Genomic DNA, 68,927 nt, shown 5'->3' with positions numbered 1-68,927 from the left:
TGTTGTAGCCACTTAGGGAATGAACCAACAGATGGAAGATTTTCTCTCTCTCTCTCTCTCTCTCTCTCTCTGTAACTCTTTCAAATAAGTCTTTATAGAAAAAAAAAAAACTCTGAAACACACTAAATAGGCCCTTTAATGGGGCCCAGTGAATGTTCTAAATCTTTAACAATAAACTACTTTTTAATCAGTATGCCTTATCACAGGATGACCTTTAACAGGACCAATTAAAAACAATTTTAAAAATGCTTTCTTGATAAATGAATGGACGGGGAAAGATTGTCACATACATACATACATACATATATATATATAAGAAAGAAAATGTTAAGGCAAAATAAATCCTCGGGTACCAGCACTGTGGTGTAGCGAGTAAAGCCACCCCTAGGGCCCCTGCACCTGCTTGGGAGACCAGGAGGAAGCTCCTGGGTCCTGACTTCTGATCAGTGCAGCTCCAGGCACTGTGGCCACCTGGGAAGTGAACCAGCGGATGGAAGACTCTCTCTCTCTCTCTCTCTCTCTCTCCCTCTCTTCCTCCCTCCCTCGCTTCCTTCCTCCTTCTGCCTCTCTGTAACAACTCTGCCTTTCAAATAAGTAAATCTTTTAAAAAAATCCTCACACTAAGTTTTCAAACAGACTCAAAATTATAATAGCACCTATAAAGTACCACTGTGTGTTAGATACCGTTCCAAATATTTTACTTCTGTTAACTCATTGCATCCTCATAAATAGCTCCGTGATGCAGTTATTTTTAGCATCTTCACCGTGTTTCCAGATGAGGAAACGACACACAAAACCTCATTGCCCGAGGCTACTCTGAGTGCAGATTTCACAAGTGAGGATATTGAAAAGGATCAGCACACTCCACGGAACAACTGGTACTTATGTAGGGCTTCTATCGAAAGGCCATGGAAACTGCAGCGAAACAAAAAGAGTCCAGGCAAACCCTGGGTTCCAACTGATCTCCCAGGAGCAAACTCCCACTGTGCGTTACTCACACAAGGATCTGACCACTCTGTCCTGGAAGCAAACCTTCAAGATGTGGGAAGTAATTCCCAGTTGGGAGAGCTTAAAGCAATTCCCAGGTTAGAACGCTGTAACCACGTGATGAAGGCAAGCTAACTGGCTATGCCGCTATAAAACCTTCAGTAGAGAATCTGCTCTGGAAGTCACCAGAGTCTGGCCCTTAAACACCACATCATAAATCCCACCGCTGTTACCGCGACCAAGCGGCAATCCCAGACATCCAGGACCACCCAGAGAGAAAGGCTGAGCTATTTCTTACTATTCCTTCCTTTGCCTACTACTGTTAGCCCACACATCTCCCTGGTCTGGACCCCCTATAGTTCTTGTTCATTAATCACTTGGGCAATTAACAAACACTCCATGGACTAACTGGCTAATGGATGATTTACAGATACATGAAACCCAGATCTGACCTCGGTAACAAATCACCAGAAATAAAGTGCAGGCTAAAAAGGATACAATCTGCAGAAAAGAGGAAAGCAAACAGTGCCTTGAGAGAGGATGAACACTTTAAACAGTGAATGGTTAACAAAGCAAAACATCTTTTTATAGAAGTAAATTCTTTTCTGTGAGCCCAGGCATTTATTTCAACAAGCAATTTCCTCTGATTCACTGAAGCCAGCTCCAAGTGTTATTTGCTCAAAATTGATTACAAAAATTACCTCTCACATTGCTTTCATCTGTGGCCCTCCAAATACAGCACAACATATAAACTGTTCTCTAGTCTTAAGTGCCCAGTGCATTGTCAGACTATATCATTTTGTCCTGCTAAATAAAATGTAATGACTTAAAACATGAATCATGTATTCTGTACCTTGTCAGTCTGGGTTGGGATCAGCTGGTGGTTCTTCTAGTCCTTGCTTAGCCTACAATCAGCTGCTGAATTATTTGGGGGCTGGCTGGTCTAGAACAGTTCTTATGTGAAACAGTTTCTAATCTGTGGTAGTCTTCCATCCTTCAAAAGGCCAACCTGTGCTTGAAGGCTGCACAGGATTCCAGTTAACCGAGACAGCAGAAGTAAGCAAAGTTCTTACAGTCTGGGCTCTCAGAATTAGCACATCATTATTTCCAGTGCATTCTATTAGCCAAAGTCAGTCACAAGACCAGCCACAGTCAAAGGCTTGCTAGCCAGCTTTCCTAATGCCTGAGACAGCTAACTTACAAAGAGAAAAGACTTATTTAGCTCACAGTTCCACATGTTCACACTCCAGGGTTGGGCTGGCTCCATTGTTTTGGCCCGTATGTGGGCAGCAGATGGCAATGATGGTGTGCTCGCAGAGGAATGATCACAAAACAAGCCAGGAAACAGAGCGGCTGAGTGCAACTCAACTTTTATATGCAACCCTCTCAGGAGTGCTACCTTCCTGGGACATGCCCCCAGTGGCCTAAGGACCTGCCACTAGGCCCACCTCCTTAACACCCTAATTGGATCAAGTTTGCTCCCTGTTGGCAGTTAATAACCTCAGGGTTTAAAGTCCTGCCTGAGCTTGGGAGCGAAATTGTGTTCTAACTATGGCAAAAGGATAGAAAAAATCTGCTTCTTAATGGAAGGACAACAAAGTCACATCACAAAAGGGGTGGATCCAAAGAGAAGGGAAGGATTGTGGCCCTTTTTTGTAATCTATCACCCAAACAGAGCGGTTAGATAAAATACAGGACACCAGGGCTGGTGCTGTGGCGTAGCAGGTAAAAGCCACTGCCTACAGTGGTGGAACCCCATATGGGTGCCAGTTCAAGTCCTGGCTGCTCTTATTCCAATCCAGCTCTCTGCTGTGGCCTGGGAAAGCAGTAGAAGATGGCCCAAGTCCTTAGGCCCATGCACCCACATGGGAGTCCAGGAAGAAACTCCTGGCTCCTGGCTTTGGATCAGCTCAGCTCTGGCAGTTGCAGTCATTTGAGGAGTGAACCAGCAGAATGGAAAACCTCTCTCTCTCTCTCCAGCTCTGCCTCTTTCTGTAACTATCTTTCAAATAAATAAAATAATTCTAAAAAAAATACAGGACACCAAGTTAATAAAACATTTGAGTACATACATGCCCTGTGCCTATATACTAAAAATTACCATTTATCTTAGCTTCAACTTTAACTTGAGGCCCTGTATTTTGTTGGCTAAGTCTCATAACCCTACACACAGAACATGTTAAAAATAACTAAAACCTTTCTTTATCTAAAAGACAGAGGTTTTATCTAGAAATTACTTTTAACTTCATCAAATGTTGTATTAGAATGGCCCAATGGGGGCTGGTGCTGTAGCATAGTGGGCTAAAGCCTCTGCCTCCAGTGCCAGTGTCCCATAAGGGCACCAGTTCGAGTCCCGGCTACTCCACTTCCAATCCAGTTCTCTGCTATGGCCTGGGAAAACAGTAGAATATGGTCCAAGTCCTTGGGCCCCTGCACCCACATGGAAGACCTGGAAGAACCTTCTGGCTCCCGGCTTTGGATTGGCCCAGCTCCGGCCATTGCGGCCATTGCAGGAGTGAACCAGTGGATGGAAGACATTTCTCTCTGTCTCTCCCTTTCATTGTCTGTAACTCTACCTCTCAAATAAATAAATAACGATCTTTTTTAAAAAAATGGTTCAATTGAATTGGAATTGATTCCAATTCAATCCCATCAAGGTGGCATGTACCAATGCCATCTCACTATTCCAAGTGATCAATTTCAGTTCACAATTGATCATAATGAAAGGACTAAGAGTCAAAGGGAGCACATAAACAAGTCTAGTACCTGCTAACACTAACTGATGGAATAAATAAAGGGGAGAGTGATCCAACATGGGAAGTGAGATACTCAGCAGACTCATAGAATGGCAGATGTCCTAAATAGCACTCTGGCCTCAGAATCAGCCCTAAAGGCATTCGGATCTGGCTGAAAAGCCCATGAGAGTATTTCAGGCATGGAAAGCCAAGACACTCTGGCAAAAGATCTCTGCGAGTGAGATCCCAGTGGAAAGAACAGGTCTTCAAAGAAGGAGGTACCTTTCTCTGAAGGGAGGAGAGAACCTCCACTTTGACTATGACCTTGTCTAAACAAGATAAGAATCGGAGAACTCAGAGGGCTTCCATAGCCTTGGAAACTCATGACTGGAGCATAGGGAGACTACTGATGCCATAGACAGGAGTGTCAATTGGTAAAGTCAACAACAGGAGTCAATGTGCATTTACTCCTCATGTAGGATCTCTGTCCTTAATGTGCTGTACATTGAGACTTAATGCTATAATGAGTATTCAAACAGTATATTTCACTTTGTGTTTCTATGGGGGTGCAAACTGTTGAAATCTTTACTTAATGTATACTAAACTGATCCTCTGTAAAAAAAAAAAAAAAAAAAAAAAAAAAAGAAGAAGAAGAAATTATCAATTCCCAACATGACTCTCACTGGGATTAAACATGACAATAGGTCTGATCTGATTTTATCATCATTTAAAAAAAAATCATCTATTATTTTTCACTTTATGTTTCTGTGTGGGAGCAAACTGTTGAAATCCTTACTTAATGTATACTAAGCTGATCTTCTGTATATTAAGATAATCGAAAATGAATCTTGATGTGAATGGAAGGGGAGAGGGAGTGGGAAAGGGGAGGGTAGTGGGTGGGAGGGACGGTATGTGGGGGAAGCCATTGTAATCCATAAGTCGTAGTTTGGAAATTTATATTCATTAAATAAAAGTTAAAAAAAAATGGTTCAAAAGTTCTAAGTACACCAAAAAAAAGGAGTAACTTGTCCCCCCTCCACATTCTAAGGACTGTTTCTGGATTAATACTGGTGTTGAAAACCCTGACTCCAGCTTTTACCAATGCAGAACCTTCAAGGCAGCCCCAGCTCTGATCTCTGGCCCCAGTGCAACCTCAGTGGATGGGAGCTCTGCTCTCCCTGTCTCTCTGTCTCTGGACCTCTCTGTGTTTCTATCTCTGTGCCTCTAAAATAAAATTATATATGTATGTATGTATGTCTCAGGCTATTCCATTTCAGTTATATATTAGGTGAAAAATTGCTACACAGAATACCAATAAGAGAGGTGTCTATACTTTCCATAATGTGGGCTGGTTTTGTATTTACAATAATTATTTTACCTTCCTTCAAGGAATTTTTAAAATCTTTAGAAGATATTCATCATTATGCTTTTCCAGAATTTATTATATCTAATCAGACCAAAGATACTTGAAATTCATGTTTTAAGTACCTTTCCCCTACACTGTGGTAAAATTTGATGTTTTTCTGTATGAGTTTTTATGACTGGCTGTATTTTTCCCTACTATAACTTTTGTGACTAGAAGTGATGGTGCAAAGGTCAAATAAATGTGCACCATTAAGCAATACAGCCTGACATTTCTAGATAATAACTCCCTTGGATGAGGAACAGGAGTGATACCTGAAAGGTCACAGCCCTTCTTGCTGTCCCTTTGCACTTCTGGTTATCCCTGCTCACTGCACACAATGATTCTGCTAGAATTTTATGAAAACCCTCTCTGTTGGAAATCCTAAGCAATACAAAATTCAGCACACAGTGCATGCTAAGGGTTATTAACCAGATTCATGATGCAGTTCCATGAATCCGGCATTAAATAAATCTAACTGCTGTTTACACCAGGATCTTGCATTTTACAAAACACTGAGCAAAATCCTGTTTGCAGGGTTACATCCGAGCATGGCAGTGTTTAATGTCAAAGACAACATATGAAGGTCATGGATTAATTTGAAAAGAGTAGCATCCTCTTAAAGAGGAGTGTTTTTTCAAGGAAACAAGTACATTTCTAAGATTATGTGATGCTCAAGTCCGCCATGTTAGGGCCATATTTATATCCCAAATCTGAGAGAAAGATTTGGATTTAGTTTGTTTTTCAGAAACAGACTAACCACAGATTTCAAACTTTAAAGAAAAATATTTATTCTATTTATTTGAAAGGTAGAGTTATAGAGAGGCAGAGGCAGAGGCAGAGAGAGAGAGAGAGAGAGAGAGAGATCTTCCATCTACTGGTTCACTTCCCAAATGGATGCAAAGGCCAGGTCTGGGCTGATCCAAAGCCAGGAGCCAGGAGCTTCTCCAGGGTCTCTCATATGGGTGCGGGGACCCAAGAACTTCGGCCATCTTCCGCTGTTTTCCAAGCAGCGTTAGCAGGGGGTTGGATTAGAATTGGAGCAGCTGGCACTCCAACTGGAGCCCATATGGGATGCAGGCACTACAGGCAGTGGCTTTACCCACTAAACCACAGCGCTGGCCTAGAAAAAAGATTTATGTACTCTGAATCCTGATAGCACATTTGTAAAAGTGAGTATGGACATTTTATTACGAAGCAAAAGAGTTATTACAAACATATGCATCTCACCGTGTTCCCAGTGTTGCCTGGCCCACTCTGCTTGCCTGCTTCATGCCATTGACAATGCTGCTTTCTTTGTCTGAAAGGCTCTTCTGCTTTTTCTGTATCATAAAACACTGTGTAATCTCTAAATCCCAGAGGAGATACCAAACCATCCATGAAGGTCTCCTGTACATTTCCACTGCCATGACTACTCCTTGCATTGAATAGAACATCTCCCCTACTCCAGGCTTCAATATTTTCTCATCGAAATTAATTTCTGTTTTTTGATGGGTACTAACATATACTTCATTTATTCACTCTTGCTGAATCTATTTAAGGAGCATATCCTAAATACGAAGATCTCTTCTAGGCCCAGGAAATGAAACAGTGAACAGACAAAAATCCTTGATTTCTTGGAACTTTTACTCTAGTGAATAAAGAAAGACTCAAAACAAAATAAGTAAAATCTAAAAACAAAAAGAGGGGTTGAAAGTGCTTGGCAGGGTCAGCACTGTGCCATAGCAGGTAAAGCCGTCACCTGCAGTGCTGGCATCCCATATGGGTGCTGGTTCGAGTCCTGGCTGTTCCACTTCCCATCCAGCTCTCTGCTATGGCCTGGGAAAGCAGTAGAAGATGGCCCATATCCTTGGGCCCCTGCACCCATGTGGGAAACTCGGAAGAAGCTCTTGGCTCCTGGCTTCAGATCGGCTCAGCTCCAGCTGTTGCGGCCAATTGGGGAGTGAACCAGTGGATGGAAGACCTCCCTCTGCCTCTCTTTCTCTCTGTGTGTAACTCTGCCTTTCAAATAAACACATAAATATTTTTTAAAAAGTGCTTGTCAAAGAGGTACCTCTTTTTTTGTTGTTGGTGGTAGTTTTTAAAATAAGGACTTCTTTTATTTATTTGAAAGACAGAGTTAGAGAGAGAGAGAGAGAGAGAGATATCAAGGGAGATCTTCTACCCACTGGTTCAGTTCCCAAATGGCTGCAATGACTGGAGCTTGGTCAGGTCAAAGCCAGGAACCAGGAGATTTTTCTGAATCTCCCACATGGGTACTGGACCCGAGGACTTATGCCATCTTCCAATGCTTTCCCAGGCCATTAGCAAGGAGCTGGGTCAGAAATGGAGCAACCAGGGCTTGAATTGGTGCTCGTATGGGATGCTGGCACTGTGGTCAATGACTTATGCACTATGGCATTATGCCATAACACTGAACCCATTATGCATGTATGTGTTTGTTTAAGATTTATTTTATTTATTTGAAAGGCAGAGCGATATACAGAGGGATAAACAGAGAAGGAGAGAGATCTTCTCTCTGTTGGCTCATTCCCCAGTGGCCACAGCAGCTGGGACTGGGCCAGGCTGAAGCCAAGAACCTGGAACCCCTTCTGGGTCTGCCCAAGGACTTGAGCCAGCTCTGCTGCTATGCCAGATGCATAAGCAGGGAGCTAGACCAGAAGCAGAGTACGTGAGACTTGAATCTGCACTGATACAGGCTGCTGGCCTTGTAGGCAGCAGCTTAACCTGTTGCACCACAGTGCCAGCTCCTCCTACCCCAAAGAGGCACAATTTTTTTAAAAAGTGACCAGCGAAGTCCTCACTGGATGATTCTTGAGTAAATACCTAAAGATGGTGGGGGAGAAAGTCTCCCAAGTGACAAGAGGTTTCCATGAAGGGGCAGCAGCCAGTGCAAAGACCCTGAGCCAGAAGTGTGCCAGGCATGTTGACATAAGAGCAAGAAAGCTTACGTGGTGGAGTGGGATGTCCATGGCAAAGACTAGGAGGACAGTTTAGAAAAGATAAGGAACAGGAGGAGCAAGACTATGGCGGACAGTGAAAAGTTGATAGAATTGGTGGACTAAAGACACGGATAGGAAACGATTTGGTCAGGTTGCAGCACCAGAGGGAGTAAGCTGTGAAGCGGATTATTGTTGGAAAATGGAACATCTGAACATGAGATTAGAGAGGGCTTTGTTATCAATAATAAAGTCTAGGGAATGACTTTATCATAATTGTAAACTGAAGTAGAGAACAAGAGTATCATAGGAAGGATGGAGTGTGGTATAAGATTCTAAGTTGGAGTTGCCAAAAAGGAAGGAAAAGTCTGAAAGCAGAGGGAGGACCAAGTCCGGCCTCTGCCATGCCTCCAGGCCCAGCAGGGGGTGATCGGGAAGAGGAGATCATCTGCACTTTGGAGGGCTGCAGAGGAAGCCGTGTGCTTCCAGAGAACCAGATCTTGATGAGATTAAGAAGGTGGCAGGCTTGTCAGGAAAAGCATGGATACATGGAATTTTGCTCAGAAGAAGTGGGATTGCACATAGTAAAGAAGCCAATACTCTCGGCTTCTGGTGAGGACTGCTGTGAATAGTCCTGGTGCTTGGAGGACAGCAGTGGAGAGCAGTGGATGCTGGCAGGAAGGGCAGGAGGGACATCTTCCCAGAAGCAATGGTCGGGGCCCCTCTTTACTCATGACCCTGGATGCCGAGAGGCATAAGAGACAATCTTACTGCAAACACAGAGGACTCATTCACCTTGCTCATTCCTGTTCAGTGTCAGCATCATCTACTGTCTGATTTTCCATATTAGATCACAAGCTCTGAAGTTAAAAAAAATTTCTAATGTGTAGCTGTTGTGTAGTAGTCCTCTGCCTGCGGTGCCAGCATCCCATATGGGCACCAGTTGAGTCCTGACTGGTCCTCTTCCGATCCCGCTCTCTGCTAATGTGCCTGGGAAAGCTGCAGAGAATGGCCCAAGTACTTAGGCCCCTGCACCTACGTCAGAGACCAGGAGGAAGCTCCTGGCTCCTGGCTTTGGCCTGGCTCAGACCTGGCTATTGCAGCCATTTGGGGAGTGAACCAGTGGATCTCTCTCTCATTCTCATGCTCTCTGCCTCTCTGTAACTCTGCCTTTCAAATGTATAATAAACACATCTTTAAAAAATTTTTCTGACTCTCTGAATTCCCTGTTGATTGCCAGTAGTAAGCTATTCAATAAATATTTGTGCAAAGAACAAGTAAATACTTCTTACTAGATGGAATAGGTAGTTGTTAAAGATAAATTATTTCCTACTCAGTCAGCTGAGAACTCCCTAGAGCTCCCCAACTCCTGTAATCCATCTATGCCCAGTTCTAGAAAACAAGGGTCTGTTACAAAATCTGGCAATTTTAAAGTCTGATGAAAAGACCAAAGATACAACTCTGCCTTCCCAGGCCATATAATTATACTCTGATCATTTCTTTCTGAGGAGGAAGGACTCCACCACCAAGCCAGAGTACCATTCTCCAAGGACACCTGCTATGATTTTGGGGAGATGGGGGGAGATTTGCCTAAACATACCAATACTTGTGAATAGGTGACAAGAGTGATGGTCTTGCTATAAGCAAAGGTTTGACAATCTTGGAGAGCGGTGTTACCACCATGTGGGAGCCAACCTGTAAACCACTAAGAACTAATAACACAACTAACAGATGATTTGATATGAAGGTAGGAGTGTGGTAGAAAAAGCATCAAACTTGGAAACGGACCCCTGGAATCAGATACTTAGCAAATGTGTGACTAAACAGTTGAGTCCCTACCAGAGGTGACCACCATCAACTCCGTCATCTGGGCCTCACCAAGGCCAATCCACTGTGGCCAGATCCCAAGCATGGAAACTCTGTAAGTTTCTGAGCCCATCAGTCTGCCCTAAAATATAAAGTCCTCCAGTTTTTCACACTTGATCTTAGCCAAAAGGCCAAGAAGTGATTCCAGTTTTTCAACAACACAAATCTGATCACATAGTTCCTTTGCTTACTCCAGGCAGTGCCATCCTGATAGCTTTGCCTTGAACCAGAACTCCCTCACTTATGCCGGAGGGTATCCCCAGGTGTAAATCCCACCAACCAGTCCACTGCTTCTTCTTGCTCTTCTTTACCACTTTCCCTCTAACTCTTCATATTCTAGCAAACTTCTTTTTATTCCTAGAACATCCAACCAAGTATTTGCTGTTGACCTGACACTTTCATAAGTGCTTTTAACCTTCTTCACCAGCAAGCTTTCATATCTAGGGTTGAATAACACATCCTCAGGGAGGTGCTTCTTGCCTCCCAATGGATTAAGTGTATAATACATCTCACACTGACCTCATGCCTCTATAATTACTTCTTTAATGTTCTATCTCCTCCATTAGACCATGATTTCTATGAAGGCAGCAACCATGACTGCCTCGTACTTCCAAAGCCCTGTTCCGTGACAAAGGCAATGCAAAAAATGTTTTCAGAATTAGGTAGATACACTGTCTGACTTCACATGACTGATAAAACGTGTCATATATCTTGGCTTATCCAAGTTAGAGCCCAAGAACTTATCCTTTATTGTACCCCCAAAATAATTTTAACCTTTCAGTATCTTTTTTTTTAAAGATTTATTTATTTATTTGAAAGTCAGAGTTACACAGAGAGAGAAGGAGAGACAGAGAGAGACAGGTCTTCCATCCACTGGTTCACTCCCCAGTTGGCTCTGCTGATCCAAAGCTAGGAGCCAGGAGCTTCTTCTGGGTCTCTCATGTGGGTGCAGGGGCCCAAGCACTTGGATCATCTTCTACTGCTTTCCCAGGCCACAGCAGAAAGTTGGATTGGAAGTGGAGCAGCCAGGTCTTGAACTGGCACCCATATGGGATGCCGGCACTGCAGGCGGTGGCTTCACCGGCTACACCACAGCACCGGCCTCAACTTTCAGTATCTTTTAAACAAATAAATCCCCCAAAATAATATAACATTACCTTAATTGTTTAATTTAGTAAAATTTGGAAAACAGACCACCTAAAACATTACCTTCACTTTATACCATGGTTTGAATGTTCTCTCCAAAATTTGCATTGAAATTTAACCACCTTTCTAACAGTAATAAGAAGTGGGGCCTGAAGAATTGATTAGGCAGGAGCCTTAGGAACAGATTAATGCCATCATTGCAGGAATGGGTTAGTTATTGTGGGAGTGGGTTCCTGATGAAATGTCGCTTCCCCACTCGCGGAGGAACAACACTGGACCCTGCACTGTTCTCTTTGCCCGGCCCTTCCCGGGTTTGCTGCCGCTCCCCACCTCGCAGAAGAACGACACCGTCCTGGGTTTGCTGCCGGCCCCCCCTGCCTCCGCGGAGGGGTGGCACACCGCCGGCCGGCTCTCTCAGGGGTTGCTCAGATGTTCCTGGTGCATGTTATCTCTCTCCTCCTTTATAGTCCTCTTCCACCAATCCGTGCTCTGCTGCCCACACGCTGAGCACGCTGCTCTCCTCCAATCAGAAGCAGGATCAGCTCCTGCAGCTTATTAGTCGAATTGGTGAGGCAGCTGTGTGGAAGTTGTTTACTCTCTCTCATCGCCATATGATGGGAGATCAGATGCATAGAATTAGTCTTAGCAGTTCCAGTAATTTAGTCTAGTCTCGGTTGCTCCCCACAATGAAAACATCCATTCCTTCTTTTTGTGTGGTACGTGCTCACTTGCTCTTTCACTATGTTACAACACAGCATGGAGGCCCTCACCAGATGTCACAGCCATGCTCTTGGACTTCTCAGGCCCACAAATTATAAGCCACATAGATTCTGTTGCTAATAAATTACCCAGTCTGTGCATTCTATTATAGTGGCAAGAAAAATTAAGACATTTTATTTTCAACTTTTCCGTTGTTTCAATAATATGTAGAGAAAGAACAAAAATGAAACCAAGATACTATTATATCACATCAAGAAATAACTTCATCCAAAAGGAATCCAAATGGAAGATATATTTAATCTCAATTCATATATTAGTAACTTATACATGTATTGTCAAGTATGACATTCATTAAAGCACAAGAGAGTCTCTCAATTTCCTCCAAACTTATGGCTTCCTTTGTGTGTCCCTTCCATGATTATCAACTATGCACAAAATGAGACTAGGAGAGAACCACTGAAGACAGCTTTCCACAAAATTTACAAAATGAAGAGGCAAAGTAGGTCAAAAATACCATAAGCAACAGGGAGCCCTGAATTTACTTGGAAAAGTTGCCTTCCTGCCTTGGCCACGTGTTTGCTCTGTGTGCATGCTGGTAGTTAGCCACCTCTGAAAATTTATTTCCTTTGAATAAATTTGTTTTGGCTGTAGTTCATATTCTGTCTCCTCTCTGTTCTGCCCCTCTTTTACTTACTGTTGATACCCTGTGTGAGGAGGGGTGTGGGAGATCAGCCTCTTGCCCAGGGTGTTCCCTTGGAGACCAGCTGCTCCTTCATTCTCTGGGCAAGAGCTGTTATCTCCCCTTCCTCCGATCTTTCTTCTCCTTTCTGTGGCAAACTGCCTTGGTCACTCATCTCCTCATCCCCATGTGCACTTTCTCATCTCAGGATGAATTCACAGCCAGAGCCCTTTGCCATATCTCACCACTACATGCAACACCAGATCTGTTATCACTCCATCGGATTGGTAAGAGAGGCCCTTGTCGCTTCATGCATGGCCAGCTGACTTCCCCTTTTAAGGCCTCCAGTGTTTGGTGGGTTTTCCCCTACTCCCTTACCTCTGGGAGGTGTGGGAAATGGTTGTCAGCCCTGGTTTGAACTAGGACACAGGTCTAAGCATGGGGATTCTCACTCTCTCCTCTACGAGAACTCAGAACTTAGGTTCTCAGTTGGGGTGACTCCTTCTCAAGGGATGCCTTGTGACTGGAGCCCCCTTCCCTCAGACTATATTTTGCTTAATCCATGGGTTCAAAAATTTCTCACACTTCGCCCAACTCCCTTCTGGCCTCAAAAAAACTTATGCAACTTGGGCAAGAAACAAGTTGTCTCAGAGACAGCCTCAGTTGACCATTGACCTGGTGTTGGCCTAAGGTGTTTGTTGGGAAAAAAACAAACCCCAGACTCAAATTCAATTTAAAACCTAGAGATGTCATTGGCAAATAACAATCTCATTCATGAAAACCCCAGGGTAATAACTCTCATCCTAATTTGGTTCAGCTGTAACTGGATATTGGGTTTTGTTTTTTTTTTTAAAGATTTATTTATTTATTTGAAAGTCAGAGTTACACAGACAGAGAAGGAGAGGCAGAGAGAGAGAGTGTTCTATCCACTGGTTCGCTCCCCAGATGGCCCCAACAGCTGGATCTGTGCCGATCCGAACCCAGGAGCCAGGAACTTCTTCCAGGTCTCCCACACAAGTGTAGGGGTCCAAGGACTTGGGCCATCCTACATTGCTTTCCCAAGCCATAGCAGAGATCTGGATCAGAAGAGGAGCAGCCAGGACTAGAACCAGAACCCACATGGGATGCCAGCACTTCAGGCCAGAGATTTAACCTGCTGTGCCCTAGCACTGGCCCCTGATTAATAAATTTTATAATTTAAGCAAAGATTATGGATGGAATTGAGCACCCCCTAGGTGCTTGGCTGACATCCTAAAGGCTGCCTCTTGTTGTCTACTTTAACAGAGACCAGGAGGAAGAGGGGCAAGGTAGGCAATAGGAGCAATGTAAAGATAGGTGGCATGTCAGTTAATAACAGCTTTACACAGTGAAATGTCATTAAACAGACCAAACAAAGCAAATTCCACCCCCAAATGGCATTGGTTTTCAATGTGGGAAGCCAGGGCTTTGGACAAACAGCAGTCATGACAAAAGCCAGCCTCTGAAGAGTCTGTCAGCTCTGCTAAGAGCTGGGTCACTGGAAACAGAACTGCCCTTGGATCGAAGGACTCCCGGGTCATAGCTGCAGGTCCTGTTCACCCTCCCTAAGCTGAAAAAGCCCTTCACTCTGCCCAGCTTTCAAAGTAACTACAGCTATTAAGGGGATGCCTAGGGACAGTAATATTGCAAGCAGGACTGTAAATTTGCTTTTAGAGATGCTGCCGATTCAATATTAACCTCCTACTCAGCTCTCCTTCCAGGCCAACTAGGTAACAGGCATCAACAGGATGTCTTCCCTATGGAGGTTCACGCCTTCCTTATGGTGTCTCTTCTAGTACCCCATGTGAAGAGATAGATAGGTCTGGACTTCACATATACCTGGCGAGGCTTTAACACCCACCTGATTATTATCAAACCGCTCCTGTCAGTTTCTATTTACCTCTCAATGAAAAAACTCCTTCCTGGTTTGAATAGCACATTTCCTAGGCCCTCTAATAATGACTCTGTCATTTGTTTTGGACCCTGCATATTTAATCTGCTTGTTAGATGCGTTTCCTCCAGATTTGAAGCAATGCAATTCTAAATGGCCATATACATGAAACCTTAGATGGAAGCAGTTTCCATGAGCTGGCACTGTGCCCCTGCTCAATAGGCGACCTTATACTGGAACCCTGTCTTGACTGAGGGTCCCTACTTAGCACCTACTCAGCTTGAGGAAGCCAGATTGGTAATCACCCTAACCACTGTCAGCAGCCTCGGTTTCCATAAGAAGGAGGAATTGAGGGAGCCGGGGACTAGAACCAGGCCAGATCAACTCCACCCCACAGCTCCTTGCCAGTATATACACACCAAAGAAAACAGAAGCGTTCTTTCCTGTGGCAACCAAGCATACGTCTGTCTTCCAACAATTTGTAAAGGGACTTGTACTCTTGTCTTCCTATATCCCCTTTTGTCCTATACCCTAGACCAATCTCTATTTTCCATCCCTCTAACCCACCTTATCAATAGGGATTTTGGATTCACTCCCTTGCTAATCTCGTTGGGTGTCTTGGCAGGAATTGAGACAGGAATGACTGGACTGGCCATTTCTGTAGACAAGGCAGAGTTGAAGACTTAAGCCTCAGTCTCAAAGAAAACATAAATGACCCAGCATAGCAATTGCCTCATCTCTAGGATCAGATGGATTAAATGGTGGCAGTGGTCCTTCAAGACTGCCAAGAGACGATTTTGCCTCTTCTTGGGTGCAGAGTGCTGCTTTTACACCAATAAGATGCATGTGGTAAGAGAAGGGATAGAGGGGCCAGTGCTGTGGTATAGTAGCCTGAGATTCCACTGCAGTGCTGTCATCCTATATGGGCACTGGTTGGAGTCCCCATCTGCTCCTATTTCAATGTAGCTCTCTGCTTGTAGCCTGGGACAGCAACGGAGGATGGCCCAAGTGCTTGCATCCCTGTACCCACGTGTGGGACCCAGAGGAAACTCCTGGCTCCTGGTTTCAGATGGGCCAAGTTAGCCATTGTGGACATCTGGGGAGTGACCAGCACCAGCAGTTGGAAGACCTTTCTGTTTCTCCCTGTCTGTAGCGCTGCCTCTCAAATACATAAATAAAATCTTAAAAGAGAGAGAGAGAGATAAGCAATCAAGCACTGATGAAATTGATTCCCAAACTAGCCCTACTTCATTTTACCATGTTTTCTGCCATGGACAATGTCTATTATCTCTTTTGATCCTCATAATCATAGTGCTTCTATTCCTACTGTGTATAATTAACATGTGTCAAAAGTTCTCACAGTAACGAGTGACTGCTATATCCCAAGCCATCACACAGGAACAACACAAGACTGCTCTTCTTCAAGGGATACTCCACTCCACATCAATACCACATACAAGTAGGAAGTAGCCAGAAACCCAGCACTCCATCTCCCTATCTCTACTCAGAGTCATGATTGTTGGAGCAAGGACAGAGGTCTCAGAGTCATTTTGGCTCATTGCCTGAGAGCAGATCTGGTCACCCAGAGGACTCGCTAGCCCCTGCATTCTTAGGCCAACTTGGTCCCACACCCTGTATTCTTCTCCACCCCACTCTCTGCATTCTTTTCCAACTAACCTGCTGCAGAGAGGAAGACCCATTGAGTCTGAAAAGCCTACAAAAAGCTAGCTCAACTCCACCCTTTCCTCCTACCCACCACGGCCCTTACCTGGCTAACTTACCAGCCCATAACTACATTGTTCCTCTCTGCCATGTGTTTGGTCTGTGTACCTGCTGGCAGCTAGCTACTCTGTGAATTTATTTCCCATGAATAAATTCATTTTGGCTGTGAAAAAAGAAAGAAAGAAAGAAAAGTTGCCTTGCCTAAGCTGTAAATCCCAAATCAGATTTAAAATTTTTAGTGCTCTTACAATTTCAGTTCTAACCACAAGTGGAGGACGAGGTTCGTTGGTATGCCATTTTCTCAGTACAGGCTAATATGAGAAATATTACATTTCTCCAGGGCACAGTCACTCCAATATATATTTGTAGTACATCTGATTACATGAGATGTGAAAGTCAATTTGGTCACGTTTCCTTTAAATGCATTTTAAAATTGAATGGCACTTGAATGAATGATGGCACAATAATGAAAGGGACTACTCTAATTTAAAACAATATTAAATCAGCATGTGATAAGGTCAAGTATTGAAATTCTAAGAATTTTATAAAATGATAATTTAGAAATCATAAATGCCTTTATTCAAAACTGCAGAAGGGGCAGTAATTACCCTAATTTGCTGGAATCACATCTCTCATGAAAAATAACATCTACTGATGCACCTGATTAAGAATGAATTTAAAAAAAAACACACATTTTAAAAAAGGAACAACTAGGCAAAACCAAAATATAAATCTATGAATGCCAAATCAAATCACCAAGGTGTCTGGTGTTTGGCCAACAGAAACAATGAATGCTCACGAGCAGCAGTTTCCAGGGCCCTGTGCAGGTGTTTGAGATGCTACTGAGGGGCTGCGAAAGGAGAATGAGGAGCAGGCAAAGTGACATCTGCCCCAGCAACAGAGAAGCTCTCCTTCTATCTGTTGTACCATACGTTGAGCATATGTGTACGCCATTTTGTTAACAGCTTCTATGTTAAAAAAAAAATTCCAAAAATCACAGCAACCTACCTAAGCTATTTCTAAGCATCGCAAAGATGAAATCAGGATGTCTGAAACAATGACTCCAAACAATGGGAGGAATGATCATTGTTTTTTTCCTCTATTGATAAAACCACAGTGACCTGACTAATGAGCCATGCTATACAGGAGCAGACTACGAGTTAAGCATCTTCAGGTTAACAGCACATAGTCAGAGGTCAGCTAGCCAAGAGGGAAAGTGGCAACTGCTCACCTGGGCTAAGCAACCATGACAGCAAGGAGGTCGCTCCCGAGCCAGAACTTGGCATTGAGCTGTTTCTGAGACAGGAAAGCTGCTCATGATGGGAGCTCACTGCCTCCAGACACTGTGGAGAACAAGAGGCCTGGGCGGTAGTGCAGGTTTTCCACACGCTGAAAGGCCTGTCAACACAGCACTGTGTGTGTCCACTCTAGGATATGTGATAACATACAATTGGAATGTTAAGTTGTTAGTGAGAATTGAACAAACTATGGATATGCATGGTACTTCATACACAGGTCATCAGTAATGTTGCTACTGAATCTCTTCTGAAAATACAATGATCACTAAGTAATATGTCCTAAATGGTAAGAGGAAAAAATTCATAAAAAAAAAAAAAGGACATAGAAGCTACTCTATCCTGATGTAACAGTTGGAAAAGTGTTGTTGGTTTGATTTTTCAGGTTTTTTTTTTTTTTTTGAAAAGTTAGATGAAAGTTTATGTAGGATACATTCTGGACTTGGGAAATAGCATGGTAACAAAATGTAAAATATGATTTTTGATTAGTAGATAACCACTATTATGAGCTCAAAATCAGAAAAAAGAAAGGCTGTTCTGAAAAAGAGGAACATGTCTAGCTGAATCTGTATAAAGCGACGTAGGGGGCCTTAGCAAGGAAAGTGTAGAAACCATTCTTTTGTAAGTAAAGTCTTTCATTAGAAGGAAATGGAATTATGAACTTCATGTCATATGTTTGGTCTTTGTAGCTTTCCTGGGCAAAGCAGTTCTAACCAGTTTAACAATCCCCAATTAAAATAATCTAATAATGTCAACTCCAGAACAACTTATGATATATACATCTACAGAATCCTGAGAGTTGTGTTTAGTCAATGAAATGAATCACAATGAAAAACAAAAGATCTAGAAAGGCAAATAAAATGGCTTTCTTAAATGAAGTTCTTTTGACTTGCTGATTGTACATTTTAAAAATTGTGTATGTGTTTTTTTTTTTTTTTCCATGAAGTCTCAGGTGAGTGCAGGTTGTTTTGTAAACTGTGCAATGTTTAAACTTCAGCAAAAAATCAGGTGCCAAATAAAGGTAGTTTTTACCCTAGAAAGAAAAGGACTACATGCGGGATTACAGGAACAAATGATCAATTTTAAAAAGCTTTCATAATCAGGTATGGACATTGGCATATAAAACATTAACTGCAAACAAAGTGAGGCTTCCTGCAAATCACATCATCCCAATAATTTCCATTCTTTCTGTTGAGAAACATTTAAAAACAGCACTGTCATCACAGGAAAGTAACCACAACAAAATCAGCTTTTCCCACACTCATTTCTAATTCAAACAGTCTCACTGCACTTACCATAAATCATTAGCAACCATCAAATTCACTGGGCAAAGCTGGATATGGCATTGTCCCCCCAGAAAGGATAAAATGTATGTGATAAACAGATGTAACATAGAGAACCAGGTTTACATCGTAAAGGCTGAGGGTGAAAAGCATGTAACAGGGCAGATCCACGATGTTGCGTGGGAGATGGCACTGCTCCACATACACAGGGATTCTGTTGAAGTGGCCGCAGCTCCTTCTACTTCGTAGCCGGTTTCTTGGGAGGGAGGAGTTTGTATGTGTTGAAGTAGCCCACCACCTGCTGGGGAATCTCTGCCAAGACACACTGAGCAAGTGCTTCTTTTGGAGCCTTTTGAAAAACAAAATCAAAGTCACCATCAGCAACCGAATTTTTACTGGCTTTTTGCAGAGAGACTAGGGTTAACTCACCTCCCATTTACAAAGCAGTAATTCTTTATTCCTAGGTTTGTATCTTTTCTTAGGAAAAGTCCACAATATATGGAAGAAGGTAAGCAACCAATGTTATTGTGACTGCAATATTATTTCTGCTTTTATCAAGTCCTTTATTGGTATTAGCATTTTAGCATTTGATGATTTTGTTTTGTTCTTTAATTTTCAAATATAAGCCTTTCCTTCCCTTGTTAATAACTTTTTTTTAAAAAAAAACAACTTTCTATTTTGAGAGAACTATAAATTCACAAGAAGCTGCAAAAATAATACAGAAACATCCCAAGTATCCTTAACTAGTTTTCTGCAAAGGTAATATCTTATAAATCTACAGTACAATATCAAAACTAGGAAACTGACACCGAAACAGTGATTCACAGATCTTCCGATTTCACATGCAGTCATTTGTGTGTGTGTGATCCTACACATCTTTTTCTGTAGAACCATCACAATAAGCAAGATACAGAACTGTTAGTTACATCACTACAGAGATCCCTAATGTGACTATTTTATAATCACACACGCACACTCTCCCTCGCTCTCAGTGAAGGTGGGAATATAAAAATGGTATAACCACTCTGGAAAATTTAACAGTTTTTTTTTTAATTAATGGCTTAATTTTCCTGGAATTAGTTTTTCTGTGGCTGGTGTCAATTGAGTATCTCATATCACTGTTTTTTTTTTCCTTTTTTTTTTTAAGACTCGTTTTATTTATTTATAGGAAAGTTAGAGTTACAGAAAGAGGAGAAACAGAAAAATCTTCCAACTGCTGGTTCACTCCCCAAATGGCCACAATGGCTGGAGCTGAGCCAGTCTGAAGCCAGAAGCCAGGCATTTCTTCCTGATCTCCCAAATGGGTGGCAGGGGCCCAAGGACTTGGGCCATCTGCTGCTGCTTTTCCCAGGACAGTAGCAGGAGGCTGGATTGGATGTGGAACAGCTGGGACTCGACCCAGCAACCATATGGGATGTTAGTGCCGCAGGCTTTAGCTTAACCCGCTGAGCCACAGTGCTGGCCCCATCAGTTACTTTAATAATTTAACATGCAATCACAAAAGACCCAGAAATTGCACTCCTGGATATTTATCCCAGTGGAACAAACCCATAGGTTCACACAAAAACTCCCACATGAAGGTTTATAGCATCATCATGTTTGATAGACAAAAACTGGAAACAACCTAGATCTCCTTGGGTGGCTGAATGGTTAAACTGATACATCCAAAGCACGGAATGCTACTCAGCAATAAACAGGAATATGTGCAAAGACTCAGGTGACCTGAGAGAATTATGCTGAGTCCCAAAAGGCTACATACTGTATGATTCCACTTACATAACGTTCTTGAAATCAGAAAATCATAGAAATGGAGGAGAGATTAGTGGCCTCCAGGGGTTAAGGTAAGGACAGAGGTAGGAAGAAAATGGGTGTGGCTCTAAAGGGGCAGCATGAGAAACACCTGTTGTTTTGTACCTTGATTACATCAAGGCAAATACCTGGGTTGTGATTTTGCACTATAGTTTTGCAAGGTGTTACCAGAGGAGTAAACTAGTTTAAAAACTCTTCAGAGAGATTTTCATCAAACCACATCCAGTTTGATAAATTCAACATATCCTGTGTTTTTTTTTCTATTGCTACTAAGATAAAGATAAAATACATCTTTTTAACATATCTACACCAATATTAAATGAACCACTCATCGTAACGACTGCATAAAGCACAGAGGAACACGTTCTGACATAATGACGCCAAATCCAAGCAAAGCTCTCACATGCAAGTGGATGTGAGGAATGGTACTCACATTCTGGAACTGTCTGAAAGGCACAAACTGCACAATATCTCTGATGGCCACCTCGCCTGATGGAGAGCGGAGACTTCCACCATCACCATCCAGAAACTCCATGGCACTGAAGTCAGCTCCTCCCACTCCAACAATGATGATGGACATGGGCAGCTTGGCAGCATTAACTATGGCTTGTCTGGTTTCATCAAGGTCTGTGATCACGCCATCAGTAATGATCAAGAGCACGAAATATTGCTGGCAAAACAAGAACATATGTCCACTAAGCAGGTCAAGCTCCCAAACAATAAGACATGATTAATGCCATCTCTAGCTGATGAGTCTTTCAGGCTCTTTTTTGCTCCTTTTACTTTTCAGTCTTTACCCAGGATACCATCTGCATAAAATATTCTAAGGTTCTCTGGTGCCAAGGAAATTGACTCTTAGAAAAACTGCAGGTTCGTTAAAAGTACAACACACCACAAAATAGAGCTAGCAAAATAGCTCGGAAGTGAGGCATCTAAATGTCAAAGATTAATCGTTCACCAAGCAAAGGAATTGATACCTTAATTGAAATATTAAGTATGTCAAAGCATAGATTAAGGGAGTAGCAACTCCATTCTCAAAAGATCAAGTCAGAGTGCACAGTTGGCCCAGTGGGTAAGAAGCTAGTTAAGACACCTAGTCCTGTACTGGAGTACTTGGGTTTGACACCTGGCTCTAGCTCTTGACTCCAGCTTTCTGCTAATGAAGACTCTGGGAGGCAGCAATGATGGCTTGAAGTGACTGGGTTCCCGTCACCCATGTGGGAGACCTACACTGAGCTCCAGCTCCCAGCTTTGACACTGGCCCGGACCCATTCCATTCGGAGAGTAAAGCAGAGAATGAGATCCAGCTTGTTCTCTCTTTCTCTCTCTCCCTTAAATCAATCAATCAATCCACAAATGTTGAATAAATATGGAGGTAAAATATACTTTTTTAAGATTTATTTACTTGAAAGGCAGAGTTATAGAGAGAGAGGAGAAGGGACAGAGAGAAAGGTCTTCCATCCCCTGGTTCACTCCCCATATGGCTGCAACGCTGGAGCTGAGTTGATCCAAAGCCAGAAGCCAGGAGCTTCATCAGGGTCTCCTACATGGGTGCAGAAGCCCAAGGACTTGGGCCATCCTTCTCTCCTTTCCCAGGTGCATTAGCAGGGAGCTGGACTGGAAGTGGAGCAGCCAGGACTAGAACCCGAGCCCATATGGGATGCTGGAACTATAGGTGGTGGCTTAATCTGTTACGCCACAATGTGACTCCAAAATATACTTTTTAAAAAATGGATATGGCTGGGGCTGGTGCCGTGGCTCACTTGGTTAATCCTCCACCTGTTGCACCGGCATCCCATATAAGCACTGGGTTCTAGTCGCGGTTGTTCCTCTTCCAGTCCAGCTCACTGCTGTGGCCTGAGAAAGCAGAGGAAGTTGGCCCAAGTACTTGGGCCCCTGCACCTGCATGGAAGACCAGGAAGAAGAACCTGGCTCCTGGCTTTGGACTGGTGCAGCGCCGACCATAGTAGCCACTTGGGAAGTGAACCAATGAAAGGAAGACCTTTCTCTCTCTCTCTCTCTCTCTCTCTCTCACTGTCTATAACTCTACCTGTCAAATAAATTAAAAAAAAAAAAATGGATATGGCTTAAAGGGGGAAATCTTCCTCTTATTTCTGTCATCTCTGATAAAACTTTTCAGAGAATAGAAAGATGTTCCATAAAAGCTGTGTTCCATCTATTGGGCCATTTAAGCCTGGAACAGGAATAAATTTTAGAATAGTAGCTAACATGTGCTGAGTGTTCCCTCTGACCCAGACACTGTACACTTTACATGAATTACCTTATTTAATTTTTACTGTCTGAGGCAGTTTCTCCCACACTACTTCTAAGTACACTGAAGCTAAAAAGAGAGTTGATATCCTAGGTCTAATAGGTAATGGTTAACTAACTCAAATCTTTTTAGCACAGTAAGTAATCTTGCAACAACAACTAATACACATCTCATCAAATCTTAATTTGTTAAGCCTGCATCAAAAAGAAGATACCTGATTTTTTTTTCTTTGTTAGAACCTATCTAACAAAATGTATTCAAGTTAGAAAAGACTTATGAATGCAAGCATTTTGTATTGTCTTATTTTTAATGCTCACTAATGCAACAACAGATGTTACTCTCAAACCAAGAATGACTATATCATTGAAAAATGGCACCAGGTGCAGCCACTAGTCCACATTCTTCCTGTCCCCTGGCCATCAAGCACTTACAGAAGCTGTCTGCTGTTGGGTGGCTGCAGCAGCAAACCTGGCCACATGATTGATGATTGGAGAAAAATTGGTTGGTCCATAGAGTTTGATCTGAGGAAGACAGGCCCGATATGCCTCTACAATGCCTTGGATTCCTAGATCAGAAAAAGCAGCAGTGTTATAAATTCTCAAGTACAACATATATATATATTCACATGACTGGCTAATTAAATATCCACACCAACATATAGTGCCTTAAATAATCAAAAGATCCATAGTAGAAGTTCCTCTTAGCTATATACTATAAAATTCCATTACTATACTCCATTACAAAAACCTATAAACTGCCCTCTCCCAGAAGGCAATTGTTTTCATCTCAGTCAAGATATTACCTTGTCTATGGTAGGGTTGTTAAATTTGTGCTTAATTCTGATGTGACTCTGAATGTGATGGAAATGGAAAAAGAACCATGAAAAAGGTATTGCATCATACAGCTGATGACATACGGCAAGAAAAAGTTGCTGATAAAATAAAACATGATTTGTATATATGGCCAGAGAGTCTACAAAAATATTGGGCTGTAAACCTAATATGAATTCTAGCTAATTAATTGATGTAAATCTTTATTCAATAACTGAAAAGTTAAGCATGTAAGCATGACATGGGCTATATTGGATTAAACTGGTAAGACTGCATTAGTTTCAAATATTCACTACCAGATTATTTACTGCATTTTGCTGCAGAAATACGAATGTGTTTGTTATGGGGTACTGCCCCTGGATCTGTTGAAATGCGATGTAACCAAGTTAGACAGGGCCATTAGACTAGCTGTGACCAAGGCATGGCAGTGGACATGACATCCATGCCACAGCAGATATTTTAAGAACTGCCTGATTTCTCAAAGTTTTCTGGATCTTTCCCTCTACATTGGGAGCAGGACAACCCAGACAGGGACTGCTCTATAAGTCATGGAACAAGGCTGCAGTCTAGACACATGTAAAGTGGGCAAGAAATCACTGTTCCATTATAAGCCACTGAGAAGGAGAGATTGTTTAGTACAACAGCACAACCTAGTGAAAGTTGATGGACATGGCTGGGAAAGCACTGCTGATGAAACGTGTAGCCCTGTCCACACCTGCTGAATCTGCCCTTAGTAACAAAAGTGTTTGGGATGTAGGTAGATACCACACATCCCAAAGAATTCCCCATCACACTTGCTGAGATCAGCATACAAATCTGCCACAAAAAAAACTTTTACCATAAACCAGAATTGGTCTCTTGTTTTACAAATGTCCAACAGAAAACAGATCAACAAAGAAGAGCAGCATAAATTTAGTTTAAAAGCTTCACAAGGCCAACTCTCTTGAGTCCTGATAAACGCCTGGTAATCACTTAGAACTTAAGAACATGTAACCATGTGAACAGCCTTTGAGAACATGCCTGACTCATGCAGAGCTGATTTTCTGTGCAGCAGGTGATGCTGACCTAGCAGTCAGTCCAGTAGTTAGTTAACACAGCTCCTTCCTTACAACGATCTATGCTGAAGAAAAATGGAGCCCATAACCACAGCAATAATATTTTCTTCCTTTTGATCATATTAACTTGTTCTTCAATCTGAAGGTGTAAATAACTGCATTTCTTCACAAATAGCAATAGTCTTCAGTTCCTCAACTAAAACTGAATTATGTCAAAATCTGCCCTATGTATTAAAGGAACATGTGGGATGTGTCATTTCTAGGCAAATGAGGACAATGATTACTTATTTAGGAACTGGGGATCAGACGTCCCTGCTTTAAAATAAGGCTATATTGTTTTTCTGTAGAGTATCTCCTTTGTCTGCAGCTAAACTGAATCTTTTTCTGAACTATAAACCAAACATTAAAAAGCCATGCTTCGTGAGCAGCCCAAAATTGGGCCCATATTACTTACAGGGCAAATAAACCTCTAAGATGAATTACCACAAAATTATGCCATCTCTTTTTAATAAATTAAACCTAATAAAAACAATTCTCAAAAATTATTCCAAATTCGCCATAAGCATGAAGTACATGTCTTGAAAAATATAATATTCCCAGGTTCAAATGGTTAGGGGGAAAAAGAGCCCACAACAGCCATTGGCAGTGCCTCAAGGGAGCACTGAATTAGTATGCAAAAGTACCCTGGACACAAGGAGACAAGCCCAGTGCAAACTGCCCCCAGCGAGCTGCTCCAGTCTGCTACTTCGCGAACATTGGTTCAGCAGAGAAGGAAAGAGCACATTCTTCTGTTAGAAACCTATGCATTTTGTAAAAGTCAAAAGGACTTCATAGAAAATTAGCTTCTTGCCTGACCGTTTTTAAATTATACCTCTCCCTCTGTACTTACCTTCCCTCCTCCAAACCTTTGAATCTTATATAATGAAGTGGGAGACTTGGCAGTTAGGTTGATTGTTCAGTGTGGTAAAGAGGAGGAAGCACTTGGCTATTTGAGGTTAAAGAAGGAAGTTAAAGACAAATATCCCCTGCTGTCCTCCGCACAGAGGAAAGCTGCTATAAAACCTCAGCCCTTTGATCCTTCTGCCCACACCACGTAGAGAACACAAGTAATCACGTTAGCCATCTTTCCTTTGTAGAGTGAGACTCTGACAGGCTCTTACAGATCTGTACACTGAATTACTCATTTTACTGAGGGCTTATTTTTAAATCTATTTATATGTGAATATACGTTCAATATATGAACATGTTTCTTGATCTACTCCCAAGACTGAGAATTTGTTTTTTTCAATTAAAACTCTGGAGGTAGAAGAACCTGGCCTCCAATCCTCACTATCGTGATACTGAATTTCTCCACAACTATCATTGTCACCCTAACCACCAGCCTAGTACCACACTCCTTATACAACAGAAAGCTAAATACATCACAAGGTGAAGCTTAGGGATGGCATGTGAATACTTTTAAATCACAAGGAAAAAAAATAACAAAGACTAGTGAGGTTTTCAGTTTAAAGTCTTCATGTTTATTTTTTCACTTACCATTGCAATAGGGATTGACTGGATTAAAGTTCATTGGAAACTCATGTGATACCTGTCAAAAGACAAAAGGACAGATGAGACCCATTTTGTTTTTTTAGGAGGCAAAGTTTTAAAATGAGCTTGTCTCTTACCTGCCACTGAGGAGGTACCTGAGCTCCAAAACCAAAAGCTGGAAACATTTTATCACTGAAATGGAAGTTTGAAAAATGTTAAGATGTTAGGTTGTTTTCAAAATAGAAAGAGCTTTATCTTCACTCACAATAAAATCAAAATGAACTCATTGCCACCCCCCAAATTCCCACATTAAAGACTTCAGAGAAAAAAAGCTTACCCACAGTAACTGCCAGAACATCAACATTGATATGTGACAACTCATTCTAATTATTTTTCTGTGCACTGAGGGAGAAAAATCCCCTCTCCATATGTATTTTATAAAAATGGAATTTATATTCATGCTTTCTACCCCACTCTTTTAAAATGATGTCTATCATTTGATTGGACGAATGTATAAATAAATTCATACAGCCCTAAAACCATAAGTGTTTTCATTAGCTTATAGCAAAGTCATCTGGCAGCCAAACCTGACTTGAATTGACAAGTCATTATTATAGTATTTATTTATGCCACTTAATATGACTATTCACACATTTGGCTATAGAAATGCGGTGCAAATGCCAACCATCTTTAATCTCTCAGGTTTCTGCAATAAAATGCATGAATATTTGACTCTAAGGGTTAAGAAATAAGGCCTGTGGACCTGAATTTACAAGCATATCATACACATGGCTGCTAAGTATTCCCCTGCAGGGATTTTCCCCCCCAACCGACATCCAATGCTCCACCATCATAACATACTAACACTAGGAGAGAACATAATAATTTTTCTACTAGGTATATTCTTTGTATGTTAACTCTTTTTTAGTACATTATTATTATTTATTTATTAAAGAAAATGTTCCTATCTACTAGTTCACTCTCCAAGTGCCCATAACAGCCAGGCTGGGACACTGGGAGCCAGAAACTCAATCTAAGTCTCCTACGTAGGTGTCAGAAACCAACTACTTGAGCCTCCCAGGACATGCATTAGCAAGAAACTAGAATCAACAACAGAGCTGGGACTGGAATCCAGGCACTATGCAACATGATGTAGGCATTTTAACCACCAGGTCAAATGCCTGCTCCTGTACATTAATTTTTTTTTTCAAAAGACTTATTTATTTATTTGAAAGGCAGAGTTACAGAGAGGCAGAGGCAGAGAGAGAGAGAGAGAGAGAGAGAAAATTCTTCCATCCTCTGGTTCACTCTCCAAATACTACAACAGCCGGAGCAGTACTGATCTGAAGCCAAGAGCAAGGAGCTTCCTCCGGGTCTCCCATGCAGGTGCATAGGCCCAACGACTTGGGCCATCTTCCACTGCTTTCCCAGGACATAGCAGAGAGCTGGATCAGAAGTGGAGCAGCCAGGACTTAAAATAGCGCCCATATGGTATGCCGGCACTGCAGGTGGTGGTTTTACCTGGTACGCCACAGCGCTGGCCCCCTTGTACATTAATTCTTAATGGCTCTTTCTGCATTGAAGATAAAATCTATCTCATGTCAGAAATATTTTTCCCAGTATGTAGTCTGTCTTTAACTTTGAAAGATCTCTTCTTTCACTGTTTTTAATATTAATCAATGTGAACACATAAAACTTCTTTCAGGATTTCTGCCTTCACTGTCTTCCCTTTAAAGACCTTTCTCACTGCAATATCATAAACAGTTCAGGTAGCTTTCCTCCAAGACGTATCAAGATTTGCTTTTGCTATTAAATTTCCAATTCATCTGGATAGTGGTTTGGACTAAGATATGACGCACAAACTGCTGCTCTCTACCAAGATCTAGTCTTATCACTATGACACCTCACCGAGAACCCACTCTTCCTAGCTTCTCTGGGCTGGATATGGTAAGGTAGGTTCTAGCCAAGGTGATGTAAGTAGAAGTGATTCATAAGCCACTTCTGAATCATGTTCCTAAAAGGGAGTACATACGTAGTCCCAGGTGCTTCTTTCCTTTTCCCATTCGCTACAGAAGCGGAGCAGCAGCCATGGACTCAGGGCTGGAAGTGTGAGCTGGGAATTGGGAACTGGCAGCCCTATCAGCCCTGAACTACTCCCCTTTAGGCATTCAACATGAAGGGGAAATAACTCTCTGTTCTGTCAAAGCCACTTTGTTTTGGGGTGTCCATTTTAGCAGCTTGGTCTATAACGCAGAATAATATCCTAACACAATCAAGTATGAGTCAGGGATCCAAATTAATTCTTGTCTACTTCGACAGCTATTATCAAAAATTCTATCTTGTAAGACTCCACTTGGGATGCCCACTTTCCATATCAAAGTGTCTGGGGTTGAGTGCCTGCGCTGCTCTGATCCAGCTCCCTGTAATGTGTACCTTGGAAGGCAGCAGTTGATGGCTCAATTACGTGGGTCCCTGGCATCCACTAAGGAGACCTGGATAGAGTTTCAGACTCCTGGCCTCACTTGGGCCAATGTGGGCATCTGGGGAGTGAAGCAGGAAATGCAAGATCTCTGTCTCTCTCTCTCACTTGTATCTATTTCTGAACAGCTTGCTTGGTTTCTCCAGTCATGGACTAGCTCCATACTCTAGTTTTAAATAAGCTTTAATACTTACTAGAGCAATTCTCCCTTCATTTGTTCTTCTTTTTTTTTTTTTCTGAAAAATTCCTTAACTATGCTCATTCATTTTTCATTCTAGAGAATTGTTAGAATCATTTTGTCAGGGTTCCATGGTAATTTTTAATTCTAATTTTGATCAAGTCAAAGACTTTTTTTATATTTCGCATCGTTATCATGACATCTGCCTATCTAGAAATTGTGGCATATATCTCCATTTATTTATTTTTTCCCAAGAAATCTTTTATTTAAGGTATACAAACTTCATGCATTTCATAAATATAACTTTAGGAACATAGTGATTCTTCCCACCCTACCCACTCTTCCACCTGCACTCCCACCCTTCTTCCTCTTCCCTTTCCTATTCCCATTCTTATTTTTTACTAAGATCTATTTTCAATTACCTTTATATACATAAGATTAACTCTATCCTAAGAGTTCAGTAAATAGTACGACAAAAATACTGTTCCTCAACAGTCGAAACAAGGGCTGTTCTAAGTCATCGCACCTCAAAGTGTCAATTTTGCTTCTATAGATTATCTTTTAGGTGCACTATTAGTTACCATAGATCAAGGAGAATATATGGTATTTGTCCTTTTGGGACTGGCTTATTTCACTAAACACGATATTTTTCATCTGCCTATCTAGAAAGTGTGGTATATCTCTCCATTAAAACAGGTTTCCTTCTTTGTCTTTCAGTACACTTTTCAAGTTTTCCTCACAAAAGACCCTAGACCTTTTATTAAACTCATTTCTCATTTCCATTTTCTATTACATTATAAATTTTGATTTTTATTTACTATAATTTTTAATAAGCTATTGCTGCTACTAAGAAATGGACTTTTAAAAAAATTTTATATTGGGGGCCGGCACTATAGATGCTATAGGTTAAGCATCTGCTTGCAGTGCTGGCACCCCATATGGGCTCAGGTTCAAATCCCGGCTGCTCCACATCTGATCCAGCTCCCTGCTCATGGCTTGGGAAAGCAGTAGAAAGTAGTCCAAGTGCTTGGGCCCTTGCACCCACATTGGAGACCTGAAGAAGCTCCTGGCTCCTGGCTTCAGATAGGCCCAGCTCTGGCAGTTGGGGCCATTTGAGGAGTGAACCAGGGGATGGAAGACCTTTCTCTCTGTCTCTCCTTCTCTCTGTAACTCTGTCTTCTCAAGTAAATAAATAAATCTTTAAAAAATTACATTTTATTTGACCACCTTTTTAAACTTTGACTACTTTCCGCTTTTTTTTTTTCCGTTGATACCCTCAGATTTAAATTCTTTCCTTATAGGTTTGTTAGAATTTCTGTAGGAATTTGTCCTGGCCTGGAGGCTTAGTGAGGAACGGCTACTGAGTACTTGTTCCATCCCTTCCACAAATATTCTTTTTATATAAGAGGCCCATTACAATTATGCCTCTTTGAAATATGTAATACTTTGATACTCTTAAATAACAGAGTATTAAACATTCTGGATTATGTAACAAAGTGTTCTATAAAGTAACTTTTCCTTAGATGCAATAATTTTACCTGATATTGGAACTGTCACCTTTGCTTCAGCTTTGTTTGCATCTGCCTGAAAATTTTGCTTACATGCTATGACAGATGAATGAAAAACTCTATCAATACATAAAAAAAAACTCTCATAAAATAAAAATCAGCAAAAACAAGTGAAAATTTTTCCTGTACACTAACAGATCCAGGAAAAAAAAAATGCAGATTTTTTTTCCTTTGTATAGAAAACATTCAAGAGGACCTATTCAAATCTATTCCAAATCTAACCATTGAGAATATTTTATAGCAATTAGATCACATTATCCCTTAGCTATTGTCAGAAATCACCATCAAAAAAATAATTTGAGGGACAAGTATTTAGCACAGCCGCCACTTGGGATATCCACATCCCATATTGGAATGCCTGGATTCTAGTCCTGGCTCTGCTCTCCATTCTGGCTTCTTGCTAATGCACATCCTAGGAGAAAGCAAATGATGGCTCAAATCACTGGGTCCCTATCAACCACATGGGAAACCAAGACTGAGTTCCTGGCTTCAGCTTTGGTCTGGCCCGGCCCTGGCTATTGGGTGCATTTAGGGAGTGAATCAGAAGATAGAAAACCTCTGTGTCTCTGGTGGATGTCTTTCTACTTGTCAAGTAAATAATAAGCAGATAAAGATTTTTAAAATAAAATATAATACTTTGATGACTTCCAAAAAAATAGATCTGTTAAGAGATAGTATCAGAGGGCTGGCGCTGTGGAGTAGAGGGTAAAGCCGTCGCCTGCAGTGCCAGCATTCTATATGGGTGCCGGTTTGAATCCTGGCTGCTCCACTTCCTATCCAGCTCTCTGCCATGGCCTGGGAAAGCAGTGGAAGATGGCCCAAGTCCTTGGGCCCCTGCACACATGAGGGAGACCCAGAAGAAGCTCCTGGCTCCTGGCTTCGGATCGGCACAGCTCCAGCTGTTGCGGCCATTTGGAGAGTGAACTATCGGATAGAAGACTCTCTCTCTCTCTCTCTGCCTCTCCTCTCTCTGTATAACTCTTTCAAATAAATAAACAAATATTTAAAAAAAAAAGAGAGAGAGAGAGAGAGTATCAGGGCCAGGGTTGTGGCAAATTGGGTTAAGCCACCATCTGCAACACCAGCATCCCATATGGACACAGGTTTGAGTTCTGGCTGCTCCACTCCAATCTAGCTCCCTGCCAATGTGCATGGGAAATCATCAAAAGGTGGCCCAGGTCCTTAGGTCTCTACACCTACGTGAGATTCAGAGGAAGCTCCTGGATGCTGGCTTCAGCCTAGCCCAACCCCACTGTTGCAGACATTTGGGGAGTGAACAGTAGATGGAAGATCTCTCTCTCTTTCTTCTTCTCTCTCTCCCTTCCTCCCTCTCTCCATATCTGCCTCTCTAACTCTGCCTTTCAAAAAATAAAATAAGGGACTGGTGCTGTGGCGCAGTGGGTTAACACCCTGGTCTGAAGCGCCGGCATCCCATATGGGTGTCAGTTCAAGACCCGGCTACTGCACTTCCAATCCAGCTCGCTGCTATGGCTTGGGAAAGCATTAGAAGATGGGCCAAGTCCTTGGGCCCCTGTACCCACGTGGAAGACCCAGAAGAAACTCCCGGCTCCTGGCTTCGGATCAGTGCAGCTCTAGCCATTTCAGCCAATTGGGAAGTGAACCAGCGGAAGGAAGACTCTCTCTCTCTCTCTCTCTCTCTCTCTCTCTCTCTGCCTCTCCTTTCTCTGTGTAACTCTAACTTTCAAATAAATAAATAAATATTTTTTAAAAAACCAATCCTTTAAAAAAATAAATAAAATAAATCTTAAAAAAAAAAAAATAGTTTCTAGGGGCTGGCATTTTGGCGTAGCAGGTAAGGCTGCTGAGTGTGATGCCAGCAACCCATGAGGGCACTAGTTCCATTCTCAGCTATTCCACTTCCTCTCCAGCTCCCTGCTAATGGCCTGGGAAAAGCAGTGCAACATGGCCCAGGTGTTTTCCCTTGCCATCTATGTGGGAGACCTGTAAGATGCCCCTGGCTCCTGGCTTCAGCATGGCCCAGTGCTTGTCATTGCAGCCAACTGGAGAGTGAATCAGCAGATGGAAGATTCTCTCTCTCTCTCTCTAACTGTGACTTTCAAATAAACAAATAAATAAATATTTTTTTAAAAAAAGATATATATATTCCCATATATAGTTTCTACTAGTGTTTAGAGAATGTGTCATCTAGATTTCAATCACACACATGACTATACCTTAAGAATAAAATCCAAGGAACCCACATCAAAGAAACAAGAGCCTGGCGGATGTCAGCTGGCTACCAAATAAGTAAGCCATATAAAATAAAATGTGTTACAACTAATCATAGCAGGAGATTAGAGATCAAAGGTAAATGCTAAAATTGTCACAAAGAGAAAATCAGAAAAGCTACTCTCACCCTACCAACTATAGCAGCATACTGGCAATGAATACAAACTGCCTTTTCTGGGGAATTAGGGAAACAAGCATCTTAGTTTTCCTAAAGCCATACTCACGCATCATAATCCTGAATGACCAGTCCCACAGACCAGATAGCAGTCAAATACTCATTCACACCATTGGGACTGATGTAATGGAGGGAGTCCGGAGACCTTGGGTCACCATTGGAGCCAGTGAAGTCCACTCCCACCTGCCAAATAGCAATTACAACCCTGATTTTTAAGGAGACTGCAGCAGACAAGACAGCAACATTCTGCCCAGAGCCTACTACTGCCATTTCCTAATAAATATCTACTAGCAATTCCATTGACAATTACGCAAGTAAAGCCTCAACTTGAAACAACCTGCTGTTCTTATTTTTATAGCCATCTTAAATCATAAATTATTATACCCATGAATTAGGCATTTTTTTTTTTTTTTGCAAATTTATTTGACTATTGCCTTCTATCCCTTAAATCATGGCAGGATAACCATGGTTGGTACGTATCATCCTTCTCTTAAGAGGATGAGATCCCATGAACAAAGCCAAAAGCTTCATGATGAACCTCAATAACATGTCTGAGGTCTCTGAGAAGTCCACAGTCAACAGACTATACATTTTACCACAAAGTCTGGTTGGCAGTAAAAGAAAGAACACTGCAAAATGGAGGAAAATAGAAAGATGCTCCAGTTAAAGCTGGAAAAATTCAGCGTGTTACTTACAGTAAAATTCAGCTGACATCCTCCCATTATATAGTCAAGGAATGTGCATTCTACCGTAATCTAAAAACAAATATCAATCTATTAGACAACAGAACCAATAAGCTCTTTTTTGCATAGGTTTGTAAGAGTTGTGACTTGCATAGCACATGATAAAAACAGGTGAAAAATCACTACCACACTTGAATTTAAGGCACCCCATCCCTACCTATAAGTCATGAATCAGTAATATTTGACTTCAGCATTGTAGCTTAGCAGGTAAAGCCATCTCCTGTAATGCTGTCATCCCATTTGGGTGGGATGACAGTTCAAGTCCTGGCTGCTCCCCGTCCGATCCAACTTCTCTCTCTCTCTCTCTCTCTCTCTCTCTCTCTCTCTCTGTATCTCTGTTTTATTTCAAATAAAATAAAATAAAATAAATCTGAAATTATAGAAATGTTGATTAGAATTTTAATATTCAAAGATGGAATATACTCCCTTGTACATTTTAAGAGATTACTCATGAGTCTAATATGTTGAAAGATTTAACAACCATAGTATTCAAAATTTAAAGAAACAAACAAAATTCCACTTGTTTGGTAAAGAAAATTTTGTTTTTTTTTCTCCTACACTTGTAACATCTTATCTTGAAATTATGACAGGAGAAGTGGCCAGGTCAGGCCCATTAACATAAATAAGCTGGAAAAATACCATGGTACCCACATTTCCTAAGATAATGAAAAACTGTAATACTTCCTATAAATATTCCTTTGCTAAAAACTTATTAAGCAGGGAGGGACAGGCATTGTGGCACAGCAAGTTAAGCCACCACCTATGATGTTCACATCCCAAACTGCAGTGGCTGGCTCAAGTTCTGGCTACTCTGCTTCCAATACATTCCTGGGAGGCAGTATATGATAGCTCAAGTACGTAGGTCACTGACACCAATATGGGAAATTTCAATGGAGTTCCAGATTCCTGGCTTTGGCCAGACCCAGTTGTAGCTATTGTGGGCATTTGAGGAGTAAACCAGTGAATGGAAGTTCTTGTTCTCTCATTCTGTTGTTCATTCGTTCTCTCTCTCTCTCTCTCACTCTCTCTCCCTGTCTCTTGCTCTGCCTTCCAAATTAAAATTTTAAAAAAAGGTGGGTATGCAACTTAAAAAATTGTCAAACCTTGGAAACAAAGTTACTTGAAAGATTTCCTTACTGTTTACTACTCTACTGCTTTCCTTAGTGGTGACCAGAAGTTCATGTGATTTTCAATTACCTAAAATGTATGTATTTGTTTGTTATAATTCATACTGATAGAAGAAGTCAAAATTTAATCTCATCATATTATAAATGGCCAAGGCCAACTGACCTCACACTGTTTCACACAGATAACACCTGAATTCTTGTAGCTTTTTTTCTTTTGCCTCTTTTTTTCATTAATACATTCAAATTCAATCTGTAGGAAGAAAAGACAGAATGTAAATTTTTACTAGCAATATTAGAAATGCCAATGTGAATTTAAGTGAATGACTTCTCCCTATGGAATCAAACAACTTAGTATTACAAGTCTATTGCAAAACACAACTCCAAAATAATTTTAGAATACATTAATTACGTGAAATTTATCAGTTAAATTTCCAACAATAAAGATACTTCTAAAAATGGAATATCTTCTAAAATGTTTCTCAAGTACAAATTTCGTCTCTATGGATAATTTCCTTGTGAATGTTCCCAGTAATAATCTTTCCTCTTTAAAATAAAGGAGATAAAATATTACTCCTGGAAGTTACCAACACAAACATATTCTACTTGGAAAAGGAGAAAACTTAATGTGGTAAAACACAAAAATATGAAGCCCAACCTGGTATTTGCAAATATCATCTCTTTCCACTGAGAAGACATGTTAGAAATATGTCTAATATCTAATGCTTCCTTTACAGTTTCTTTTACCAGACAGAATGATCTTCCTTTTACTTCCTACCCATCTGTTTGTCTTGAAGGGTTGGCCCAAGCCATCCTCCTCTGCTGTCCTAATCTTTTCTGATTTCCATCTATCCACAACCATATAATGTTTAGTTACATACCCTATATTATTCTCAAAGTCTAAAAAGTCTTTTTCCTTTCACAGGAGTATTTCTGTATAGGATACTCTAGTATTTGTGACCAGTATTTGATTTGTGACCAGACAGTAGTCAGGACTGGAGATCATTATTATGACTATTGAATAGCCTACCCCCCTTATGTTTTTCCCCCTATTGTTTAGAACAAATAGCTCATGTATAGTCTTTGACAGCTGCTCAGCCACACAGGATGGGCCTCAGCTCTAGAACACTTCTGTATCATGAGACAAGAGTCCTTATGGCCTGTGTTGGGCTTATTATCTGCATGGAATTATCTTTTCCAGTTTTAGATTCAATGAGGACTCTGCTGCTTAAGCCTGTGCATCATTGGCCCTTAGGACCACGCCCTGTGGGGGAGAGACACTGTCCTTCTACCACAGAAGAAGTGAAGTGCACACAGACCAGCTATCCTCAGTGTACACATAGGCCAGTTTTCCAGTGTTGGATAACAGAGAGACCCACTAGCTTGGGGGCCTGATGCCTACACTGAAACCAGTCTTCCTCTATCTCCTCTATGTGAGTCAAGTGTTCCATCCAGTGTTTGATTGTGTTGTTACTCTTGTTTATTTTGACACCACGACACAATGGACAGAAGTGTGGACTTCTCTTCCTGGTAACTGACACTGTCACGATCTTTGCTTTCTTGCTTGTTGCTGGAGTCCCCACCTGGTATTGGTCACTATCACATAGTGCTCTGCTCACTAAAACTCAACCCAAGTATGAATTTTGGAGAACCTGATTATAAAATAAATAAAACCCATAGATTTCAGAGCATTTGCAACCTAGAGTAAAAACACAATGAACTACTTATTATGTTCATGGGAAAAAAGGAATAATTGACTCATACTTAAGCTGTAATATATATGCAAATGCAAAGATGCAACTTACAGGTGAGTTTCTAGAGGCTTCTTTCAGTTTTGTCATGGTGGTTTGAAATGTTCCAATCAGATCATGGGACCCATCGTTGTCATAATCGTAACATTCTACCTGTAATTAATATAATAAAATATGTAAAAACCAATAACATCATTTAAAGTATTAGCTGCAATAAATGTGCCCTTCTAAGAACTTCTCTTTAAATTAAAATAAACAAAAATGTTTAATAGGCAGTCTCTACTGTAGAAGTAGAACTTCCTAGAAAAGTGATACTGAAACACTTTGAAACCCCAACTATCCTGGGAATTGGATTCCTAGATAACAGGGAAATCAAAACCACAAATACTGTTTAAATTCCACTTTAAGCAGTTTTCAACTTTTCTATGATGCCCTGTATAAGAGCTCTAAGAACGGGCAAAATGGAATTACATCTACTCTCTCATCCACGTCTTTACCTTGTTATTACTACCCAAAGGCTTAAAGATATTATCTGGAGAAAGAAAGGAAGTCAATATCCTAGGCAGCTAAAAATTATATAATTAAATCCTAGATAGTTTAGAATTATGGGAAATTCTTTTATTAGCTGCAATCTGGTGAGGCTAGGCTTGTGTTAGGGGTTAGGCATGATGAAGTCAGGTTTACAGCATTCTGAAAATCACAGCTCTTATAATAGAAAGGAAAATTCCAAGGCAAGACTACTTGGTCCACCGAGGAAGATTCTGTACTCCTATTTCCATGTAAGCTAGGGTAAGCCTTACATCTGCCTCTTATTAAATGCCTCTCTCTCTCACTCACTCTCAAAGCACACAGAAGGTAAGTAAGAGTATTTGTTTTGCATGTTGCTTTCTGCCGAATTAATAGATGTAGTCAAAGAGTAGTCACCATAATACTGAAGTATTCTTTGTAATGGGAAAAATAAGGTGCCATGAACTCTTAGCAGAAGTATGCAAGGGAAGCTAAAAAATGATCATGATCGTGAACATCCAACACCAGTGATTGCATAGTGCTTTACCATCTCAAAACAGATTATTTCATTTCCAAAAATGAAGATTATGTGTATTGTGTACATTCTATAAATAGCTTTGTGAGGCAGATAAAGTTGGAATCCTGTTACTGTTATTCCCATAACCAAAACCTGGGAAAAATTAAATAAAAAGTCTTGGAAGACAATATATACGACTTGTGTGGTAACCAACACAAGTAAAGGAAAGCTGTGCCAAGGACACTTTTGAATCCTTCTATCCCCCGTATCTGGGAAGCAATTTGCATTTGCCCTCAGCCTACCTAAGCTACTATCTCGCTATTATCCTTCACAAAGTTATGTTAATCACCAAGCAAGAGTGCTCAGGAGTTTTCTATGTTCACTTGACAAAAGAATTGCTTTTCTTCTCAGTTCTATGAATTTAATGATTATTATAATTGAAGACCAAAAAAAAAAAATCAGTCAATAAAAAACAAGCAAGACTGAGAAATGAATTTAAAGTAACAGTAAGGGATTTCATTTCTGTAAAGAAATGCTTTGCAAACATTTTGATCACCAACCAAGTCAGATGGTTGGACTCTTGTCCTAAACATTCAATATCCAGTTTTAAAACCAAAGGCCCTCTATCCAACTCTCTCATATGTCAAGGGAAAACAAAGCTAAAAATTCCCATAATTTTTTTCTTATGGGAAATAAAACCTACATAAGGTGGAAAACTACCTTAACATTTTAATGAGTTTTAGCGGACATTTTTCAGTTAAGAACTTTATATTTAAGATTTACACTCAGCTTAAATCTAAGACAAAGCTAAGCTTTGATAAAGTCAAGATTTCATTTAAACAAAGCTTTTGAAGGATTAAAACTATAAATCTGCAGCCCGTGTTGTGGCACAGCAGGTCAAACTGCTAACTGCTTCCTGTGATGCCACCAACCCATGTGAGTCCCAGTTGTTCTGCTTCCAATCCAGCTCCCTGCTATCATAGCTGAGAAAGCTGGAGAAGGAGAAGGTGCCCCACATTCTTGGGCCCCTGCCACCCACATGTGAGATCTGGATGCAGTTCCAGGCTCCTGGCTTCAGCCTGGCCTAGCCTTGCCTTGTGGGACCATTTGGAGGGTGAACCAATGAATGGAAGATCAACTGATCTCTGTCTCTGTCTCTCTCTCTTCTGTAACTCTGCCTTTCAAATAAATAAATCTCTTTTTAAGAAACACACTGTAAATATATTTAGACTCACTGAAATGTCAGGAATCTAAAAAATATTGTTAAACTAAAGTTCTGATTAGTCACTACAATAAATTCACAGTAAAAGCTCCCTCTTATCCCCTTAAAGGCAGATGCAACATTGCTATTGCTAGCATATGTACAAATACAGGTTGAGGTAAGATGATTTGCATCATTTAATTTCTTTCTTCTTAAGAATTTGAAGACTACCATTGGCTGTCTAAACAACACTGTATCAGTACTTATGACATTTAAAGGTACGCATATATACATATGTGCATATGTATATATGTAAAAGAACACACACATCACACAATACTACATTCAGTAAGGCATTCCCATTTTAGGTAAAGTGGCAGCATGCATGATTATTTCTGATTCACTTGATCTTATGGAAATAATACATGCCAGAATGATAACGCATTGCAGCAAAGAAACTACTGAGATTCTGACTTTGTTCTCTGTTCTATAATGACTTATGGTGCCACAGACAAATTTCAAATGGTAAGAGAATCACAGATGTATTTTTGATTTCTGATACTGTAAACAAATATAGAATTGAAGAAATAAAGTGAGTGATGATGAGACAAACCAAGTTGTGTATAATTAAAAGCAAACAGAGACACTGAAGAATGGAAGACACTCACCAAAGAAATCTAGGAAAATCAGTTTACTTACTATAATAAAATAGCTCTGTAAGCATGGCACTGTGAGCAAAAAAAGTTTAAAAACATTGTTTCCTTGTTAATATATAATTACAACAGTCAAATACTTAAGGCCTACACATTTTCCCCCAGACTTTTGTGACTTCTCAGATCTAATGATGTTTCCTAGTTTTAATGTGAAAAGCAAAATTTTAGATTTGTTCTAATCAAAAAGAAAGTAATGCTTATAGCTACTGCATGACTATTATTTTGTACCTAGATTTTCACTGTTGTTTGAAATACCATACAAATCATATTTATGGGGGCTAGCACTGTGGCACAGTGGGTTAACACCCAGGCCTGAAACGCCGGCATCCCACATGGGTACCAGTTCTAGTCCCAGCTGCTCCTCTTCCAATCCAGCTCTCTGCCATGGCCTGGGAAAGCAGAAGATGGCCCAAGTCCTTGGGCCCCTGCACCCGTGTGGGAGACCCAGAAGAAACTCCTGGCTCCTAGCTTCGGATCAGCGCAACTCCGGCCATTGCGGCCATCTGGGGGAGTGAAGCAGCGGGTGGAAGACCTTTCTCTCTGTCTTTAACTCTCTCTGCAACTCTGTCTTTCAAATAAATAAAAAATAAATCTTTGAAAAAAATCATATTTAAGTTGCTTTTTCAAAGTACTCTCTACAAACTAGGAACAATTATTTATGGATTCAAGAAACAAAGTTTTCAGTGGTAATGGCATCTCTACTGTATTTAATAGTTCACAAAATTTTCACTTTTGTTAATTGCATTTTAACTTTTTGTAAGGCAGAAAATATTATCTCCATTATATCTGAAGAATCAGGTGATTATCCACCCTTCATTATTAGCTGGTAAAAGGGCTAAGTTAAGCTTTAAACTGTGGTCTGACTCCAAATCCTGTATCTATTGCACAAGCAGTACCTCTCCCCTTTCCTTCCTGCTTTCACCATATTAATTACCAAAAAAAAAAAAAAAAAAAAAAAAAAGGAAGAAAGAAAATGAAAACAAGAAAAAAACAAAAATCCAAGTCTGCTCACTTCTGAATGTAAAAAATGCTTTTATCTGGGATCAAGTAAAGATTATGACCCTAGAACAAAAATATCTTAACCACACAAGTATTTGCATGTTTGTATGTGTGTGTTTGGGGGATTAGAGGGCTGTAAATGCCTATTAATAAAAATATTTTTAAAAAACATAGACACTTTGATTTTCCCTGTTCCTACTGTACTTCCCTGACTCTCTAAAACTAAAACTTCTAATAGCTTTCAAAGAATTCTATCTTGCTCTGAAAATAGGACAGAAATGCCACCACTATTCACCTTCTATGCTAAGGGTAGGAGGATTCTCTGGGTTCTTAGGTAAGGTCGGCTTTATTGACAAGGTACACACCAAAGGCAGAGGTCATAGTTGCCAATTCCTATTCACAGAGCAAACGGATCTTGTCAACAGGAAAATAATATTTTAGTTGAATGTTTTATTTTTAAAAATAAAAGAAATTTTATATTTTTGATCAACTCTTTAGTCAAACATGTCTCCTGCATAAAACTGACAATTTTATTTACCAGAAAATATTTCTATTTTAGTACATTATTAGAGGAAAATTCAGCTCCAAGAGCCAGCATTGCAGTATATCAGGTTAAGCCACCACTTGAAATGCTGTTATCCCATATCAGAGTACAGGATCAAGTCTGGCTGCTCCACTTCCAATTCGCTTCCTGCTAATGCACCTGGGATGTCCATGGAAGATGGCCCAAGGGCTTGGGCCCCTGTCACCCAAATAGGAGAATTTCTGTCTCTTGGTTTTAGCTTGGCCCAGCCTGAGCTGTTGCAGGCATTTGGGGATTGAACCAGCAGATGGGAGATTCTCTCTCTCTTTCTCTCCCTCCTTCTCTCCCTTTCAAATAAATAAAATTATTAATATTTAACACATAAGTGAAGACATGTGTTTTTAATGTGTATATTAAGACAGTCTCTGATTTATGACGGTTGGATTTAATGATTTTCCAACTTTAACACAGTGAGAAAGCAATATGCATTCAGTAAAAACTGTTCTTTGAGTTTTGAATTTGGATCTTTTCCTGAACTTTTAATATAACCTCTAATGTTCTCTCATGATGCTGATCAGTAACAGGGAGCCAGAACTCCAAGACACACAATCAGGAGGAAAAACAACTCACACTCTCTTCAGTGCACTGCATTGCTGAAGTTGAGATATGTGGCAGGTTAGTTGTATTAACTGCACTTTCAATTTCGGATATTTTCAATTTATGATGAGTTTATCAGAATATAACCCCACTGTAAATTGAGGGGCCTGTATATAGTTCCAAATTACCTTAATGGTTTTGTCCATATCTCCATAGCACAGGGAATTAAGAGAGATTTTAAAAGGTCTCCAAACAGGATTCAAGTTATTTTTAATAACCTATAAAAAGGAAGGTTCAAAGATTTGTTAGAAAAACATACAGCTCATAACATTTTGCTTTTGTCCTTTCTAGGTTTTTGCTATACTCTCACCAAGCATCCCTCACTTCTTTACTTACTCAACTATTTCAATGAAAAAATAAGTAGGACATTTCTGTACAATTGTTGCATTAAAAATATAATAGATTGTCCAGCTGTGGTATATTCTATGGAAACAGGGAAACTATTTGCGAAATACATAAACCTATTACAAGGTACATTTAGAAGCTACAGAAGATTATCAATTTTTTTCCTTTAAGAAACTTGGGGTTTCACTACAGGATACCATGGAATACAATAGGGAAGAATCTTGCTGTGTTGACCTTGAATTGAAAAAACAAGTCTAAATTCATGATTGAAAAATGTAATATTATATATACATAAATAATAAATTGATAGACACAAATATCATTTAAGTCATCTAAAAGCAATGACATCACAGTAGCAATGAGCATATCTAGCATTCATATCTTGGAGTCTAACTATTACTTTCCTATCTTACAGGAATAGGTGCCTTGAGAGAAATGGCTCATTCTAGTTCTGAGACAAGGAATGTTAAAGGCAAATTGAGCATATACATTACCATAATAGAAGATAAATGCTTAAATGTTGATGAGATCATGTTAAAACAACCCTAGAATCATTTGAAGACACTCTCCATGACCAAATATGATTTAAACTGAACAAGAAAAATGACACTGTTGAATTAAAGCATGTTACAATAACCCATGAGTTTACAATTATACTAAATACTAAAAGAGAAAAAGCCAGAGAGAAGAGAAAAAAGAGGAATTCCTACTAAGTTGAGTAAAAGGGATGAAAGACTGGGGGGATCACTATTTCACAGCCCCCAACATAATGACTGATTTAGGAAGTAATCATCAACTGATGCTAAAACCACTGGGTAAAATGCCAGAGAACAGGAAACCCATACAATCTCAAAATATCATAGTACATACCACTTATTAATTAAAATGGGAAAAAATGCGACTTTATGATAGTGAGATAGCCACATTGGGCAGCTTGACTCCATGAGGCCCCTGATGATGTACAAGAAGGTACACAGGTAATAATCTTGACAGAAATGTTTGAACTGGATCTGGTTATGAGAAACACAGTGCTAGACATTCTGGTCAGTAGCTCCAATGGCATAAAATACCAGAGAGGTAGGGAGAACATACATTCTATTAGGAGCATGATATCCAGATGACTGGAAAAACAAAACAGATATAAAGACCTGCATGGTACAGTGGAGAAAATCCAAAGATGAATAGTATATTGAAAGATGTTACTTAATCAATGTTAGTTTTCTCAGGCATGGTTATGTAGGATGTCCATGTTCTTGAGAAATGCCTGCTGTAGCATTTAAAGCTGCAGTCATGATGTTTGCAACCTACATTAGGATGGTTTTCAAAAAGGGAAGTACACGTGTGACTAAGTTTGTATGAGTGCGTGTGTGTGAGAGAGAACATAAGTATATGCAGGTGTGATCAGATGGTGAATTCACATGAGGGGTACATATTTAGTGTTCTTTATAGGGCGTAAAACTTTTTCCAAAAAAAGGAGACATGGCAGCATAAAAGGAAGTATGCTGACCTTGTGTCATAAACATGAACTCAAATTAATATTTTCATAGGGGCTGGTATTGTGGCATAATAGGTAAAGCCACTGCCTGCAATGCCTGTATCCCACATGGGCACCAGTTCCTGTCCCAGCTGCTCTACTTCTGATCCAGCTCCCTGCAAATGGCCTGGGAAAAGCAGCAGAAGATGGCCCAAGTGCTTTGGTCCCTGCCACCCATGTTGGAGACCCAGAAGAAGCTCCTGGCTCCTGGCCTACCCCCAGCTCTTGTGGCTATCTGGGAAATGAACCAGCAGATGGAAGATCTCTGTTTCTCTATATGTCTCCCTCCTCTCTGTAAATCTGACTTTCAAATAAATCAATCTTTAAATAATATATATTTTATATATATGTAACTTTTAAAAATTCAGATTACTACCATCCCAAAGGAAACTTGCACTCTACTTTTCAGATTCAGTTATTTACCTCTGTTCGATAAACCATCAGCCAGTTTCCATCAGACGTCTGTTTGTGGAATTCCAGGTATGGGTCTGACTTTCCAAATAGATCCTACATTTAAAGCAAGCAAGCAAACAAAAAGCATATGTTCTCCTCTGGAACCATGTGTGATCATACTTTATAGATGTTAACAGCCACCTCAAGTGTACTCCATAGTGCAGAGGTATTGATGTGTACACAAATTCCAACCTTTCTCACTACCTTCTAAACATGCTGTCCTTTTAATGGGAACTATTAAGGTATTTTTGATAAATACTCCTAATCCTGAATGTCATATATTTACTTCTCAAAAATGTTATAGCTTTAAAATATAGTAATCAAATGGACCATAAAATGCCTTTCTGGCTTGTTTTCATTGTTGATAGTTTTCATTTACATAGCAATGATAGTTTGATATAAGTGATATCCCAAACATTAGCCAAACCAACTTCATGAGAGATAGTCCAACACCCTTTCACCAACACCACACATATCTTCACACACACAAAGGAGCAGAAATAGATAAATGGAATGTACAACAGAAATATTTAAAAAAAATAAACTACATCTTCTATTTCCTCTGCATTTACTGTAGTAATTCTTAACAGCATTCAAGTGCAGTGAGTCCTCAAAAATACCTTCATTACCATGCTCAATACATACAGAAACTTACACAGAAAATTCTGAGAGGATATACAAATGACCCACAGAAGTTAGGCTCAGTTTATAAAATTATGGCTTATTTTATTTCCTTATTTTTATTTATCTTCATCTTGAAATTCATAGTCCATCGCCTATATTACTTATTACTTTTTAAAGGATACTTACAAATTCCACTATAGTATACACAATTATGGCCCTGAATAACTTGATTTCCTCCTGAATTAACCTCAGTATTGAATTAATAACTAAAGTGGGGCTGGTGCTATGGTGTAGAGGGTAAAGCTGCCGCCTGCAGTGCCAGCATCCCATATGAGTGCCACTTCGAGATTTGGCTTCCCCATTTCTGCTCCAGCTCTCTGCTATGGCCTGGGAAAGTAGTAGAGGATGGGCCAGGTCATTGGGCCCCTGCACCCAAGTGGGAGGCCCAGGAGAAGCTCCTGGCTCCTGGTTTCAGATTGGCCCAGCTCCAGCCATTGCAGCCATTTGGGGCATGTACCAGCAGATGAAAGACCTTTCTCTCTCTCTCTCTCTCTCTCTCTCTCTCTCTCTCTCTCTCTCTCTCTACCTCTACCTCTATGTAACTCTGCCTTTAAAATAAATAAATTAATTAAAAAAAAACTAAGGTAACATTGCTTCCCTTTCAGGCATAAATTTTATTGTCAAGGAAATAACAGATTTGGTATAGTCAAAAATATAAACATAAGATGATGAAGAAATTTAAGAGGAATCTTCTTAAGTAAATGAAATAAGCCACTTATGTCCCATTTTAGCAAACAAATAATTAACAATACTATCATATACAGAAAAGTTAACTGTTTAAAACACATTAACAAGGATGTCTTGATTTATCTTAACAACAATCCTATGAAAGGCAGAATATCCTTATTAACATTTTCAAGGTCAGAAAACAGCCCTTATTTGAAGGTGAAAGAAGCTATACTACAACAGGGATGGGAGTGGGGAATATAAATATAAATACATACCTATACACATGTCTGTATCCACACACATATATGCTTGTGTGTGTGTCACTATGCACATACACACATAGGAGGAGTCTTCAAAAAAGTTCATGGAAAGTAACTATTGTGAAAAATTCATGCATGGATTTCCAAAATTTGGGGAACCAAAAAAGTTTATTTTTAATTGCATTTTTTTCCATGTGAAGTGTCCTCATATATACACATAGTTAGACACACACACAAGTAGATTTTTAGAAAAATGAAGGATTTAAATTATAAGATACATATTTCAAAAAATTATTAACTATATGGAGAAATGAGGAAACAGGTAGAACCATAAAGAAAAATTAAAGTTTTAAACATACTTTGTTTTGTTGGTTTGGCTTTGGAATTATGTAAATCTTTTACATGATTATAAGGCAAAATTAAATCAAAATGGTTTTTTAAAATCACCTTTGATCAGTTATCATGGATTCCCTCCTTGGATGGATGGATGGACAGGTAGACCAATAGATGAGTACAAGGAGAGGGTAGATGGGTAGATGCAAGCATGCATGGAAGATGGATGGAAGGATGGAAGGAAAGAAGGAGAGAGGAAAAAAGTAAGGAAGGTAGGGCTTTTATAGTATCATTAACACTTGGATTTAACTCCTCTTTTAACCTAGACAAACCCTTTGATTACAACTAGCCTTGTAGGGATGGAGAACCTTTTTCTATCAAGGGCCATTAGGATATTTATAACACAGACCATACAAAATTATCAATTTAAAAATTAGCTTGCTATAGATTTATTGAATTTCAAGTCCCACCTGTGGTTGCCCTGGCAGGGCCATACCAAATGATTTTACAGGCTGTTGGCTGGACGTTTCCCACCCCCGAGGAAAGAGGTAAGGGGAAATGGCTCTGCTTATTTGCTTAAACACACACACATGCACTTTCACACACACACAGGCAAACACTCAGAGAAAAGCAGAATTTTAAAGTAGCTAAATCTCTGTGTGATGCTCAGATGATGAAGTTCACGATATTAATTGTATTATCTTCTCAAAAAGAGAATAGTGATAAGTAAAATGACATGCTTCTTGCCATGGGCAAAATCTACCCACCTTATTATCCAGTTTTCTGGCTTCCATTTCAAACAAGACCACTCTATTATCCTTTATTTCTTCAGCTGAGATCTATACATAGATAAAGTAAATGAAAGACAATACATTTTAGGGATTCTGATATACTCAAAAGTACCTAATAGTATATATATACTAATGTAAATGGTAGCATTAAAAATGATTTGCTATTATTTCTTTTATGTAGTGAAATAAATATTTTCCCAAGTCTGTGTTATGCAACATCATTTTTAAATGAAATTGTCCAAACAAGGTCTTCCCCACTCCAAAGAAAAATCAAAGCCCTGAAGAGTGATGGTTACACACTGTCCCAGACCAGGTGGAGCTCTCCAAACATTGGGCAGTAGAAGTAAATCAGACGTACAGAAATCTATAAACTGAAATATCAGACCGTTTGTTTTTCAACCAAGCAAGGACTTACTCTACCTTAAAATAAATTCCAGGAACTCACGTTCCAAGAGTGTTAAGGTCACTACTGATAAGGTTCTCTGTCTCACAAGTCAGCATCTCTAGCAAGGGCAATTTTCTTATGCCTTTAGAAATCTAACCTAGGGCAAAACAGCTGTTCACAGAAATGTATCTTTGCAACACAAGAAGTTGAACACATTCTCTCAAGGAATCTTCTATCCTCAGAGTTAAAGTTAGAAAATTATCCCTCAAGGCAATGGTTATCTAGGTGGAAACTCTAGAACACAAGGTATTGAAAAGCTCGGCATTCTATAATTTGAAATGTAAACTGTGACAGAGCAGGTATTTGTTTGCCCAAGCCAGAAATCAGAAATTAAAAATCTGTATGGGAGGATGGGCAGCAGAGCACAACCACAGAAAGAAATGATGGTAAAGAGTTTATAGATTGGAAGGTCATGCCATAACATGGCCTCCACCTGGAATAAAATCGACTGAACAGTTCCTGTCATGTTGGAAGCCAAACTGATCCATTCAGACTATTACGCAATTTCTCTCTAACTGACACTTCATGGAGGAAGAGCATGTATTATCAAAGTGCACCAGATCACTACGTGCAACTTAAACAACTTTTGAAAGAAGGGATTGCCGCACTGCATTTTTCTCCTGTTTGGCGGCACTCATTGTTCACGTGAGCCCTATAGTGTGATCACTGTAAGATAAGGGTGGATGGAATGCAACATTTGAGATCAAATGATAAAGCACAGCTACAGAATATGTGTCTGATACGTACAGTTTCAGCAGGTCCTAATTATGTTAATCTTCTGAGATAAAAGACAATTATCCTATCCTTACCGTAATGCTCCCTTTCCCAGCAAGTTTGCCATTTTTTAGCACCAGTGGTCGGGTTAGCTTCTTACTGGATACAATCTGTTAAAATTGGAAAGTGATATGAACAGCTACTTTTCTTCAACATGTGAATATTTTAACTGAATAGTCTCAAAAAAAGAATATAAAGTTCACTTAAAATCATCAGAAATGGGAACATTAAGTCCATTCCTTAAAGATATAGAGTATAAAGACACTTAAAATGCATCTATATATGTAAACTCATTGCAAAAGATTTCCAAGAAGCCCACCCTGCAGACACAATCTCCCTACCCACTAGTTTCTTAACTAACTACTTCAAAGTTTAACTTCTTCCTCTTAATGGAATAAGAGGGCTAGATTTTCATCAAATACAGAAATCACTATAGGTAAAATATGGACATTTGAACAAGAACATTTGTTCGATGGGACTCTACTTTTTTACTGACATATAACTTCAATATCTAACTTCTACAAAATATCATTTTGCTTAAAATAATCAGGGTACTTCAAAAAGTTCATGAAAAGTGAATTAAAAGACAATCTTGAAGCAAAAATTTCAACTATATGCAGTGTTAACATAATGCACATTTTCCATGGACTTTTCGGTGCTTCCTTATATAGTATACCTAGATACTTTCTTTTTGCTTTTTTACTTATTTGAAAGGCAGAGTTACAGAAAGAGAGAGGGAAAGACAGAGAGTGAGGTCTTCAATCTGCTGGATCGCTCCCCAAATGGCCACAATGGCTGAGGCTGGGCCAGGCAGAAGCCAGGAGCCTGGAACTCCATCCAGTACTTCTACATGAATGCAGGTACACAAGTACTGGGGCCATCTTCTGCTGCTTTCCCAGGTATGTTATCAGGGAGCTGGATAGGAAGTGGAACGGTGGGTGATGAACCAGCTCTTGTCATATAATAGGAACACAGATAATAAGCAACTACAGTAAGCATACTTTACTATGTTTCTGCAACAGCAGACAGTGTTGAGTTAGCTGAGGGAAGAGCTCCAAACTAGCCTAGGAGATCTGAGAAGGTTTGCAGGGGGAATGAAGTTTAAATTGTCACACATAAGGTTGAGAAAGAGCAAGCCAGGTAAAGGGGTGGTGTTGGGGTGTTGGGCGTCAAAAGTGTCAGAACATTAAAGAAGTTGCAGGGCTGACGCTGTGACGTAGCAGGTAAAAGCCGCCACCTGCATTGCTGGCATCCCATATGGGCGCCAGTTCAAGACCTGGCTGCTTCACTTCCGATCCAGTTCTCAGCTATGGCCTGGGAAGGCAGTAGAGGATGGCTGAGAAGATGGCTCAAAAGAGTTTACAGGCTTTGTCAGAAACATAGTCTCTGCCCTTATGAAAAATAAGGTATACTCTATAATGTTTGTGCCAATCATACTAACAGATGAGCTCAGTGTTTAAGGTGATTACATGGTTTTCAACTTTTAAAATCAAACCAATAAACACCTATTTTTTAAAAAAAGAGAATACAGCAACTATTTATACTTACTTGTCCAAGAGTACATTCACATTCTCCTAAGAAGTCATCATCGCTCAGCTCAATTGTTTTGTTGTCAATGTCATAAATCCCAAATTTCAATTTCTGAACCACTTCAAAGTAGTAATCAATAATAAATGTCTTAGAAAATTTGGGATTCAAGCAATTCTTAATTCTTTCCGTGCGGTCAACCTACACCCACCCCCCAAAACAAAACAATTTCTTTAGGTCAAAGATACACTTGGATTTGAACATTTTTATATACTAAGTGTAATTAAGTACAGGCATGACAATTAAAGGCAGTTTCTATATGTGTATAGAAAATGCCCACAAGCAAAGACAAATTTGATCAAAAATTGCAGTAATAGATGAAAGAATCCTTTATTTTTAACATTTTAATAAATTCTTCACATTGTTAGAAGAACAAATCATACTGCTTATCACCTATTTAGTATTACCTCATACCACTGTTGACCACTCGTATTCAAAAATAACACACATAAAGGGTCTGACTTTGATCCTATATCTGCATCCAGAAGGTTGTCACAGGAAATATTCAGCTCCACCTTCGTGACACATTGGGCAGCCATCTCTGGAGCTGTGAGAAAACCAAGGAAATAAAATAAGTGAAACTGTGTCTTTAAGAAGCACCCTTTGAGCAGTCATTTGACCTAGCAGTTAAGATACCCACAGGCCCACATCAGAGTTTGATTCCCAGCTCCAGTTCTGACTCCCAGTTTTCTGCCAATGCAGACGCTGGGAGGCAGCAATGCTGGCTCAAATAATTGGTCCCTGCCACTGACATGGAAGACCAGAACTGAGTTCCTGGTTCCCAGCTTTGCCTATGAACCAGTCTAGGCCACCACAAGCATTTGGGGATTGAGCCAGTGAATGGGAGTTGTCCCTCCGCACCCCCTCCCTCCTTCTTTCCCTCTCTCCTTCCTCCCTCCATCTCTCCTTCCCTTCCTTCCTCTCTCTCTCTTCCTCTCCCCTCTTTCTCTCCTTCCTTCCCTCCCTCTCTCTCTCAAATAAAATAAAACACACTAAAGAAGCAGCACACTCAATTCTAATGGAAACAGACAAATTGTCACAATGGGCTCACAGAGTTAACTTGCTGGAAGGAGACTGTGCTGTGTCTCCTGGGGATGTGGGTGTTTTATAGCTTATCTCAGTGATGTTGCTTCAGTCAAATTCTACTTTGACAAAACTCATTTATTGTATGACAGTAAAATGAGCTTTTGAAGATGGCAACTAAGATATACCAATCTTTTCAGTATACCATAAATTTTACAGTTCAGAAAAAGGCCAAGTGAATCTTAATCCCTCATTTAAAAGTAAACATAGCATTATACCACAAAACAAAACATTAAACTATAGCATTAAATTTTTAATTCATTTACTTGATAAGATATTGAGTGGGATATTTTCTGCTTTCCAAGAATTTTGGTGAAGATTTAAATCTGGGGAATAAAAGGCTCCAAACAGCCCTCCTCTCCACTTTACCAACCCCACTCCACCCCCCAACTCTGCATACTTTGCTGCAGGAGTTCTCAATCTTGCCTGCTTATTGGAATCACTTTGGGGGAGCATGCAAAGCTACTGATGCTGTACCCCCAAATAACAGTTGAATTCAAGTGGCTTAGGATGCAAAACGGGCATTAGCTCCCTAGAAAATTCTAAAGTGAGGATCAGGTTGGCAAAGTCACTGTTCAACAGAGAGCATTCAGCAAATAGGTATGACCCATCTTTCCTCAGGACTTGCTAAGAAATGCAGGCTGGCCTCCTGAAGGCATGCAGCATTGAGGCTGGGCCACTTTCCTCTCTAAAACCTAAGGAAGAGGAAGGGAGTACAGGTGTCACCAACAGACACAAGGCATTGCATTACCAGTTGGATGTCCACTTAATTTGCTTCTAGAAGTGGAGGTTGATGGTGGTAGAACAGGTTCTACGGTGGTAAGTTATTCCCTCCCTTAAAATGTGCAGTATTTAATCACTTTTGCTCCACTGAGATTTAGCTGAAATTCTAGGGCAACAGGAAAGAATCCAAAACTCATTCTATATATAGCGGTATGATTTCTGTCCTATATAAAATAACTAATCAAGTTTGAAAAATCAAGAATTACTCTTTTGCAATGTCCAAAAACAACTCCTATCTTACAAAAACTCTTTTAAGGATTCTGTCAAAACAGCAGCAATCATCTATGTATGTCAAAAATCAATACTAGCATTTAAGGAGCTAGGTCTTAGGAGCAATAGGTAGAAATTCATTTTTAAAACAATGTTATACATACATCTTCACTTAGAGAACAATTGAAGTTATTGTTTAATGAAAACAAAGTTCACAAATTCCTATTTGCTTCCTAAATCCCCTACACAGGGATATTACAGTAGAACTAAAACTATTATATACATTTATTTTTTAAAGATTTATTTATTTATTTGAAAGTCACAGTTACAAAGAGAGAGGAGAGGCAGAGGGAGGTCTTCCATCCGATGGTTCACTCCCCAGTTGGCCTCAATGGCCAAAGCTGCACCTATCCGAAGCCAGGAGCCAGGAGCTTCTTCTGGGTCTCCCAGGTGGGTGCAGGGGCCCAAGGACTTGGGCCATCTTCTACTGCTTTCCCAGGCCATAGCAGACAGCTGGTTTGGAAGTGGAGCAGCTAGCTCTCAAACCAGCACCCATATGGGATGCCGGCGCTTTAAGATTAGGCATTAACCCGCTATGCCACAGTACTGGCCCCTATTATATACATTTATGAAGTCAAAGGTTTTTTGTTGTGGTGATTTGGTTTGGTTTTGTGCCATTTTAATATGCATCAAAAGGGTTAAGTGCACATGCTGACAATATGTACAAAAGATATCAGGGGAAGGAAAAATCAATGAAGCAGTTGAGGCCATCCAGTGGGACTGGGAGGGGGGTCTATTGGTCCCTCAGACATAGGTAGAATGTTCTGTGACATGGAGGCTGCCAGCTGTGGCTGAAAAGCTTGTCTCTAGACCGACAGGCATCTCCCCTTCTAATAGCTTCTTGTGCTACTTATGTAGCACATAGATTTAGCACATAAATCATACTTTCAGGGGGATTGCAATCTTTCACCCAAAGCTGGCAGAGGAAAGGGCTGAGCCCCTGGGGAAAGCCAGCCTGGCTCCAGAAGACCCAGGCTATTTTGTGTTACCTTGCAGATTTAAATCACTCCTCCAGGTTGGTTGTAATCTTTCACATAGAGTTGGCAGAGGAGGGGGCTGAGCCCCTAAGCAGGAGACAGGCTGTCTCCAGGAGACACCCCCCACCAATCTCCGTGAGCTCCAAGCCAACCAACATATGCATGTGAAATCCCCTTCCAATGGGCACCCCCAGTAGAATGATCCAACGAACAGATAATAATGCCTTAAAAACTTTGGGCACTTCCTCTAAGCCAGTGTCCCATTCGGGCACTCCACCTGGTCTCCTTTTGAACCAGACACTTTTCTGTCAAATAAAAGTTTGCCTCTTTGCAAATTGTTTCCGGCTTTTTATTTCTATACTAAGCTGAGGAAAAGAATCCATGAAACTCACTCCAGCAACTGGCCTCCCCTCCGACTGGTAAGAGCAATCAGACAAGAATTAACAATGCGGGGGCCAGTGCTGTGGCTTAGTGGGTAAAGCAGCCACCTGCAGTTCTGGCATCCTATATGGGTGCTGGTTCAAGTCCTAGCGGCTCAACTTCCAATCCAGCTCCCTGCTAGTGTGCTTGGGAAAGCAGCAGAAAATGGTGCAAGTGCTTGAGCCCCTGCACCTGTGTGGGAGACTCAGAAGAGACTCGTGGCTCCTGGCTTTGGCCCAACCCAGCCCTGGCCATTTGGGGAGTGAACCGGCAGGTGGAAAACCACTCTCTCTGTGTAATTCTACCTTTCAAATAAATAAATAAATCTTGAAAAAGAAAGAATTAACAGCATGAGTGAGACTTAACACTCTTTGGGCTCAGAAGGATTCTTCTGAGAATAACATGGGAGACAAAAGAGGCAGGAAAGAGCAGGATATTGGAAGACAGTGGGGACACCTCAGCCACTGTGTGTCACAGACATGAGCATCTAGGTAAGGGAAATCAAAGCTAGACGTACAGAGAGGGTAAGTTTAGTACCTGGAGAGCCAGCCTGAAGGATGTAGCGGGTGGCTAACAGTGCTACTGTAAGTTCTCAAACTGGGCACAACAGGGTGAAATGGCTCTCTTTAAAATGTCACCCATCAGGATGGGCATTGTGGTATACTGGGTTAAGCCACAGCTTGTGATGCCCACATTCCAAGCTGGAGAACCGGTTCAAATCCTGGTTGTTCCACTTCCGATCTAGCCCTCTGTTAAGCGCCTGGGAATCAGCAGATCGTGGCCGAAATACTGGAGTTTCCGCTACCCACGTGGAAGAACCTAGAGTTTTGGCTCCTGGCTTTGGCCTATCCCAGCTCTGGCTATTGCAGCCATTTGGGAAGTGAACCAGAGGATGGAAGATTTCTCCCTGTCTCTCCCCCTCCATCTGTCACTCTACCTTTGAAACAAATCAATAAAGCTTTAAAAGAAGAAGTCACCTGTCAAATCTCTTCTAGTTCTGTAGTGTCTCACAAGTTAAAACACTCTCACATGATACCTATAATGTCTCTTTATCAAATAATAATAAGATAGAGAATTCAGGACCAAAAATTAGCAAGTCTTCATACCACCCAGTTCAGAATATTAGCTATTCTTTTCTGAAGTACATGCCTACAATATTAGAGAGCATTTCTGTTAATTACTATAATAATTGTCCCTCCTAACTTTGATTTATAAAAAAGTTGAAATGCTAAAAACAAAACAAAATGCAAGAAAAAAAACTGGTAGAAAGGAGAAATCAGGGCCAGCATTGGGGTGCAGCAAATTAAGCCACCGCCTACAATACCAGCCTCCCATATGAGCATGGGTTCAAGTCTCCGCTTCTCCACTTCTAATCTACCTTCCTGCTAATGTGCCTGGGAAAGCAGAGGAAGATGGCTTGAGTCCTTGGGACCCTACCACCCACATAGGAGACCCAGATGGAGCTCCAGGCTCCTGGCTTCAGCCTGGCCCACCCTGAGCCTTTGCAGCCATTTAGGGAGTGAATCACAGATGGAAGATCTCTCTCTCTCTAACTCTGCCTGCCAAATAAATAAATCAACCTTGGGAAAAAAATAAAAAGGAGGAATCATCACAAAACAGAGAAACACAGAAAAGACAGAACAGTTCATCTGAAGCCCATGTCCATGAAGTCCTTGCCATACTGACCCCAGGACCTCCTTCTCAATCTCTTCTTTGGATTTTCCATCCCATTTGAAAAACTATAAACATCCTTTAAGGCTGTATCACCACCTGGTCTTTGTCTACATTTACTTCTTCTTTGACCTTAAATCTCACGACTTCAGATATCTGGTTGGTATCTAAGACTCCCCAGACCAATACCCCAATATCCCTTGCCCCTCACCTTCTATGTATAATCACTTTTCCCCTTTTTTACATCTACTTACTCAGCCCTGAAGTACCCCCACCTCCTTGACTAGCCCCTTCCTGTTCACTGCCCCATATCACAGGCTGTAGGGACAAAGTGCCTGAGTTCTCATCTGGATACCATTATTTAAGGCATGAATTTAGGCCAGATCCCCTACCTCTCTGTTTCCTCTGGATTTCCTCATATACAACATGAAGGAAACTGGCCCTACCTACCTCAAAGTGTTATTGTGAAGACTGAATGAGGTAATATAGCTAGACAGTGCCTACTGCTTGCTAAGGGCTCAGGTGCTTATTATCACTATTATTTATAATTATTATTTTCAAACTGCTTGCCTCCAGGGTCTGATCTTCCCTTACCTATCCCATGTTACATATTTTTTATTATTATTCCATCCCATGACAATTTCCCTGATTATTCCAAACCACACCAAGTTGCTCCTTAGAATTTCTGCTAATATTAACATATCCCCACAGTAGAGCAACAAGATCAAATGTGAATTAAGACAACCCTGTGTTGAATCCTGCATCCAGTGTTAGCTGTGGGACCACGTATAAGTGACTTCAGTTCCCTGCATCTTGATTTCTTCATTAGTAAAAGTGGAGGTACTATAAGTATACTTGCACATCTACTGTGTGCCAGGCACCTTACTTTTTGTATCTAACACAGAATAATGAGTAGAATAAATGTTTAGTTATATTTTTCATTTGCATAAGGTAGTTCAAAGTGTCATAAGTGGCATGTCAGCAGCACCAAGCATGATGCAACATCCTGTGAACGACACAGAATAGTAAGGATTGCTAAAGCTCATGCAGAACACCATGTAGAGAATCTTCCACCAGAAACCAGGAGTCTTCACATTTCCAACCATGGGGACAATGAAGCAGATACTTATGTGCAAAGTCACTCTCACAGCAAAGAGACATAACATATCACAAAAGCATTATTTTTTCCTAAAAATGTTCATACAAAAGCTACCAAAACAACATGCCAGGCAGAGCAAATTATGTAACCAATTTTTGACAGTTAAATTACCACACTGCTGCCAGAAAATAAGTTTCTTCTATTAGCAGCATTCTTCCTTGAAAATGACTCTGGCTACAGCCTCATTTTCCTCTGGAAACCCGTATGGCTGAATGGCAAATGAAAAAAATTATATAAACATCCAAGTTTGGAGTCTTGTTAATAGCAACATTCATGAAGTTGCTCTTTTCATTCCCTTTCTATGTAATTATCCAGTACATGATGTACAATTAAAAAAAAAAAGGATATCTTATCCACAAACTAGGATGGAGAAAATAAAACATGCTTTGTACCCTCTGAATGAAGAAAATAAATTTGAGTAGAATGAGTGACCAGGGAGATGAATGAATGCATGAGTATCTAAAGAATGAGTCTATATATTTTGGTCCCCCAAAAGTAGGAAGAAGGACAGATGCTTAGCCAGTCAGCTAAGGGTTTGACTAAGATACCCAAGTCCTCCATGAGAGTGCCTGGGTTAGATACCAACTGGGGCTACTGCTTCCTTCCTATTAATGCAGACCCTGGGAGGCAGTGGTACATCCACATGTTAGACCTGGATTGCATTCTGGGCTCCTGACTTCAGCCCAGCCTATTGCAGTTATTTGCAAACTGAATTAGTGGGTGGGAGTGCTCTCTCCCAAATAAAAAAAAAAAAATTAATAAAGAGTAAGGTAGCAGAAAGACAAGACAGAAATAGTTCTTAGATTAAACAGGAGCTTCCCTATAATATAGATGACATAATGGAAAATCCTTTGGTTCAAATTTATCTGAAATGCAAATAATTTCTAGAAATGCTAAACATATCACCATTCTCTCAGTAACCCTAACTTTCTGACTCAACATCATAATATAAATAATTCAAAGAAATGGAAAATTAAGACAATATTTGAAGTGGGGCCTGATGTGTAAAATTTAAGACACAGGTCACCCATGTCCATTTGAAAATCCTGAAGCTTATCACCTTCCTTTGTTTCTGTCACCCCTTAAACCTACTCAACCTACTCTAAGATTTATTCAGTAGAGCTGTCACAGAGATTCTGCCTACTGTAACCTCAAATCTCTCTCAAACAGAGATGCAGACTCATCCCTACATCCATAGTCACAATCCTTCTTAGGTCTCCCCACCCTACTTGCTACTGTAGTAGTCTTTTAAAGGGCCTTTCCATTGCCATTGCCTCTCCATTCACATCATGATTTCATCACCCTTGATTGAAAAAAAAAAAAGTCATTACTGGCTATCTAGGGTCTACTGTAGGCCAATAAGCCAAGCCTAGAATTCATAGTCCTGCCCACATCTGTCCCCAGCATACCTGGGCATCTAAGCTCCTTAAGATCCACTACAAATAATACTTCATAAAATTATTACTGATACTGCTCATGCTATTGCGATCCTATTTTCTTTCCACTATTGTTACTTGTATGTTGCTCATCACCCTGTCCATGTACTGCACGCTGAGACAGCAACCATGCCTCACTGCTTCCTCTTCTTCCTGAAGATGATGACATCTGGCACCGGTTATTTGTAGCAGAAACAGTGATAACTTCAGAGCCCATATGTGTGGCTCAAATTTCTTGTCATTTATTTTGGAGTTTCACCCTTGCCAAATTATCCAACTAAAACTAGATTTCCTCATCTATAAAATGGAGATTACAAAGTTACCTGGCAAGGGTAGGTTTCCAGCATACTCACCATATATTAGATAATCCATGAATTATAACAATTATTTTCTCAACTACTTGAACATTTTAATTGATTGTCTCAGAATAGATGATTTATTTTTAAGCAGTAGAACATAAAGCACCCAACTTTGGATTTATACAACCAAAGTTAAACAACCTTGATTATAGAAAATTTAGGAAATAAATAATTATAAATTAATAATAAAAATATACATAAATAAAAAGGGTTTACTTTTTTTAAGATGTTATTTACTTATTTGAAAGGCAGAGTCACAGAGACAGACAAGGAGACAGAGAGAAAGAGATCTCCCATCCACTGGTTTATTCTCCAAAGGTCCACCAGGGCTGGGCTTCTTCTGGGTCTCCCACATGGGTGCAGGGGCCCAAGGACTGCTTCCCCAGGCACATTAGCAGGGAGCTGGTTGGGAAGTGGAGCAGCCAGGAGCATAACTAGCATCCACATGGGATGGCAGCATTGCAGGAGGTAGCTTAACCAGCTGCCAGAGCACAGGCCCCTTGTTTACCTTTCCAGTTGGTGTACTTGGTGCATGGGGGAAGGGAGACAAGGCTAGTGTCCCTGACTCATTATTTGTCCAAAAACAATTCAGAGGAAGAATTTAGTTCCACTAAGTAATGCCTTCAGTAAATTTCCTTCAGTCTTTAGCTACAAAATGAGATAGTTGGTCTACATTCAAAAAAAATTTTAGAAGTTCCTTTTAATTCTTACAGCATGATTCATCAGCTGCTACTCCACAATGTATCCTACATGGCCTCTGCTGAAAGTCAGCAAGGGCAACCTTGGGGCAGCTGGAACAGGCCCAGCAACATCAGCAGTAAACGCACTATGAGTGTTTCTCAAACAGCATTCTCAGAACAGCAATAGGTGTCCCCTTCTAAAAACAGCCTATCCAAAATCCAAGAGCTGCTACATTACTAGGAGGTCCCAGGTAAAGCGGAAAATGTATACATTACTGTGTACCCATCACTATGTGAAAGTCAGTGGGATCATGATACAATCATAAAACACCTTATAGCTCATTGTAATCATAGTGGCGAGATCCATTCATTCAATAATTATTAATGAATACCTTTAGGTGTTATAAAGCAGAGGATGGGGCAAAAGCAAAACAAGTACCTAGCATACAAATAAACAACAGCATAAAATTATGTGGTAAAGGCAGGGTGCCACCAAAGTACTCTTGAGGCAGAAGAAGGTCCCTGGAAGAGAGTTCTACTTTCACTGAAAATTAAAACTTATATACTTCACTATATATTTTTTAAAAGTATATTTATATACTTCATTATAAAACAATGTAAGTACATGCTGCCACTGACTGCTGGATTTTTCTCCTTACACTTAAGCAAGTAGGAGAGGAAGGAGTGGCAAGAATAGGAAGAAAGACAATTATTCTATACATGTGGACAGTTTTTTTGTTTTTTTACAACTTTCAAAGTGTTCCAATTTACAAAAACCCTGAGAGTTCCATGGGACAAAGGAATACTAAATGCTAAGAGTTTCCTATGTTCTATCTATGACTCTAACATTAAACACTCAAGTACCTGCTTCGATTGCCCCAGAATATGTAGATAATTTTCAGAACATCACTAATTTTCAAAACAATGCACAGTGTATACTAGGAGAGAAAAAAGAATTTGTTTCAAAAAAGTTCAAGTTACTCACCCAGGGTCACCAAGCTAGTAAAGGGCAACACCAGGGCAGGAGTCCAGTTTCCTCCTGGTCAAGCCCAGTGCCCCGAGGACTCAACTCTCCCACTGACTATTACTTAGTCTAACAGTAACATTCTCTAATGGATTTCCTTATGGCTTATTACTTAGTATATCAAATGTAATATTCAGTCTGACACAAATAATGAAATAAGACCTTTATAATTTGAGAAGGCAAACAGTAATATCTTCCTTATTTACTTTAAAGATTTATTTATTTATTTTTAAACAAATGTAACCAGGATAACAGTAGTTTGCCAAAGGAGTAGAGGAACTGGAATGGTTTATATTTATGTGATAGCAGTTCGTCCTCCAGAAGATAGTCCACTAGATTGTAAATTACTGAAGGCTAAGCATATTATTGCTAGTCTACTGCACAGGTCCACTGCACAAGTAGTTCAGGACTACCTTAAAGTCACAACACTCATTCTCAGGAATCTACTGCACTTAGTTGCCAAGCACTTACATTAAAGGGATTTAAACAGACCTTGTCCTGTACTTCATAAGAAAGTGATGCCAAGATTGTCTTTTTTATCCCAGATACTCAGATACTATCCCAGAGCAGGATACTGAATTAGGTGAAGCATAAAAGAACATAAAACAGATAAAGGGCATGATTTCTTTGCATGTGAGAAAGGGACAGACAGGAAGGATGAGGAGTTTAAAAAACTGGACGCTGGGGTAGGCATTTGGCCAAACAGTTAAGAAGACAGTTGGGATGCCCAAATCCCACATCAGGGTATCTGGGTTCAATTCCTGGCTCCGGTTCATGATTTCCAGCTTCTAAGGATGCAAACTCTGGAAGACACAGTGTTGGCTCAAGTGATTAGCTTTCTGCTACATATGTGGGAGACCTAGGAAGGGTTCCTGGCTTAAAGCTTGGACTCTGTTCCAGCCCCACCCACTGCAGGCATTTGGTAAGTGCAGTGGATGAGAGCTCTCTTTCCCTGTCTCTGACTCTCAACTAAATAACTTAAACATTAAAAACTAGGAGCCGGCACTGTGGTGCAGTGGGTTAAAGCCCAGGCCTGAAGCACCGGCATCCCGTGTGGGCGCTGGTTCTAGTCCTGACTGCTCCACTTCCAATCCAGCTCTCTGCTATGGCCTGAGAAAGCAGTAGACGATGGCCCAAGTCCTTGGGCCCCTGAACCCATGTGGGAGACCCGGAAGAAGCTCCTGGCTTCCGATCGGCGCAGCTTCAGCCATTGCGGCCATCTGGGGAGTGAACCAGCGGATGGAAGACCTCTCTCTCTGTCTCTACCTCTCTCTGTCACTCTATCTTTAAAAACAACACAAAACAAAAACTGGACTCTAAGGGCTGGTGCTGTGGTGCAATAGGTTAATCCTCTGCCTGTGGCGCTGGTATCCCATATGGGCACTGGTTCTAGCTGTGGCTACTCCTCTTCTGATTCAGCTCTCTGCTATGGCCAGGGAAAGCAGTAGAAGATGGCCCAAGCACTTGGGCCCCTGCATCCATGTGGGAAACCCGGAAGAAGATCCTGGCTCCTGGTTTTGGATCAGACCTGTTCTGGCCGTTGCAGCCATTCGGGAGAGTGAACCAGCAGATAGAAGACGTTTCTGACTCTCCCTCTCACTGTAACTCTACCTCTCAAATAAATAGATAAAATTAAAAAAAAAAAAAATAGACTCCTGTTTTGTTATCAGTCACAACAGAATGGTTGGCATATGGACAAATGTTGCAACTTCTCTAGCGCTGTTTCTTCAACAGTTAAGTCTCTTCCAGTTAATGTTCTATGATTCTAATTTAATTAGTGCAGATGGAATTTGTTAAAAAGTGATACTAGGGGCCTGAGTTGTGGTGCAACAGGATACGGGCATCCCACATGAGTGCCAGTTCAGGTCTCTGCTGTTCTACTTCCAATCCAGCTCCCTGCTAATGGCCTGGGAAAGCAGTGAATGGTGGCCTAGGTGCTGGGACCCCTGCCAGTATGTGCAGCCCTGAATGTGGCTCTGGGGTCCTGGCTTGTGCCTGGCCAAGCAGCCATTGGGGAGTAAACTCGCAGATGGACTCTCTCTCTCTCTCTCTCTCTCCCTCTCTCCTTCATCCTCTCCCTCTCTCTGTAATTCCACCTTTCAAATAAATAAAAAAACTTTTTTTAAAAAGAAGTGGTACTAAAAGACTTTAAAAAAATATAATAGAGGGGCCTACGCTGTAGTTCAGAGGGTTAAAGCCATGGCCTGCAGCGCCAGCATCCCATATGGACACTGGTGCAAGTCCTGCCTGCTCCTCTTCCAATCCAGCACCCTGCTAATAGGCCTGGGAAAGCAATGGAGGATGGCGCAAGTGTTCGGGCCCCTGCACCCACATGGGAGACTCAGAAAAAGCTCCTGGCTTCTGGCTTCCTCCTGACCTAGCCCCAGTTATTACAGCTGTGTTTTGTTTTTGTTTGTTTGTTTTTCATTTTTTCCCTTCTTTTTCTTTTTTCATTTTTTAATTTTCTATCTTTTTCTTTTCTCTTCTCCTTTTTCTCATCTTTCTTTCATTCGCTTTTTTTCTTTCTCTTTCTTCTTTTTCAAGTCACATAGATGTGTCCATAGCCTGAGCACACCGAAGCCTTGCTCACAGGCTAGGGTGAGGCTTCCATTGTGCTCTGGTCCACAAGCGAAACCAGGCTGGCCAGCAGAGATTAGGATGGACCCTGTTGTGGCCACTGGAGGAGTGAACAGCAGCTGGAAGATCTCTCTCTCTCTCTCTCTGTCTCTCCTTCTCTCTCTCTCTCTAACTCTGCCTCTCAAATAAATAAATCATTTTTTAAAAAAATAACTTTAAAAATTTCATAGAAAACACCATATTTCCTTTTTTTGTCTTTTTTTATTCTTGAAAACACCATATTTCATAATCAAGAGGATACATGGAAAGAAAAGGATAAAGTTTTCCAAACTCAGCCTCTATTTCCCACTATCAGCAAAAATACAAACCTAGATATTCCTGACTAGTTAGATGCTCTTGTTTGAAATTGTTACTAAAGTCCCAGATGACTTGAAAAAAACAATGTACTTCAACAAAGAAAGCACAGGACCAGTCCATCAAGTATATGCAACGTGATGAGGAAGAAAGCCTTACTAATATCCAAAGAATCTCACATTATGAAGAGTTCGTATATATCCCAGTAGCAAAAGAATCAGCTTTTGGTCATGCTTTAAAGAAAAAAAGTTTCAAATTCTTGAACTATACTGAGTAATATCTCAGTAGTGATACTGTTGCTGACACTTAGACATCAGAATTGGGGAAAGAAGCTATTACTATGAAAGTGCTGACACATGATCACTCTTACTTCAAAAATAAGCTCAAGTATGGGCACTTTTATCTTGTCCTTATTGCTACAAAATGAGCAATCAGCTAAGACTCCTTCCTTAATTTCTCCAAATAATTTTTAAGATATAAAGGTCTATTCCATGATTCATAGCAGGCAATGGAGTTTACTTAATATGTGCTTCAGGTTACATTTTTCTAATCCCTTGGCCACTGCATACACATTTTAGAAATGTCCCCGATTATATTTCCAAGCCTATCAAGTGAACAGTTCATTACAGGTTCACTTAGTGAGGTGTTAACAAAAATTAGAAGCAGTGATAATATCTAAATATTTACACACTTTATGAAACTTCCATCATGGCAAAGTTGGCTAGAAAGTACATATCTACAAAATGAAGCATCTTTTATCCTCAATTAAAGCCAGAGCTGCATCCCACAAGTGGAAATTTCAGTATGCTCTGTTGAAGAAGTTTTAAAATGATAAGCACTCACTACTAAGTGGCTGGCCAGCTATGCAGCAGGCAGAATGGACTGTACATTAAAGCACATAAACTTGCTTAGACTAATGTCCCTCAGGGTTCTTATTCCGCTCAGACCACTTTAAGAACCTTTTACCTTCGGGTGATGAACTGGCCATCAGAACGTCTCGCCTGCCTTAGTACCCACTACACCCCAGCGCGGTTTCCAAAACCAGGCTCTCTTTCTTCACTTTTTAACTGGATATACATAATATTTAATTGGGCAAGACAGTCATAACATACCCTGTCACTATGTGCTCCTCTCTAGTTCATAATGCAAAAGTGATAAAAATCCCTTTAGTTTAAAGCTGGGACAACTACAGGCGCTTTAATTCTCAAGGTTTACAGATTATATATTAGGCAAAGATGGCTGCGATGCTGAAATACTTCCTGACTTCAAGAGTAGTCATTTCATGGTTGCTTAGTACATTTATTTCAACTGTTTACCTTTTTGGAAAATTCCCTTCCCAAGCAGCCTATTTGATGGAACAAAGACATAAGCCTCAGCCATTCTCACTCACTGCCCAAAAGACAGATAGACATTGGAATTGACTCCTGGCCCTGGATCTCAATCAGGTCTCACACCCAAGGCCTTCATACCCCACCCTGCATTCTTTTCCAGGTTCCCAAGGCTCTGCCCAGTTCCAGGAATTCACCTCTGCCTACTGCCCCCTACCCCCACCCCCCTCTGTAGCCCTTCTAAAGTATAAAAAGGCTCAGCCCTTGGGGGTCAGGGCCTTCTGCCACGTGTTTCATCAATGTGCACAGGGCAGTTGGTCACCACCTCTACAAATCCATTTTCTCTGAATAAATTCGGTCTCGCTGTAAATTCGTACACTGCCTCCTCTCTATTCTGTGCCTTTTTCCTAACACTTATGGTGCCCTGTGTGAGGAGGCCCCAATATGCAACTCTTTTCCAACAAGGGGCATCTAGAAAGGACTCATGGTGGTTTCTAGATGAAAAGCTAATACTCCCTTTTTTTCTCCAAACTACTTTTCTAAAAAAACCTTATTCTCTCTCTCAAATTCAAATTTTCTTCTTCACTTCCTGAGATCACACACATATCTAACTCCTGCCATATGAGAGACTTTGCATAGCATATCTCAGATGTGTAGCATCTGTCAAACTGCTAACCCCAATTCTAATATCAGGGCCCCCATTCCCCACTCATCAGGCCCATGGATCACCCCCCCAGGAGAGGGCTGGCAGATTGACTTCACCCATATGCCACCAGTTAGGCGAGCACGTTACCTTCTGGTGATTGTGGACACCTACTCCTGGTGGGTGGAAGCTTTCCCCACTACTAACAAAAGAGTGTCCACCGTTTCCACTCTATTATTAAATGATATTATCCCAAGATTCAGATTACCTGCTTCCATTCAGTCAGACAATGGGCCAGAGTTTTCCTCTCAAATTACTCAACTAGTATCCACCTCTCTTCATATCTCATGGCATTTTCACATTCCTTACCCTCTCCCTTCTTCAGGAAAAGTAGAAGGGGTGGAAGAATGGAATTTTAAAACAGGCTCTAACTAAACTCTCCGCCTACGTCCACTTAGACTGGGTGAAACTCCTCCCTTTAGCTCTGTTAAGAAACAGATCTCTTCCCTGGAAGCCCTAATGCTTAGCCCAATTGAAATTTTCTGTGGACGGCCTCTCCTTTCACCTAACTTCCCTCCCCTATAGAACTCTGAAGCTATTCCTCCCTCTTCTTACTGAAAAGCACTCTCACTTATGGACCTATGCAGACACACACCTACTCAAACCATACTCTGCCTCCCTACCCTATTCCTACCTTTTAACCTGGTGTCTGGGATTATCTAAAAACAAAATGAGGCTGCTGTAAAGACAAAGTGGAGTGGACCCTACCAGGTAATATTGACTACCCCCAGCTCTGCCAAACTCAAAGGGCACCCCTCTTGGGTACATTTTACTTCATTAAAACTAGTAACATCTCCATCATGTAAGTCTACTCCCACAGGGCCCACCTCTCTCAGGTGCAGGGGAGCAATGAACAAAACAAATATCACTGGGCCCCACTAGGTTACACTGAAGGGAGACCGACAGTAGGAAAGACAAAGAAGTAAAGCACATGGGATGTTAGGTGGTGGTGAGTGCTAATGAGAAAATGAAAGCAGTACAAGATATATTGAAGGTGGGCTGTAGCTTTAGATATTTTTAGAAACTTCTTTTGATAACACCATGGGGAAACATGTTTTTGATTTTCACTTCTTTTTCAAAATTGTGAAAATGTGAACAGGCAAGTTCCTCTTTACAGTTGCAGATAGCTGTTTTAAGGCTTGCTGGCTTTCACCTTGAAGTTTACAGGCTTGGTCAACAGAGACCATAAAAGCTCAGGAAATTGAGGTAGTCTGATGACAATGCATTTTGCAACCACAGTGTTGCTTTGACAATTCCCACAGGAACTAGACATAACATATCCTTTTTAAAAAAGTACATTTCAAAATTATTTACTAAACAGGTTACATAGTATCTTCTAGTCTTTTGTATGGGGATATGAATATGCTAACTTCCTAATGCATATTGGCAAATTTGACCATTACACAGACTAACTTCAATGCTTTTAAAGTTACAATTCATAAATAGCTTCTCCAAAAAACTACCAATATCATTTCCTATCCAAGCTTCTTCAAATACATTTAAGTCAGTGAACTCAGCTTAAATGTAGTTATCAGAATCTTATCAAAATGTATACATATAATATCTGCTTTTGATTATCACTATTAGAAACTTACATGGTATAGTTAAATAAAATCTACGATAATTCACTTTCAGATGGAAATGTAAACCTCCTTATGAACCAATCTTTTAACAAATTTTCAACCAAGCATTCGACCTAATTGTTTGAATTTTAATCTCATTAGCAATCAACATAAGCAAGAATATAAAGGGAAAATATTGGTGGGAAGGAAGCCCCACTACAAGGTGAAGGTAATGGTGGGTTTCTTAAAAGAATGCTCACACTTGCTGAGTACTACCAGTGGAAGTGCCACTTGAAATATCATGCTATGATAAGCAGTGGTGGCCCACTGTAAACCTCAGGAGGTCAAAATGTCACATAATCATGTTTCACATCCAAAATTAATGTTTTTTTTGTTTGTTTGTTTTGCTGACAGGCATGCTTCCACTGACTAAAGAATGCTTTGCGGGACAGTGCTGTGACACAGTGGGTAAAGCTGGAGCCTGCAGTGCTGGCAACAGTTCAAGACCTGGCTGCTCCACTTCTGATCCAGCTCTCTGCTATGGCCTGGGAAAGCAGTAGAAGATGACTCAAGTCCTTAGGCTCCTGCACTCGTGTTGGAGACCTGGAATAAACTCCTGGTGCCTGGCTTCAGATCAGCCCAGCTCCAGCTGTTGCAGCCAATTGGGAAGTAAACCAGCAGATAGAAGACCTCTCTCTCTGCCTCTACCTCTCTGTAACTCTGTCATTCAAATAAAAAATTTTTTTAAAAAAGATTGTTTAATAAAAAGAATTTTTTTTAGTTGTGGGAAAAAAAAGCCCAGTGACAATACCAAAAAAGGAAGATGGTTAAGAAAATCACCTATAAAGATATACGGAGGATTGATAGCAGCTGGGGTACAGTATGAACTGTGTATCTGGACAGATGCTGCAAATGAAATAGGGCAGGCATGATAGCATTAAAAGCATTGTGGCATATTTTAAAATATTTTAAAATGTATAATAGGTGTATGTCTACGTGAAAATGAGATGATTGCCTATGAGGCATTCACAGTGATAGAATCAGGAGAGGTGTCTGGTCATTAAGCAACCCTTTGGGACAAAGAATTATCTTCCCCATCCTGGAATCTCTTCCTCAGAGACCAGACCTGAGAAGAGAAATCCTGAAGAGAACTACACATTACATTGTGAGGTTGGTGTCAGGCACCTTTTAAGCTGCGAGCTCTTGAAACTCAGTTTCACCTCACAGGCAAAGAGCTTCACTAGGGCCTAGTCCCACAGAACCATCCCTTTGACGTTTCAGAGTAGGTGGGATGCATTTTTCCAGCTCATCAGCCAAAAGGAGCTGTCTTTTTAAAAACTTTCACAAAGGCAAAGAGTAGTCTTCAGCACCACAGCTCAGTGCCTGAGACATCTATTTGTGTCCCCCTATGTGCAATCATATGTTCTCTGTTGTCAGTTCCCTTGTCTTTTCCTGTCCTTGGCTCTTCCCTCAACCTAGGTGCTAGGCCTGCACAGAGTTCTATGTGGCTCTGACCAGCAGCACTCAGGAGTTGGAGTCAGTGGAGTCCAATGAATGACCCCAGCACAATGCATGTAGCTATATATAGCTTACCACTATGTGCCAAGCACTTTTCTAAGTGTTTTATACATATGATCTTATTTGATCCTCCTAACAGCCATCGAGGAATTTTTATCTCCATTTCACAAACACAGAACCAGGCCCTTAAAGGATAAGTATGTGCTGAAGGTCACACAGCTAACCCAGCTCCCAGCATAGACTGGAAACCTAGTCTCCAATTTACACCAAAGAATAATGGTCTTTTATGCTAATTCATTGAGCATGTGCCCTAAAATCAGACAGACATGGATTCCAACTCTAACCCTATGACCTCCGGTTGATTTGGCAAATTATTCCGCCTGGCTCTCCTGAGTATGAAACAGAATAACCATACCAGTAAAGTGTGTGGTTGTGTGTCTTAAGTGAGCTGACTTCTGTATGTACAGCACAGATGCTGTGGAACATCGTAATCAATAGTCGCTGTTCAGTCCCCCCCTTTCGCCCATTTGAGTATTCGATACAAAGGCAGCGTGAGAAGATAACAAAGAAAAGCAGAAGTTGCAGGTAATCACCAAGTGCAATATTAATGGTGGTTTGTTCGGTCCCTGAGGTTCTGGCACGCAAAACTAATCCAACTGTACTTCCTCCACTCCCCAAACACTGCACAGATTTTGGAACCCGGAGCAGGAAAAGGAGCTGCTAGGATCCGCCTTCTCACAACGTCGCTGCCTTCCCCGAAATCCAGTCACCCTTTCCCTCCCCACCTCGGCAGCTCCTCCTGGGGCGGCTCCGAAGAGCGCCCCCTGCATCTGGGCACTCGTTCGCCAGGAGCTTCTGGCAGCGGCTCCATCCCGCTCCCCGCCCCGGGAGGCCGGCAGGTTCGGGCACCGCCCGATCAGGTGCGAGACCGCAGGCCCGGGCGGTGCCTCGCGGCGCGGAGCTGAGGGCCGAGCCCCGGCTGCTCCCGGAGTCGACGGCCTCGTCAGGCCTCAGCCCTCCGGTGCGGCGGCTGGAGGGCTCCCGCGCGTCCCAGGGTGCGCTTGCGGTTCAGCGCCAGGGCGAGGCGGGCCCCACAGAGCCGAGCCGCGGGGCCCGGATTCTCCGATCAGGGACTGTTCTCCCTCAGGCAATCAGTGGGGTGCTGGGGCCACGCCACGCCCTCCCCGCGACCGGGAGCGTCGAGCACTCACGTGCAGGGACTGGGGTGTAAGTCCAACGAGGGTGCGGACCAGGCCGCCAGCGTTCGCAGGGTCGCCGGCGCGGCCCAGGCTTCACAGGAACCTGGGGCGGTCCGGGCAGAGGGGCGGGGCCCTGGGGCGGGGCTTAGGCGTGCCGCCGGCCACCTCCCCTCCCGCGGCTCCACCCACTCCGGCCCGAGCCAGCCTTGAAAGCCACTAGTTTGGCTGATGTTTCAAGACCGCCTTAGGGGTCACTCGAGTTTACCGAAAACCAGCACTTGGGTATAGGCTTTAAAGCTGATGGTTTGAGGGCACCAAAATAAAATAAAACATATATATTTTTTCTTAAGATTTATAGTTTCTTTTAAAGGCAGAGTTGCAGAGA

At 40.9% G+C, this 68,927-nt stretch overlaps 1 protein-coding gene and 1 non-coding gene across 3 annotated transcripts; both read right to left on the bottom strand.

Annotated features, from left to right (window-relative positions):
- Nucleotides 1–12,072: 12,072 nt before the first annotated feature.
- Nucleotides 12,073–68,674, bottom strand: CPNE3 (copine 3). Of its 2 annotated transcripts, none has more exons than XM_002710675.6 (16): nt 68,555–68,674; nt 49,847–49,986; nt 49,401–49,580; nt 47,888–47,962; nt 46,610–46,681; nt 43,867–43,950; nt 41,693–41,782; nt 36,502–36,600; nt 34,863–34,949; nt 33,525–33,584; nt 32,879–33,012; nt 26,317–26,371; nt 26,186–26,237; nt 23,196–23,329; nt 20,926–21,162; nt 12,073–19,032 (listed from the first exon to the last, which is right to left on the bottom strand). In XM_002710675.6, exons 2-16 carry the CDS (start codon nt 49,976–49,978, stop codon nt 18,922–18,924), a joined length of 1,602 nt encoding a protein of 533 aa, XP_002710721.2. In that variant the 5' UTR covers nt 49,979–49,986; nt 68,555–68,674; the 3' UTR covers nt 12,073–18,921. The 2 variants fall into 2 exon arrangements, with proteins under 2 accessions (XP_002710721.2, XP_089191626.1); XM_089335500.1 differs by lacking the exon at nt 68,555–68,674 and adding an exon at nt 55,914–56,005 and having other exon boundaries at nt 18,461–19,032.
- LOC127490865 (small nucleolar RNA SNORA52) lies at nt 61,844–61,967 on the bottom strand. The gene has a single exon (XR_007919256.2). It is a non-coding gene; the product is annotated as a small nucleolar RNA SNORA52 (small nucleolar RNA).
- Nucleotides 68,675–68,927: the final 253 nt, after the last annotated feature.

The sequence above is a fragment of the Oryctolagus cuniculus genome, chromosome 6, assembly GCF_051225735.1.
Source record: "Oryctolagus cuniculus isolate XC-2025 breed Fujian yellow rabbit chromosome 6, ASM5122573v1, whole genome shotgun sequence".
Lineage (NCBI taxonomy): Eukaryota > Metazoa > Chordata > Mammalia > Lagomorpha > Leporidae > Oryctolagus > Oryctolagus cuniculus.
The sequence above is the reverse complement of the archived record's forward strand: the minus strand, read 5'-3'. Positions and strand labels throughout refer to the sequence as shown.

Bases quoted from the DNA above. Each gene is read 5' to 3' on its own strand.
- CPNE3 (XM_002710675.6), bottom strand. From the start codon at position 49,978: ATGGCTGCCCAATGTGTCACGAAGGTGGAGCTGAATATTTCCTGTGAC. The intron at 41,783-43,866 runs GTAAATAACTGA...TCCTTTTTATAG, and splicing joins TGATGGTTTATCGAACAGAG to GTTATTAAAAATAACTTGAA. The intron at 23,330-26,185 runs GTAAGTGAAAAA...TTTCTGATCTAG, and splicing joins AGTCAATCCCTATTGCAATG to GAATCCAAGGCATTGTAGAG.